Source organism: Heterocephalus glaber, unplaced genomic scaffold (assembly GCF_053883595.1).
Source record: "Heterocephalus glaber isolate CG9 unplaced genomic scaffold, H.glaber_assembly_v1.0 deba00000594, whole genome shotgun sequence".
In the NCBI taxonomy this organism is placed as follows: Eukaryota; Metazoa; Chordata; class Mammalia; order Rodentia; family Bathyergidae; genus Heterocephalus; species Heterocephalus glaber.
The window spans coordinates 34,781,431-34,853,519 of NW_028258151.1; the positions used below are offsets into that span (position 1 = coordinate 34,781,431).

The window sequence follows — 72,089 nt, forward strand, 5'->3', positions numbered from 1 at the left end:
AGACACACAGTCAAAAAGATAGGTAGAGTTTTGCTCACTCTGTGGAAATAGGGAGAAGTAGTTAAATGATCCAGGCCTGTAGTGATAGCATGAATAAGTCGAGGGGTCTGATGTATAGCATGAAAATTATAGTTAAGAATACCAACTAAGAGTACTAAGAATTTGGTAACAGTGGAGTTTAGGCGTGCTTATTAAGAAGAAGTGAACTCTGGAAGGTGATGGGTTATGTTAATTTGTTTTACTACACTAGTCATTTAACTGTGTATATTTATATAAAACAGCATGTCATGTACCTTAAATATATTTTCTGAAATGCCCTTTTGTCTCTAGATACCTAAACGAGTCACTCCTGGCTCCAGGGATATTATTGGAGATAAGCACAGTATAGATTTTCAAAATCAGCATCTTAACATCCCCATGATTGCATGATCTCACCTACAGAGCTTTGCCCACTGACACCCTCAGTCTGACACAGGATCCCATCCGGGGGCACACACTGCTTCAGCCCCCACCCACCTGGGACATGGGAGAGTTCTTCAGTGCTTGTCTTCATGCTTTTAAAGCATGGACAGGAACTATGACGCATACACTTCAGTTTTGCTGTCCCATAGGCCTCTGCACATCCAACTCAGGTTAGATGTTTTTGGCAGCAGTGATTGTATGTGTTTTACAAGTCCATCACATCAGGAGGCACATGACATCCACTTATTTCCTTCCTGGGCTGTTAATTTTTGGAAATTGTGTAAGGTAGCTGGCTGTAAAGTTGTGTTTTTAATTTCTCTCTTTGTATTTAATAAATAGCTTGTTAGGAGACATTCTGAGATGATTTAAAATCTTATTCTCATTATAAAGTGTTTGGTGACAGTATGATTCTGTCAAGAGCTCTTTAGAAGCGATGTGTATCAGTGTAACACTGCATCAAAGGCCTTATGCTCCATAATATGGTAAAGTTATTATAGGAGTCAGTCTGGATGAAAATCAGAAGTATAGGTGAATATTTCTATTCAAGATCTTTAGCACAGTGTTATTTTAGTGTAGAAAAAATTATACACAGTATATAATGATTAAAATGAAACTTTTGAAGATGTGCACGAGATGGAATAACTCTAGGACCAACAAGCCCTGTGAACTTTCCATCTACCCGTGGTGCCCTTCACTTTGGACTCAAAATCATTCCAAACCCAAGGACCCAAACCAAGACTCAGCCTCTGCCTGTCACTGGCTTCATTGTCCTGGGCCACAGATTCTTCATGGCCTTCTGCACTTCAGCATTTCTCAGGGAGTGGGCGACAGGGTTGAGGAGCGGGGTGATCACAGTGTAGAACACGGCTACCAGCTTGTCTACGGGCAGTGGGGCAGGAGGCCTCGGGGAGATGAAGACGCAAGGTGCAAAGAACAAGGTCATCACAGTGATAGGGGACCTGCATGTGGGGAAGGCTTTGGGCCGCCCCTCAGAGCTACGGGTCCTCGGATGGACCAAGATGCCCACGTAGGATGCTAAGAGGACCACAGAGAACTGGGAAGTTGAAAATGGCATGGTTGGATAGTTTCTCAACTCCTGAACCAGAGCTAGTTCCCCCGTGCCTTGGCTCTCTGACCGGTCTTATTTTTCTTCCCTACACATTCTTATATTTGGTTTCTATTGGTGAGTACGGACCAAAAGAAATCCTCTCAGTATCTCTTACTTTCAACTTTCTCCTTTGACTTTCTACTTATTGAGTGAAAAATGTATGCAACTATCACTAAAGTAATTGGAACAGATTTTGAATATCTCCTCAAGTCAGAGTTTATTCGCAAAGTTTTACTCTAGAGGAAAGAAATTCCATGGGGAAGTTGGTCCCTTGATTATAGTACGTGGCTTTATTTGTTGTAAATAGTTCAGACATCTCAGCATTTAGTCACAACCCTTAGACGATGAAAGGGTGGGTAGATTTTTCTCAACTAAACAAGATCTTAAAATATTCTTTTATAAATCTCATTTATTCCTTATATGTTGTAAATCCAAATATTAAACTTGATACAGACTCCCTGCATTTATCTTTTACTTTATGATTTATGTTAGACATTGTCTAATATGTTTTCTCACAGCTCCCAGAACCATTGGTGATTTTTTCCTTGGGGACAAAGTGAGATTCTTGAATTGTAGTAGCAACCACCACCTAGTTCTGTCAAAAGCTTAATATTGTTGAACGAGCACTGAATTCTGGGTTACTGGCCTGGCAAATAACTGGTGTACAGCTTTGGGAAGCAGTTAAACTCTCTCAGGCACTAATGCCTGATCTGTAGTCAGAAGGAGTTTGAGTCAAACCTCTCCAGATTCTTTCCAGCTCCACTCAGAGTGGCTTAGGTGACTGATCTGGACTCTGTTCCCTGGGGCTCTGTGTGAGGAAGTCAGTTGGGTGGGAAGATTGGCTAGGAAAACTGACTTGCTCAAGGGCGAGGATTGCCAAGAGGAATGCAATGCTCCTTCCTGCCCAGTTTATGCAACAGGAACAAGTCTGTGAGTAAGGGTCTACTGCAGCAGAGTGGCTGACTTCATGCTGAATCAGAGACCATTTTGAGCGTATTTGAAATCCATGTGGTGCAGTTACTGGTTCCAAGGCAGAGCAAAACCACACCACTTTTCCAGCCTAAAGGTAAGGGATGTGACTGGAACTGAGGTGCAAAGTTTCTAAGCTGCCATGGGATTCCCTGCAAGGTTATTTTCACTTAGATCTACACGGAATCACCTGTGCAAGAGACAGCTGGGTTTGATGGTTTAGGGCGTGGACAGAGGAAAGAATTAAATTGGTAAAGTTTTGGATACAGTCTCAGTGTGTAGCCCAGGGTGGCCTCAAACTTGCAATCTTCTTGCCTCAGCCTCCTGACCGCTGGGATTACAGGTATATGCACCACCACACCTGGTTTAAATTGATACTTTGTATTGCAGCACAATATACATAACATAAAACTCAGTTTGGGGATTCTGTGAGGTGCCATTTGGTAGTCACTCGTGGGATCCCATGTGTGGCACAGAGTTTCCTTGCTTCACTTGGGTCAGTCCCATCACTCTATCCAAGAGTCCCACACTCTTTTTTCTAGCAGTTGTCCACATTGAAGTGTTGAACCCTGGTTCTAAGGCCTGCAGATGACTCGATGTGGACTGAGGGGTCATATGCTGACTGGTGATTTTATACACTGTTTGCTTCTTCTTTTCTGTGCTTTTAGATAAGGCAGCTTTATGGGGAGAGGGGATGCAGTCTTCATCTGCCTGGGAGGACAGAGAGTAGGAACGGAAGAGTGGGACAGCAGAGAGGAAGAAGTGTACAAATACAGTGACGACAGCAGAGGAAAAGCTGGTTTTTGAAGGAAAGGTGGTCAGGGGATGAAGCCTGGGAGTACAGGTCCCACATGATTCTTCCTTTATCTCTTCATGATGCTTCTGACTTTTTTTTGTACATGACCTTAAATTCCATGAAGAGTCAAAATAGATCAAGTGGGGAAGTCACAGCAAATCCTTTCCTTTGCATAATTAATGTGTTAAGAAAAATAGATTTGATTTGAAGCTCAGATAAGAGGTTTGTGTAGACAAATGAACTGTAGTTTTGACTTCTAGCAAAAGGTCGTTTTTAATTTGACCTGTTTGTGTATGTACTATTTTATGCCTCTATCTACTAACAGCGTGTGGTGCTGAGTAAAGAGCACAGGGTCTGTGGTTAGGCTTCCTGATTTGAAATTCTGGCTCCTCAGCTGTGACCTTAGCCATGTTAATTCGTTTCTGTGTGTTTCTATTTCCTTATGTGGAAAAGAAGGATGACAAGAAGTAGACCCACTTCACAGGTTGGTGTGTATAAACATTTATAAAGCTTGCAGAATATAGTGAGTACTACTGAAATGATAACTCTTGCCATTTACCAAAAATGCAATAAAAACCATATTTAAGAAATATTTAAGGAAAATATTCAGCATAATGTGCAATACTAGAAGAGTATGCTTCTTGGTAGGTATACACACTGAAGCTCCAATCACAAAACAATCTGTGAATTGCTAGGAAAGAAATATGATAATGTAAAACAGCACAGAAAACACATGAGTATTTTATTCCTGCAGGAGGGAGAGAGAGCGTCTGGGGTTGGGAAATCACTGTAGAGCACAGATGGCGAACCTTTGAGAGACAAGGGCACAAAGTGCAAGCCAAAACCCTAAGTGCCGACACCACAATTAAACCTGAATGCTGAGCCTTTAGTTTAGAAAAAATAACTCATACATTAACATCTTTTGTCTTTAAAGAAAAACAAATAACACGTGTGCCATAGTGTTGGCACCGCTGATATCAGGTGTTCATTTGGGGAACGACAGTAGGGATGTTAAGACAGGCTGTGGTCAGTTCAGGAATGACCTTGACTTCCACGCTGAGAATATTACAATTTGTGCCTGGGCAAGGGGAAGGTTGGTAGCTTTTATGTACAGCTTTGATGTCATCATATTGGTATGTAAAAAATAACTCAAGTGTTTTTCCAAAATCAGAGAAGAGAACAAGTGGGTGGGTTGGCTTAATGAAGGCCAGCCTCATGGATCCAACTGGGCTGGACTTGCTTAGAAGATGGGTAGGACTGGAAGGGATGAGGGGGCCATTTCTGTGTGGTAGGAGTGAGCAGGGTGGGCTTGTGGGAGGGGAGAGGACTCGGACTTGACAGAGGGAAGCTAAGGTTAGTGGGTAAGAGGGTGACTTGTTGACTTGTTAGAGAAATCGAGGGCTGCCCTGCTTATTCCTAAGCAGTAGAGTGAAAACGTTCAAAGGAAAAGGGATTGGGGTGGGGAGGGGGAGTGAAAGAAAAATAATTGAAGAAAAGAAGGAAAAATCAGAAGCAAAGCTTAAGTGTATAGGGAGGAGTGGTGGCGCTGAAGGGAGGGCAGGGGTCTGGGAAAAGAATGACAGCCAAGATATATGGTGTACAGGTGCAAACTCCCAGTGATGAATGTGACCATGAGGTATACCTAAAATGTACCAATCAACTCAAGAAATATTTTAAAAACTCAATATCTGAAGGACAAACTCACCTCATTAATTTTTTCATATGTTTATAGGTGTCTTTATATATTTTTCTTAAAGGTAAGCTTTGGAATAATCGTGTGAATGTCAAGAGAAAAATTCCATTGGATTTTTGTTGACAATGCATATATTTTGAGATTAATTTAGGCACAGTTGAACTTAAGGAAAACTTAAAGCATAATTCATTATCTAACATATGATTTTGTAGAGTTTTGGTAGTGATGTACATACATATTTTTCCATTAATATGTTTATGTTTGTGTTCTTCAGTATAGTTTTATGATTCTCTCTGTGACTATTCCACATTTTGAAAACTATACTTTAAAAAGTTTCATTCCTATTTTAGATACAATATCTCTCAACTGTGCTAATTGAGCATTCCTCTGAACTGAGCGATCCTAGCATGGCTAGAGGTTTTCAGTTTTATCTTTGGTTTTTCCCCTAGGTTTCCATCTGGGGTGTTTGTTTTCCTTATAAGTAACAAGCTCGGTTAGGAAAGAAGAGAGTTTGAGATCTAAGAGGCTTCTCTTGGCTGTCTAGGGCACAATGGATTGCAGCAGGGATTAAAGAGTTGAGGATCCAGAATGCTCTGTACGTTTCTGAGGTGCTCCGGGCTCAACCACTTTCTTGCTCTAGAATACATATGTCTCAGAATGTGAAGGTTCCATGACTTTATTTACAGCTCCGCTTGAGCATGCACCCTTTGCTTGTATGTTTCCACAATGCTGACTTTTGTTTCCGAGGTTGAGTCTGTTCCTAACTGTGTGGATTGCATTTTCAGTTGTACAAAAGTACATTTCTGAGAAACTTCTGCATGACGGAACAGGTGGGGAAAATGACAGAGATACATTTTATGTCAATGAGAATCAAAATGTTCCAATTTTTCCTTCTCATTTCTCATGATTCATATGTGGGAAAAACATAATTTCAATAAGGGCGCTGTCACCTAGAGATATTTTGAGTCACATGCTGTCATCAGCTTGAGGTAGGGATTGTGATCTCTGTTTCTTTTGTAGGATCTGGCAAGCATTTAGATACATAAGAAGCTCCCAGTGAGTGTTTGTTTTTAAGGGAGTAGCTTAGAGAGAAATCTTCACTTTCGTTATTATATTCATTCTGGGTACTGCAGTGTTTGTTCTGATACAGCTGGATCCCCATGATTCATATCTTACAAATGCAACACTAAAGGCCATGTTTTAATGTTGTTTGGAAAGGAGACCTTCAGAAGGTGGCTGGGTGATGAGAGCTTTGACCTCATGAGTGGCTTAATCTCTTGGTGGGTCCATGGGAGAATGAATGAGTGAGAGGGTGCATTCTTTTTAGCAGAGTCCTCTGTGGCACTCGAGCTCTGTCCTACCTGGTAATGCCCTCCACCATGCCAGAATCCCTTCAGGGGGCCATCACCAATGCTGAACACACCCCTGACCCCTGAGTCATGCTGCTGGACTCCCTGCCCTCTTGCACTGCTAACTAACCTTGAATCTATTGTTTACCCAGTCTGTGGCATTCAATGTAGCCACAGAAAATGGGCTAAGACATCCCTGGATACACAGCTAGGTAAAGGAAACGAAGACTACAGGAACAGAAGTAGGTGAAGGGGATTTTCAAATAGAAAGAGCTATCCAAATGCAGTGAAAATAATACAAATATGGGCTATTAATTTGAGTGTCTCTGGTCAACAGTAACCTGTGGTGAATTAGGCAGATCCCAGGACTGAAAGTCTGAAAGACTGAGTCACAGGATTTACCACTGTCCGTGTGATTATGAGGAAATTAACATTTCTCTGGTCATTAATTTTCTTTTAATAAAATTTAAGGTATTAAACTACTTTAAGGTGTTAGAGTGATAATATTTAATGCAGAATGAGCACATATTGGGTAAATGTATGATTCAGTAAGAAGGGGATTAAACTGTCCACTGCCCTATAACTGAAGCAAATCAGTGCCAGATTCTTTGTTTGATTACAGGCCTTTCAACACCAGGCATCCAGCATCCCTGAGCTGAGTCCATGGCTGGTGCAAATAATGTGACTGAGCTGATCATCACCGGGCTTTTCCAGGGTGCAGAGGTGCAGAGAGCATGCTTTGTGCTCTTCCTGCCTGTGTACCTGGCCACGCTGCTGGGCAATGGCCTCATCGTCCTGACAGTCAGTGTCAGTCAGAGCCTGCGCTCCCCCATGTACTTCTTCCTGGGCTACCTGTCCCTGGTGGAGATCTGTTACTCCTCCACTGTGGTGCCTAAGTTCGTCGCGGATCTGCTCGCCAAGGTTAAAACCATCTCCTTCAAGGGCTGTCTGGCTCAGATATTCTTCTTCCACATCTTTGGCGTTGCTGAGATCCTCCTGCTCCTGGCGATGGCCTATGACCGCTATGTGGCCATCTGCAAGCCTCTGCACTACATGAGCATTATGAGTCGCCAACTGTGTCACATGCTGTTGGCCGGTTCCTGGCTGGGGGGCTTTCTTCACTCACTCATTCATATTCTCATCACCATCCCATTGCCCTTCTGTGGTCCCAATGTCATTGACCACTACTTCTGCGACCTCCACCCCTTATTCAAGCTGGCCTGCACCGACACCTCTGTGGAGGGGTTTATCGTGCTGGTCAACAGTGGAGTCATCTCCATCTTTTCCCTCATCATCTTACTGTGCTCCTACATCATCATCCTCGTCAGCCTGAGGAACCATTCTGCAGAGGGGAGGCGCAAGGCCCTCTCCACCTGTGCCTCTCACATCACGGTGGTCGTCTTGTTTTTTGGACCTGGTGCCTTCATCTACATGCGTCCCTCCTCTACCTTCACTGGGGACAAACTGGTGGCTGTGTTCTACACAGTCATCACCCCCATGCTGAACCCCATCATCTACACACTCAGAAACATGGAGATGAAAATTGCTTTGAGGAAGTTGTGGAGCAGAAAGGAGGATTCCTAATAAAAAGGACTCTGATGTACAGAAAAAGGATTTAAAATGTCTAATTATAGTGTGTTCTGAAATGATTATGATTTCAGTGTGATATGTAGGTATTGCACCATGAAATAGAAGTACTTAATGCTATTGCTGCCAGCATTCCCTGAAGTCACCAAAGACTCCCTGGTATCATGGTATAATGTTCCGAGGACAGAGGTGAGGGATTCTCAGTGACTCCTAAGGGACTTGAGTGGCATTAGGATATCCCACAGTCTTATGCGTTTGTGTGATTGGAAGGCTCAACCCAAGAGAAAATGTGAAGGGGAGTATTTTCACAGTGAAAGTTTGTCGAAATCACTCTCTTGCTTTTATATATTTGTGGGTACAATGTTGAGGCCGGAGATTAGGGTGTGGGCAGCCGTCTGGGCAAGTGGATGTGCCCTGTTAATTACAGAGATCCAGGGCACATGTCCCCAACCCCATAAGACTATCCCTGGGGGGAGGGAGACAGTAAAATGGGAGTAAGAATGATCAAGATACGATGTGTGTATGTACAAATCTTCCGAGAGGAATTGAATTGCTATGTAGCACAAACATATAGTAATAAAATATTTAAAAAGGCTAACACTAGCATGGGCTTCATAAGTTTATTCTGAATATTAAACAGATCATATATACATGTTCAGCCTTTAGAAGGAAGCATAGTGCAGAGAACATGGCACTCAATAAATATTCACCACCACCATGGTCATCAGCAGTGCTGGTTGTGAACTTCATTGTGTGATGAGTGGATCCCTACCAACATGGTGTCCTTCTTCTGTCCCGAGAACTGCTGAGACTAGGGCTTGATTCTGCCCCAGAGCTTTTAAATATGTGAAGGCAGTGCCGTTGTTTTGTTTTGAGACTTTTTTGGGCTAAATATTCTTTTGCTCTGTTATTTCATTGCTTTTAAGCACAATATAGTATCTGGTGCTCTAAGGTACTCAATATTTTAAAAAGGATCAAGATATAGAGGGAGGAAGAGGGAGAGAAGGTAAAAGGGATGACTAAAAGGAACTGTGATGTGTTATGTACATGTAATAGCTCCACACAAGGGATGTAAACATTATGTTCTACACACACCCATTAATAAAGTAAAATAAAAATCAAATAAAATGAAAAACTCTTGAAAAGTAGATGTTGATGCAGAATAGATGTCCATGTAGAGTGGTTTGAGTTCTTTATGTATTCTGGATCCTAACTTTTCATCAGATAAACAGTTTGCATGTGTTCTTTCCTATTCCAGGTTATCTCTTTGCTCTGTTGAAGTTTTTCCTGAGCTGTGCAGAACTTTCTTCTCATACTATCCCATTTGTCTGGTTTTGTTTTTGTTGCCCATGAATTTTGGGTCTAACTAAATTTTTTCTTTTGCCTACTCAAATGTCTGGAAATATTGTTTCTAAATTTTCTTCTAGTGTTTTAATTGTTTCAGATCTTACATTTAGATCTTTGATCAATTTTGAGTGGATTTTTAAAGTATGTTGAGAGGTGGGGATATTCTGCATGTGCACCCAATTTTAGAGAATTTTTTCTGTTCAGTATATATTCCTATTGTCCCATACGAAACTAGTTGGTTATAAATGTATGGACTTATGGATTCTCTATTCTGTCCCACTGGTGCATGCATCAGCTTTTATGCCATTACTACACTGTTTAGGCCTGCAACTTTGTAGTATGTTTTGAAGCCATTTTGTGATTTCTCCAGCTTTTTTCTTTTTATTCAGGATTTTTTGTTACTCTAGGTCTTTTGTGGTTCCCACATGAATTTTAGGATTTTTTTTTTTCTGTTTCTGTGAAGGATGTCATTAGTATTTTGATGGAGATTGCACTGAATCTGTAAATCACTTTGGGTAGTATGGACATTTTAATAATATGAATTCTTCCAATCCATGAACATGGGATGTCTTCTGATTTTCTGTGTTGTCTTTAATTTATTTCACTAACGTTTTATAATTTTTAGTATAGAAATCTTTTAGTTTCTTAGTTACATTCATTTGTAGATTTTTTTGGTAGCTATGTGAATGGCATTACTTTTATGATTCCTTTCTCAGCAAGTCTGATATTACTGCATACAAATTCTATTGTTTTTATATCAATTTTGTATCTTTGTAATTTACTGTTTGTTTGTCAATTAATAGTTTTAAATAATTTAATAGTTTTTTGGTGGGATTTTAGGTTTTTCTACACAAAATCATTTTTCTGCAAGTGGGAATGCTTTGACTTCCTCCTTTCCTTAGGATTCCTTTATTTCTTTCTCTCACCTAATTCTTTTTGCTAACACTACCATACTATCTTGGTTAAGGGTGGTGAAAGAGGGCATCCTTGCCTTTTCCAGACTACAGAGGAAATGCTCTAAGCTTTTTCTTGTTCAGAATGATATTGGCTGTGTGTTTGCCATATGTAGCTTTCATTGTGTTGAGGTATGTTTCCTCTATGCTTGATTCATTGAGAGTTTTCATCATGGATGGATGTTGAATCTCACTGAATGCTTTCTCTGCCCCTATTGAGATGATCATAAGGTTTTTGCTCTTGATTCCACTGATGTAATATCTTACATTTATTGATTTGTGAAAGTGAACCATTCTTGCATCCTTTGGATGAATCCTACTTGATCACAGAGTCTAATTGTTTTGTTTTATTGTTGGATTTAGTTGGCCATTCATTTGCTGAAAAAATTTGCATCTATGTTAATCAGGAGTACTGATAAGCAATTTTCCTTTTATCATGTCCTTCTTTGTTTGGTGACACTGTTTGGTTTTTTATCAGGATGATGCTGGCCTTGTAGAAAGAGTTTATTAGTGTTCTTTCCTTTTGAATTTGTTGGACTAGTCTGAGAGAAATTGAAAGTAGTCTTGCCTAAATGCTTTCTAGAATGTAGTTATAAGACATCCAGTTCTGGACTTTTCGTTGATGGGGGAATTGTCATTACTTGTTCAATCTTATTACTCATTATTGACCTATTTAAATTTTCTACTTCCTCTTGATTTCAACCTTCATAGGTTGTATGTGTCCAGAAATTTGTCCAGAAAAATTTAAATTTCTATTTTGATATTTTTCTTCTTCCATTGGTTATTCAAAATAAATTGTTTAATTTCCATATGTTTGTATAGTTTCCAAAGGTTTTGTTGTTATTGATTTCTAGTGTGATTCCATTGTGGTCAGAAAAGAAACTTGATATGATTTCTTTTCTTAAAAATTTGTTGAAGCTGGCTATAGTGATACATGCCTGTAATCCCAACACTCTGGGAGGCTGAGGCAGGAGGACTGCAATTTCAGCCTGGGCAAGTTAGTAAAATCCTGTCTCACAAATAAAAAAAGGAAAAGAGCTAGGAATGTAGCTCAGTGTGAATGTCCTGGGTTCATCTAGTTCTTCAAAAATGTTGAGACTTGCTGATTTTATCTGGATTTCTTTTTCCCCCCACAGTACCTACAATTAAACTGAGGACCTTGCACTTGCCAGCCAGGCACAGTGCCACTGAGCTACATCCCTGGTCCTTTGTCTGGATTTCTGTCCATTGTTGAAAGTGTGGTGTTGAAGTTTATGAAGTGCCTTATTCGTATTGAAGTTCATCTTTCCCTTTAGAGTGATTAATATTTGCTTTACATTTGTGTGCTCTGACATTGGGGGTATATGCACTTAAATGAATCATTTTCTTTTGTTAAGTTGGTGCCTTTATCATTATATAATGACCTTTCTTACTGCTTTTACTTCTTTTGAGTTAAGATTTATTCTATACCAATATGGCTACTCCTGTTTTCTCTTGGATTGTATTTGCATGGAATATCTTTTTCCTTTTCTTCACTCTCAGCCTGTTTTTACAGGTGAAGTTAGTTTCTGGTTAAGGATTCTTGGATCTTGTTTCTTTTTTTTCAGTCACTGGATGGCTTCTAATTGGAGAATTTAATTTACATTCAAGGTAAATATTGATGGGTAGGTCTTACCAGAGCCATTTTGTAACATGCTCTGTAGTTTTCAGTAGTGCCTTTGTTTCTCTTCTAGTCTTCCTTTGTGATTAAGGGTCTTATTCTAGTGGTGGGTTTTGGTTCACTGCTTATTTTTTAAGCTTTATTTTTTACTTGTACATATTTGTCAAACATACTGATCACATCCATCATAAGGAATTTGTACCTGTACATATTATATATTATGTTTTTCATTGCTTATGATGTTTGGTTTATCTGCTATAAAGTTTTACTTTCAGGGTATGTTGAGAATTATAGCAAACATGTTTTGACTAGAACAAGTTAGTTTCAAATGACAGCTACTTAACATGACCATAAAGAAAAAAGTCATTCAAGAAATAAAAGTCCATCCTTTGCACTCCATTCCTCCCCACTTTTTGAATTGTTCACATCTAATTTAACATAATCTATATTGCACATCTCTAACATAGTAAGGTAGTTATTACAAGTTTTAGTTGTGTTGTATTTTAGACTTCACTTTTGAACTTTAGAGTGTTCTGAATTTGTCTGTATAGTTGCTCTTTCCAGAGAGTTTAATATCTTCCTACATTTTCTTCTTAGTAATTAACATCTCTTTCAGTTTGGAGAATTTCCTTTATTTATTTTTTATTTTTTATTCTTTTTAGAACTTCCTTTAGAATTGTTATAGGGCAACAAATTAAGGAGATGTATCCTCTCAGATAAGAGGTTTGTTTGTAAAAGATAAGGCCAAATGAGGTTATATTTATTACATATATATTTGTTACAGCAGCTCTGAGAGAAATATAGGAAACCAAGAGAAGTAAAAGGGGTAAGGGCAAAGAAGAAATAGGAAAAAGTACAATAAAACTTCTAATTTCTATACCTTTCTATTTTATGGTTTTAGACCTTACGAATATATAACTTTGCAACAAATCAAATTAAAAATTCAACTAAATTTTCAAAGAAATTATCTAATTAATGATGTAAGATAATTTAAACACAAAGTGAATGGAATAAGTCAATAGAAAAAACTGATCACTTTACTATATATAGGACTGTGAAGGTTTCAAATGTTTCAAAAATTTTACTGGACTTTTATTTATTTATTTATTGGTACCAGGGATCGAGCTGGGGCCCTTGTGCTGACTTTTATTTATTTTTGACGTGCTGAAGAGAAAATGATTAATTTGTAAGTAAGATTTAAATCCATTAAAAAGGAAAATATACTCATAAGAATCAGAGAAATGCAAATTAAACAACAATAAGAAGTTTAATTTGCAAAATATTTTGCACCTTTTATTATAAAATAATTTGGCTTAGCAAAACATGCCAAAGTGTAAAGAATAATTCCTGTAATTCCTTAACCAAAGTTTCCCAAATATTGGTAGCTTGCCACATTTTCTTCATCATTCATTCACTTAATAAGTAAATAGACACACAGTCAAAAAGATAGGTAGAGTTTTGCTCACTCTGTGGAAATAGGGAGAAGTAGTTAAATGATCCAGGCCTGCAGTGATAGCATGAATAAGTCGAGGGGTCTGATGTATAGCATGAAAATTATAGTTAAGAATACCAACTAAGAGTACTAAGAATTTGGTAACAGTGGAGTTTAGGCGTGCTTATTAAGAAGAAGTGAACTCTGGAAGGTGATGGGTTATGTTAATTTGTTTTACTACACTAGTCATTTAACTGTGTATATTTATATAAAACAGCATGTCATGTACCTTAAATATATTTTCTGAAATGTCCTTTTGTCTCTAGATACCTAAATGAGTCACTCCTGGATCCAGGGATATTATTGGAGATAAGCACAGTATAGATTTTCAATATCAGCCACTTAACATCTCCACGATTGCATGATCTCACCTACAGAGCTTTGCCCACTAACACTCTCAGTCTGACACAGGATCCCATCCGGGGGCACACACTGCTTCAGCCCCCACCCACCTGGGACATGGGAGAGTTCTTCAGTGCTTGTCTTCATGCTTTTAAAGCATGGACAGGAACTATGACGCATACACTTCAGTTTTGCTGTCCCATAGGCCTCTGCACATCCAACTCAGGTTAGATGTTTTTGGCAGCAGTGATTGTATGTGTTTTACAAGTCCATCACATCAGGAGGCACATGACATCCACTTATTTCCTTCCTGGGCGGTTAATTTTTGGAAATTGTGTAAGGTAGCTGGCTGTAAAGTTGTGTTTTTAATTTCTCTCTTTGTATTTAATAAATAGCTTGTTAGGAGACATTTTGAGATGATTTAAAATCTTATTATAAAGTGTTTGGTGACAGTATGATTCTGTCAAGAGTTCTTTAGAAGTGATGTGTATCAGTGTAACACTGCATCAAAGGCCTTATGCTCCATAATATAGTAAAGTTATTATAGGAGTCGGTCTGGATGAAAATCAGAAGTATAGCTGAGTATTTCTAGCAAGATCTTTAGCACAGTGTTATTTAGTGTAGAAAAAATTATACACAATTTATAGTAATTAAAATGAAACTTTTGAAGATGTACACGAGATGGAATAACTGTAGTACCAACAAGCCCTGTGAACTTTCCATCTACCCATGGCGCCCTTCACTTTGGACTCAAAATCATTCCAAACCCAAGGACCCAAACCAAGACTCAGCCTCTGCCTGTCACTGGTTTCATTGTCCTGGGCCACAGATTCTTCATGGCCTTCTACACTTCAGCATTTCTCAGGGAGTGGACGACAGGGTTGAGGAGTGGGGTGATCACAGTGTAGAACATGGCTGCCAGCTTGTCTACGGGCAGAGGGGCAGGAGGCCTCGGGGAGATGAAGACGCAAGGTGCAAAGAACAAGGTCATCACAGTGATAGGGGACCTGCAGGTGGAGAGGGCTTTGGGCCGCCCCTCAGAGCTACGGGTCCTCGGATGGACCAAGGAAGCTAAGAGAACCACAGAGCTGATCGCAGACAGAGTCCCCCCTGTGGGCAACCATCAGGAGATGCACGAGGGTGTCTGAGCAGGCACAGTTGAGCAGGGAGCACGTCCCGGAAGGAGTGTTCCATGGCAGTGGGGCCCCAGAGGGCAGCGGGTGGATGGGAAGGACGGGGCCAGGGGGGCACGAAGCCTCCCACTCACGCCGCTCCCGCGAGGACAGCTCGCGCCCACAGTCCCGGGCCAGTCCTGTGGTGCAGAGGCCCGCAGATGCTGAGTAGGAGGAGGAAAGTCCCTGGCACAGTGCAGGTGCAAGGGCAGAAACATCGCACAGCAAAGCCTCTGCCCCTGCCGACTGGGAGAAAGTCCCAGGAGAAGGAATTCGGTCCCATTGTACGGGTCAGGCGCGAGGTCCCAACCGAGTGGCAGCGAGTTCAGCGGTGGGATCTGACATGATTCAAAAGGAAAAGACACAGCAGGTTTCGATGAATTATGTAAAAGCGTGGCATATCTAAGATGCCCTAGATATTGAAAGTTGAATTCTATGTGGCTGGAAAAAAGGGGAGAATAGCAGAAAATAAAGTCAGAGATAGAGGTAGAGGTAGAGGTAGACGTAGAGGTAGAGAAGGGGGACAGGCTACTGTCAGTTCATGAAGAGCTGTTCTGGATTTTGGGGTTTGTCTATGGATAATGGGAAGTTATCAAGAATGTTTGTCAACTGGAAAGTAAAATCAGTTTGTGTGCCGAGGCTGGCAGCATGCAGAGAGACCAGGGAGGGGTGACATTACATAGCTCTTAAGTCACCTCTGGGACTCCGCGAGGCAGCCAGGGTAGTGTTACTAAGTCCATGTTAGATGTCTGCCTAGTGCTTTTCAAAGTTGTGAATTATCTTTCACCCTCAGCCACTCTGTGTCGCACTTGTCCTTGCTTCTTTCTGTCCTTGGTTTGCAAAGCAGTGTCCTCAACCTCTGCTCCTGCCCTCTGAGTGTTCAGAAGCGATGTCCTGGGTCAATCCTTCTACTCAATGTCCCGTAAAAAGACCATGAGCGGATCCCTGAGTGCGTGGTATTATTTCTATTTCGCCTCGTACTTCCCATTTGCCACATTTGGTTGCTTGGTGCCTCGTCCCTTTCCAAGGGTCCAGCACAATCTACACACCGTTCTCTTTCCTGGAGCCTTCATTTTCTTATCATTGCCCCAGTGGAAACAAAGGTCCACCCCCTCCCCAGTGGCCACACCTACTCCCGCAGCCCAGCCTTCTAATTCCTCTTCCTCACCAGAAGTGCTCAATGACCGTCCTGGTCCACTCTGGACTTTGCCAAGGCAGCTGAGGTCCGTGTGTATCAACACAGCCCTCATGCCCTTAGATGCCAGGACTCCTGGGAGTAGGAGCCAGAGGATTCCCCCCTAAAACACAGAGCTTCCTCCCTCAGTGACCAAGATAGGCTCAGGTGATTACAGGCCGCCAGTAGCCACGGAGAACTCCTTCATAGAACTTATGAGTAAAGCAAAAAGAGAGGGCAGAAGCCTGCTGTAAAGTCTCAGATCCACGGGGAATTCTACCAAGGAGCCATTCATGAAGGAAAGCGTGCTAACAGTCTGGATTCCTAGGTTCACACTCAGGGTTTTGCAGGTGGCACTTGTGTGATTGCTGGAAAGCCTGTCACCTCTCTGAGAGTCAAGGTCCAAGCAAGCAGACGCTACCTGACTCACAGGTAGGTGCCCTGGTGCCACCCCCAGCTCATCCCAGGGTCAGTTCAGATCCCTTGCAGGTGCTGCTTTCGCTTTCTCTCAGACACAGGAAGCCCCTCCCTCCGACCCCTAGGCCCTTCCCACAAGTAGCCCTGTGGCAGGGACATCTGGAGTCACAGGGTGGAACAAGCCCAGCCCAAGTGGAATTGCTCTGTGTCGCCCTCTGTCCCTCTTTGGAGTGAGCCTCTGGGGTAGAGACGACCTCCTGCTTGGTGCCCCGTGTCTGTCTCCAGGGCTAACTGAAGTCACTGCAGTGACAGCGCTCAGGGACAGCAGCTGGGTGGATGCACAGGGCTCTCACCTTCCTGGGCCTCAGCACCATATCTGGGACCTGGTGAATGCTCAGTAAGTATTGGAACAATAAAGGCCCTGGGTCCGACATCACAGCTCCCCAGCCCTCATCCCAGGCCTGTCTCTGTGCCTGGCTGCATGCCCAGACCCACGCAGGAGCCTCTGTGAGGTCCCGAGGGCCGAGGCACAGTTCCCCTTGCCTTCAAGGTGGACGCGATCATCAAATGCAGAAGAGCCCCAGGGGGACCAAAGGAACTCAAGGCGGAGTCTGTGGCTTTGCTGCTCTCAGCATGGGGACGGGCTCTCTTCTGAACAGACATCAGCGGGGCCTGCAGGCTCCCAGGGACCCATGGGAAGGAAGCACCGGCCAGTCAGCAACAAGGCTCCTGCCTGGCTGTTGTCTCCCTGTGGGATCAGCTCCACGGCCTCAGCCTGGGGATGGAGGGGAAGAGACAGGGCTGGGCCCTGACTTAAAGGACAGCTGAGAGCCTGGTGCCCGGGTGTCCCCGGGGTCAGGGACTCGGGCAGCGCAGCCCTCCCGCCAGACTCTTGAGGCCACACCTGGCAGAAGCCAGGCCAGGTCGGAGGCGGGGCCGGGGGGCTGGGCCCTTGGCCTCCCCAGGCAGGCAGAAGATCTCAGGGGAAGCAGGACCTCAAAGCGCTCTAGGAACAGCTCAGGAACCAATGGAAATGGAACAAGTTAAACTCTCCGGGGCTCACAGAGCTCTTACCTCACGGGGCACTCACAGGGCAGCGAGACCTCACCTGCTCACGAGGCTTTCAATAAAATGACATTGTTCAAAAGGGTGGGTCCATGTGTGGGGGTCAAGGGTGTCAGGAAGCCCATAGCCTGTGTCTCAGAAGAGCATGGATCGTGGTTTCCATCAGGGAACTGGTGACACAGGGGAGGCTTGGCAGTGTCTGGGGGATGTCCCACTGTCCCACTGGGCTGGGGAGGGAGGGTGTGACCAGCGCTGAGCAGGAGGAGGCTGGGGATGCTGGGAAATATCCCACAGTGCCCAGGAGAGGCCCGCACGGCTGAGAACTGTGGCACACAAGGCATCCACAGTGCTGTTGATGAAAGAAAATTTTCCCGAATTTGGTAATCATTGGAAATAGGTGCTGAGTACATGGGAGTCCATGCTACTGCTGAGAAGACATCTGTGTATGTTTTAAAGTTTCTGTGATGAAATGTTGTACTGAGCAGTTTATAGAATGAAATGAGCTCTGATCTGGTGCCACTGACAAACACTGTTGACTCAGTCTTGAATAAACTTAGAGCTGAGGCAAAATCCTATTTCAACTAATGATTAATTAGAAAACCATAATGAAGCTGGGGATTTAGTTCAGTGGTTCCACCGTCTGCCTTGCAAGCGCAAGGACCCACGTTTGATCCCCGATATCAAAAAACCAAAAAACAAAGCATAATGAGACATTCTAAAATTTAAGAAACAGTTTGACAGAACTGATTTTGCACATGCAAACACTGAATTAACCTGTATCCTTTGTAGAAACATAAGGAAGATTAACAAGTACACACATAAAAGCTCTAAATATCCAAGTAAAATCTATGGGTGTTCTGTAATATGTCCTCATGAAATTGAGTTTGTGTGAAAATATGTCAGCTAAAATATCTTCTCAATTGAAATATTTGCTTTGATAAATCTAATGTAGAAATCTCTTAAATGTGTGTCTATGAGTTTTTCTTGTGGTAAAGTACATGTTGGATTATTTGTGGTATAATCTTGTGGTCAACCAGACCTATGAAATGTGTTTGTCACAAGAAGTTGAGTCTTCTTCCTCACTTGGTGAAAATTAACCAATGAGTGTGACTTTTTCTTTCCCCTCAGTTATAATTAAGGCCCGCCAATCCTTTTTCTTTTAGAATTAGGATGATTTCTTATATATTCCTTTTTGTGAAAGGTATTTTGCATATAAAATAAAACTATCAGTTTATGCTTGCATAAAACCAAATGGACATGTAAAAGATGTTTCTAGCAGCTTTAATTCACAACAACCAACAACAGAAATCACTCCCATGTCCAACAAGAGCATTTTTACCTGTGGTATATTCATGCTATAGAATATTACTCATTGAATAAAAAGAAAAAATCTATTGTATCCTGCAAGACATAATCTGGAACTCATTATGTTGAGTGAAAGAAGTCATGTATAGAAGAGTGTGTACATTATGCTTTCACCTGTATGAGCCTAGGGAGGGGCCTAGCTAATCCATGGTGAGAGAAATCAGGTCAGTTGGGAGTGGTGGGGTGAGGGATTGCCTCAAAGAGTCCAGGAGAGGCGCGGCGTCCTGCAGATCCAGAAGTACATGCCATGGAGTGGCGGTCTCAGCAACGTGCGGTTCTTGCAGCCTGAATTCCACCTCAGTGGAAAATGTGTTCCTGCGGAGGTGGCTTCTCATACCATCCCCTACCTGTGAGCAGTGGACAAAGAGGTCAGGAGAAATAGACCCTGAAACAGATGTGCTGAGATTTCACATGTGGATCACCATGCTTGGCTAGGAGTAACTTCTAAAGACTCATGTTACATAATGAAGAAGGCTGGAAGAGGAGGAAGAGGAAAGAAAAGGAGTTGAAAATGGCTATTTTTGAGGGTCTGTTGACATTCAGGGATGTGGCCATAGAATTCTCCCAGGAAGAGTGGGAAGACCTGGCCCCTGCTTAGAGGACTTTATACAGGGACATAATGTTGGAGAACTACAGGAACCTGGTCTCCCTGGGAATGTCTCCTTTTGACCTGAGTGTTATCACCATGTTGGAGCAAGGGAGAGAGCCCTGGAGTGTGGATGGCCAAGTGAAGTATCCAGGAACTCAAATGGGTGGGAATGTGTCAAAAGTGTGAACACAGATACCGCTTCTAAATGTATCATCAAGGAATTTCCACCAAAGAGGAAAAGTGATACAGGGGAAATGTTCCACACAGTAATGTTGGAAAGACATAAAATCCATGACATTCAAGAATTGTGCTTCAGAGAAATTCAGACAAACATATATGACTTCAAGTGTCAGTGGAGAGAGGATAAAAGAGTCGACACAGGATTATGTGTGACTCAGAAGGAAAATCTCACAGATAGAAGAGACAAACATTATAGAAATGCAGGAATGAAACATCTTAAAAATTGGCATGGATTAAGCTTTCAATCACATCTGCCTGAACAGCAGCTATTTGAAACAGAAAGGAACATTAATGAGTGGAGTTACTTTGAGCAGTCTATTAGCAGTGATTCCTCAATTTCATCCCACCAAAAAAATTCTTCTAGTGTCAAAACAAATATTTCTCATGTGTATGAAAATGATTTTCTTGATTCTTTATTTTTCACCCAAGAACCAGTGATGCACATTAGTACAAAACCTTTCAAATGGATTGAGTGTGATAAGTCTTTTAACCAAAGATCATGCTTTAATATGCATCAGAGAGTCCATGGTGGAGAGAAACAATTTCTATGTGATATATGTGGCAATGTCTTCAATCAGAAATCCAACCTTAAAAGTCATCAGACAATGCATACTGGAGAGAAACCTTACAAATGTCCTGAATGTGGCAAGGTCTTCAGTCACAAGTCACACCTAGCAAATCATCAGAGAACCCATTCTGGAGAGAAACCTTTCCAATGTAATGAATGTGGCAAGGTCTTTAGTCACAGTTGCTACCTTGCACAACATCTGATAATTCACACTGGGGAAAAACCTTTTAAATGTAATGAATGTGGCAGGGTCTTTAGTCACAGATCATACCTGGAAAATAATCAGAGAATCCATACTGGAGAGAAACCTTACAATTGCAGTGAATGTGTTAAAGTGTTCAGTCATAGAGCATCCCTAGCAAAGCATCAAAGAATCCATACTGGAGAGAAACTGTATGAATGTAATGAATGTGGTAAAGTGTTCAGTTGTAACTCACACCTTGCAGAACATCTGATAATTCACACTGTAGAGAAACCTTTCTAATGTAATGAATGTGGCAAGGTGTTCAGTCGCAGTTCCCATCTTGCTTGTCATCATAGCATTCATACTGGAGAGAAACCTTACAAATGTTGTGAATGTGGAAAGGTCTTTAGTCAGAATTCATACCTTGCATGTCATCAAAGAATTCCTACTGGAGAAAAACCTTACAAATGTAATGAAAGTAGCAAAGTATTTAGTCTAAACTCATCTCTAGCATGCCATTGGAGAATTCATACTAGAGAGGGACCTTACAAATGTAATGAGGGTGGCAAGGTCTTCAATCAAATATCACACCTTGTAAATCATTGTAGAATTCACAGTGGAGAGAAACCATACAAACGTAATGAACGTGGAAAAGTGTTCCATCAAATTTCACATCTTGCCCAACATCAAGTAATTCATACTGGAGACAAATCTTTCAAATGTAATAAATGTGGCAAGGTGATAGTCAGAATTGCTACCTTGCACAACATCGGCGAATTCACACTGGAGAAAAACCTTTCAAATGTAGTGAATGTGGCAAGGTCTTCAGTCATAATTCATACCTAGCAAATCACCAGAGAATCCACACTGCAGTGAAACCTTACAGATGTAATGAATGTGGCAAGGTCTTCAATCAAATTTTACACCTTGCAAATCACTGTAGAATTCACACTGGAGAGAAACTATACAAATGTAATCAATGTGGAAAAGTATTTGGTCAAATTTCACATCTTGCCCAACATCAAACAGTTCACACTAGAGAGAAACCTTTCAAATGTAATGAATGTGGCAAGGTGTTTAGTCACAACTCTTATCTTGCACAACACCTAATAATTCATACTGGAGAAAAGCCTTTCAAATGTAATGAATGTGGCAAGGACTTCAGACACAAGTCATACCTAGCAAGTCATCAGAGAATCCATACTGGAGAGAAACCTTACAAATGCAGTGAATGTGCCAATGTTTTTAGGTATAGGTCATCTCTAGCAAAGCATCAAAGAATCCATACTGGGGAGAAACCTTAAAAATGTAATGAATATGTTAAGGTCTTTAGTCAGATTTGATATCTTGTACACCAGAGCACTCAAAGCAGAGAAAAATCTTACAAATTCAATGAGTGTAGCAAAGCTCTTAGTGGGTGATTAGGTCTAAGCATGTAATTCATACTGGAAAAAATATGGCAAGGTCTTCCTTCACAATTCCTAACTTAGAATTCATTGGAGATATCATCCTGGAGAGAAAGTAGCGAATGAGGCAGAAGTCTTCAGTGTTTGAGTCTTAGCAAACATTGGACTATTCCCGCTGGAAGATAATTTTCATGTGTAATAAATGAGGCAATCCTTGAACTATCATTTAAGTCTTACTAACCATAAGCTAATCCATAGTGGAGAGAAACCTTACCAATATATTGGATGTAACAGTCCCTTAAGGTGAAAATCTGACATTAGTATTCACCAAAAAATTTACACAAGAAAGAAACAAATGAAATGAGAGTCACGAATCTTTTAGTATGCATTCAATCCTAAGTATACATCAGAAAGTATATACTAAAAAAAAACCTTAGAAAAATGTAATCAGTTTGGAAAATCCTGTCTTCAGTGTTCACACTTCAGTATACATCAGATAATGCATACTGGAGAGAAACCATAGAAAAGTGATGAATGTGCACATTCACACTTTGCATTTGTATGTGACTGGTACATTAGAAATGCAATGAGGATGGCTAAAACTTCATGATGATTTCAAGCAATAATCAACATCCCAATTCCTACTAAAGAGCTGTTGGAGTTGTTCGAGATGTGAAGAAGTCAGACCACAAGAATGCAGTTAAGTGGACAAGCAGAGGGCTGCAGCTCTCAAGGAGAAACAGCAGCTTGCCTCTGTTGCCCATGTCTTTTATTGAAGCGGTGCACAATGCAAGCGTGAGAAAGTGAGAGATTACAACCAAGGCCTTGAAGCTGTTTTTTAGGAATAACATTTGAAAGCTTTCATATCTAATCCTGAGCTTTCCCAGAGCAGAATACTCACACCCTCTGGCATCACAGTTCCTGGAACAGAAGGAGCATTGCACGGAATGCTTCCTGGATGTTATCTCACATGTGAGAGAACATCTGCTCTTCCTGGGAACGTTTCCCCAGAGTTCACCTTAAATTTAACTTGTTCTGAAACAACATTCTTCTCTACACTTCCCCCTTTTGTTTTTGCTTCATTTTATGGATCATGAGCGACAATACGGCAGATTGTTGATTAGTTTTTTCTTGGGATCGTTGTACTCTTCACCAGACTAAACAAAAAAAAGACATACATATAACTAAGAACAATAATCCCACTGAGGACCCCAAAAGGGTTTTGATTTGTGATATTGGGTTCATTTTACTTAGCCCATCCATCATTCAGGAAATGCATGAGATTCAAACCACTGAGAGATTCTAACTGTTTTTGATAGGTCTCGGTTATTTGATTTTTGTAAATTCAATATCTCAGAAGATATATTACCAAGGTTTAGCAGATGTCTTTGTACTGTCTCCCAAGGGAAGGAAGTTTCATTATAGGAAATAGAAGTTACACAGAACGTACTGGTATTCCAATCACATTTAAGCTGGATCTGCCTTCGAAGGCTCACAATCTGATCACCCATCATTATTGCAGCTTGTTGTAAATCGACTAATTGGCTAGAAAGATCACTGTCAGTCTGTCTTTGCAAGGACCATAATTTCTCAGAGTCCTTATGCCAATCCTGAACAAAGTCTGTTGTCTGAATAGTCTGTTGTAAAGCAACTCCAGCAGCAGCGGCAGTAGCAGTCACAGCAATGATTCCCAAAACAGTGGTGATGACAAGTCTAATGAATCTTTTTAGTCATTTTGAAAAAAAAAAAAAAAGAGTCCAGGAGAAGCTGATGGTATGATAGAGACTTTCTACACCTTGGTGAGAGTATTGATTACACAGTGTATAAATTTGGCAAAAACATGGGATTGTACACTTCAGGTCTGCACATTTCACTGGATGTAAATTTTATCACAATTAAAAAATAAAGCAGACTTGGGAGGGGAAAATCGATTCTGTGAGTCAGAATACCTGAACCTGTGCACAGGTTTGGTACCTAATTTTTCTTGGAGCAGATTGCTATTATTCAGCAGCTGTTTTCTTCATCTGTCTTCCATAATATTAGAACCCCTGAATTTTCATCTAAGCATATGTACACCTAAAGTACAAATGACATTGCTCGGGCTTTCTTACAACTCTGGGGAGGAGATACGCACTTGTTTTTTCATTTCCTTTTTCCTCATGACAGAAATGCTAGCCTTATGAATGGTGCTCCAGCAGCCATCTTGGGTCATGAAGTGAATATGAAAATGGAACCTATTCAGGATGGAGAAACATAATAGAAAGAGAATCTTTCTACCCTAAAATGCTGACTTCTTGACTTCTAACTGGTTTCAGATTCTGTCCCTCGCACCTAAAATCTAATCAGAATGATATTTCAGTCTCTAAAACTAAAAGTGAGGAATGATTAATTCATATTTCATTGACTCCACATGATTTGTGACATTCTGATGAAATAATGGACATTAAACAAACACTCTTGGATATAAGAGATAAAATAAGCACCAACACAACCATAGTGGGAGTATCAACATCCCACATTCACAAACAGACAAATTAATGACACAAAAAAAATCACCAAAAGATACTAGAGTTGAAACATAACATTGAAAAAACAGATTTAACAGATATCTAAAGTGTTCCACCCTACAACAGAATACACATTCTTCTCAGCAGCACACAGAACTTTCTCCAAAACAGATCAGATACTTGCCTATAACGTCTGGTTAAGTAAATATAAATAATCAAAATTATCCCATATGTATTATCAGATAATAGTGCACTGAAACTAGAAAACAATGGCAAAAGGAACCACAGAGATTTTTACAAACACCCAGAGATTAAACAACACTCTTTTTTCAGTTTTTTCTTAGTACATTTGCAGTACCTAATGATCACATTCCTTGTACATGGATCTACACACCTTAATTCTTTTTTTCATACACTTCCTCTATTCTCCCTCCTAAATCCTGCCATGTCTTGTCTCCTTCCATTTTGTAAAAGACCTGTCTGCCTATTTCTTATGATCTATCTTTTTCATAGTTTGCATTTTTCATGTGAGAGAAACCATGTGATAGTTAAGTTTGTGTGTCTGATTTATTTCACTTAACATTATGTTTTCAAGTTGCATCCATTTTCCTACAGATGACTCAAGATTATCCTTCTTTATGTCAGAGTAGTACTCTGTAAACATTTTATTTTCTTTATCCATTCATCTGCTGATGGACATATAGGCTGCTTACAAGATTAAGCTATTATGAATTGTACTCTATAGACATTAATATGCATTTATCATTGTAAAATGATGTCTTTAACTCCAGAAAATACCAGCTGTTTTCCAGCTGTCTCCATTCTAGGTCACAGAGAGGCTCTAAACTGCTGCCTGCATCCATTCTGACATCTTGACTCCCCCAACCCTTTCATTTGTTTTGCTCTTCTACAGAGGATTAATTGGTTTCTGAGTTGCACACCAAGTTTTGTCTATTGTCTTTGTCTATCTTCACTATGTTCTAGAAGAGATATGAAGTTTTCACCCTATATGAGTCTAGGAACCTTTTCTTTTTCAATGCCAAACCTCAGCACCTATAAGAGTTCTTGGCAGTGGCTAGGACTCAGTAATATTTGTTGAACAAATAAATGAATGAATGGATTTATGACAATTCTATCAGAGGAAATACTCACCGTATTACATGATCATGACCATAATCATCAATGAGAAAAAGACATGGAGCCACAGGGAGACTAAGTGATTTTGTACATGACTATTATACACAAATATATAAGTGTGAAACTTGGACAGCAGAATGAAGATAGTGTAGGCTAACTCTGTAATTTATGTAGAAGTGGAAAAAGTGGAGAGTGAGAATTGGGAAGTTGAAAGTGGCGTGGTTGCATAGTTACTCAACACCTGAGCAAGAGCTAGTGTCCCCGTGCCTTGGCTCACTGACCAGTCTTACTTTTCTTCCCTACACATTCTTATATTTGTTCTCAGTTGGCAAGTATGGACCAAAACAAATCCTTTCAGTATCTCTTACTTTCAACTTTCTCCTTTGACTTTCTTCTTATTGAGTGAAAAATGTATGCAACTATCGCTAAAGTAATTGGGACAGATTTTGAATATCTCCTCAAGTCAGAGTTTATTTGCAAAGTTTTACTCTAGAGGAAAGAAATTCCATGGGGAAGTTGGTCCCTTGATTATAGTATGTGGCTTTATTTGTTGTAAATAGTTCAGACATCTCAGCATTTAGTCACAACCCTTAGACGATGAAAGGGTGGGTAGATTTTCTAAACAAAACAAGATCTTAAAATATTCTTTTTATAAATTCCATTTATTCCTTATATGTTGTAAATCCAAATATTAAACTTGATACAGATTCCCTGCATTTATCTTTTACTTTATGATTTATGTTAGACATCATCTAATTTGTTTTCTCACAGCTCCCAGAACCATTGGTGATTTTTTCCTTGGGGACAAAGTGAGATTCATGAATTGCAGGAGCAACCACCACCTAGTTCCATCAAAAGCTTAATATTGTTGAAGGAGCACTGAATTCTGGGTTACTGGCCTCACAAATAACTGGTGTGTAGCTTTGGGAAGCAAGTTGAACTCTCTCAGGCACTAATGCCTGATCTGTAGTCAGAAGGAGTTTGAGTCAAACCTCTCCAGATTCTTTCCAGCTCCACTCAGAATGGCTTAGGTGACTGATCTGGACTCTGTTCCCTGAGGGTCTGTGTGAGGAAGTCAGTGGGTGGGAAGATTGGCTAGGAAAGCTGACTTGCTCAAGGGTGAGGATTCGCAAGAGGAATGCAATGCTCCTTCCTGCCCAGTTTATGCAACCAGAACAAGTCCATGAGTAAGGGAATACTGCAGCAGAGTGGCTGACTTCATGCTGAATCAGAGACCATTTTGAGCATATTTGAAATCCATGTGGTGCAGTTACTGGTTCCAAGGCAGAGCAAAACCACACCACTTTTCCAGCCTAAAGGTAAGGGATGTGACTGGAACTGAGGTGCAAAGTTTCTAAGCTGCCATGGGATGCCCTGCAAGGTTATTTTCACTTAGATCTACACGGAGTCATCTGTGCAAGAGATAGCTGGGTTTGATGGTTTGGGGTGTGGACAGAGGAAAGAGTTAAATTGGTAAATTTTTGGATACAATCTCACTGTGTAGCCCAGGGTGGCCTCAAACTTGCAATCTTCTTGCCTCAGCCTCCTGACCGCTGGGATTACAGGTATATGCACCACCACATCTGGTTTAAATTGATACTTTGTATTGCAGCACAATATACATAGCATAAAATTTAGTGTGGGGATTCTGTGAGGTGCCATTTGGTAGTCACTGGTGGGATGTCATGTGTGGCATAGAGATTCCTTGCTTCACTCCAGCCAGTCCCATCACTCTATCCAAGAGTCCCACACTATTTTTTCTAGCAGTTGTCCACATTGCAGTGTTTCACCCTGGTTCCAAGGCCAGCAGATGACTCACTGTGGACTGAGGGGTCATATGCTGACTGGTGATTTTATACACTGTTTGCTTCTTTTCCGTGGTTTTAGATAAGACAGTTTTATGGGGAGAGGGGTTGCAGTCTTCATCTGCCTGGGAGGACAGAGAGTAGGAATGGAAGAGTGGGACAGCAGAGAGGAAGAAGTGTACAAATACAGTGACAACAGCAAAGGAAAAGCTGGTTTTTGAAGGGAAGGTGGTCAGGGGATGAAGCCTGGGAGTACAGGTCCCACATGATTCTTCCCTTATCTCTTCATGATGCTTCTGACTTTCTTTCATACATGACCTTAAATTCCATGAAGAGTCAAAATAGATCAAGTGGAGAAGTCACAGCAAATCCTTTCCTTTGCATAATTAATGTGTTAAGAAAAACATTTGATTTGAAGCTCAGATAAGAGGTTTGTGTAGACAAATGAACTGTAGTTTTGACTTCTAGCAAAAGGTCATATTTATTTGACCTGTTTGTGTTTGTATTATTTCATGTCTTCTATTTACTAACAGAGTATGGTGTTGAGTAAAGAGCACAGGGTCTGTGGTTAGGCTTCCTGGTTTGAAATTCTGGCTCCTTGGCTGTGACCTTAGCCATGTTAATTCATTTCCATGTGTTTCTATTTCCTTATGTGGAAAAGAAGGATGATAAGAAGTAGACCCACTTCACAGATTGGTGTGTATAAAATTTACAAAGCTTGCAGAATATAGTTACTACTATTGAAATGGTAACTCTTGCCATTTATCCAAAAGTGCAATAAAAACAATATTTAAGAGATATTTAAGAAAAATATTAAGCATAATGTACAATACTAGACGAGTATGCTTCTTGGTAGGTATACAAACTGAAGCTCCAATCACAAAACAATCTGTGAATTGCTAGGACAGAAATATGATAATGTAAAACAGCACAGAAAACACAAGAGTATATTATTCGTGCAGGAGGGAGAGAGGGTCTGGGGATGGGAAATCACTGTAGAGCAGTGATGACGAACCTTTGAGAGACAAGGGAACAAAGTACAAGCCAAAACCCTAAGTGCCGACACCACAATTAAGCCTGAATGCTGAGCCTTTAGTTTAGAAAAAATAACTCATACATTAACATCTTTTGTCTTTAAAGAAAAACAAATAACACGTGTGCCATAGTGTTGGCACCGCTGATATCAGGTGTTCATTTGGGGAACAACAGTAGGGATGTTAAGACAGGCTGTGGTCAGTTCAGGAATGACCTTGACTTCCATGCTGAGAATATTACAATTTGTGCCTGGGCAAGGGGAAGGTTGGTAGCTTTTATGTACAGCTTTGATGTCATCATATTGGTATGTAAAAAATAACTCAAGTGTTTTTCCAAAATCAGAGAAGAGAACAAGTGGGTGGGTTGGCATAATGAAGGCCAGCCTCATGGATCCAACTGGGCTGGACTTGCTTAGAAGATGGGTAGGACTGGAAGGGATGAGGGGGCCATTTCTGTGTGGTGGGAGTGAGCAGGGTGGGCTTGTGGGAGGGGAGAGGACTCGGACTTGACAGAGGGAAGCTAAGGTTAGTGGGTAAGAGGGTGACTTGTTGACTTGTTAGAGAAATCGAGGGCTGCCCTGCTTATTCCTAAGCAGTAGAGTGAAAACGTTCAAAGGAAAAGGGATTGGGGTGGGGAGGGGGAGTGAAAGAAAAATAATTGAAGAAAAGAAGGAAAAATCAGAAGCAAAGCTTAAGTGTATAGGGAGGAGTGGTGGCGCTGAAGGGAGGGCAGGGGTCTGGGAAAAGAATGACAGCCAAGATATATGGTGTACAGGTGCAAACTCCCAGTGATGAATGTGACCATGAGGTATACCTAAAATGTACCAATCAACTCAAGAAATATTTTAAAAACTCAATATCTGAAGGACAAACTCACCTCATTAATTTTTTCATATGTTTATAGGTGTCTTTATATATTTTTCTTAAAGGTAAGCTTTGGAATAATTGTGTGAATGTCTAGAGAAAAATTCCATTGGATTTTTGTTGACAATGCATATATTTTGAGATTAATTTAGGTACAATTGAACTTAAGGAAAAAAAGCATAATTCACTATGTAACATATGATTTTGTAGAGTTTTGGTAGTGATGTATATACATATTTTTCCATTAATATATTTATGTTCATGTTCTTCAGCATAGTTTTATGATTCTCTCTGTGACTATTCCACATTTTGAAAACTATACTTTAAAAAGTTTCATTCCTATTTTAGATACAATATCTCTCAACTGTGCTAATTGAGCATTCCTCTGAACTGAGCGATCCTAGCATGGCTAGAGGTTTTCAGTTTTATCTTTGGTTTTTCCCCTAGGTTTCCATCTGGGGTGTTTGTTTTCCTTATAAGTAACAAGCTCGGTTAGGAAAGAAGAGAGTTTGAGATCTAAGAGGCTTCTCTTGGCTGTCTAGGGCACAATGGATTGCAGCAGGGATTAAAGAGTTGAGGATCCAGAATGCTCTGTATGTTTCTGAGGTGCTCCGGGCTCAACCACTTTCTTGCTCTAGAATACATATGTCTCAGAATGTGAAGGTTCCATGACTTTATTTACAGCTCCGCTTGAGCATGCACCCTTTGCTTGTATGTTTCCACAATGCTGACTTTTGTTTCCGAGGTTGAGTCTGTTCCTAACTGTGTGGATTGCATTTTCAGTTGTACAAAAGTACATTTCTGAGAAACTTCTGCATGACGGAACAGGTGGGGAAAATGACAGAGATACATTTTATGTCAATGAGAATCAAAATGTTCCAATTTTTCCTTCTCATTTCTCATGATTCATATGTGGGAAAAACATAATTTCAATAAGGGCGCTGTCACCTAGAGATATTTTGAGTCACATGCTGTCATCAGCTTGAGGTAGGGATTGTGATCTCTGTTTCTTTTGTAGGATCTGGCAAGCATTTAGATACATAAGAAGCTCCCAGTGAGTGTTTGTTTTTAGGGGAGTAGCTTAGAGAGAAACCTTCACTTTCGTTATTATATTCATTCTGGGTACTGCAGTGTTTGTTCTGATACAGCTGGATCCCCATGATTCATATCTTACAAATGTAACACTAAAGGCCATGTTTTAATGTTGTTTGGAAAGGAGACCTTCAGAAGGTGGCTGGGTGATGAGAGCTTTGACCTCATGAGTGGCTTAATCTCTTGGTGGGTCCATGGGAGAATGAATGAGTGAGAGGGTGCATTCTTTTTAGCAGAGTCCTCTGTGGCACTCGAGCTCTGTCCTACCTGGTAATGCCCTCCACCATGCCAGAATCCCTTCAGGGGGCCATCACCAATGCTGAACACACCCCTGACCCCTGAGTCATGCTGCTGGACTCCCTGCCCTCTTGCACTGCTAACAAACCTTGAATCTATTGTTTACCCAGTCTGTGGCATTCAGTGTAGCCACAGAAAATGGGCTAAGACATCCCTGGATACACAGCTAGGTAAAGGAAACGAAGACTACAGGAACAGAAGTAGGTGAAGGGGATTTTCAAATAGAAAGAGCTATCCAAATGCAGTGAAAATAATACAAATATGGGCTATTAATTTGAGTGTCTCTGGTCAACAGTAACCTGTGGTGAATTAGGCAGATCCCAGGACTGAAAGTCTGAAAGACTGAGTCACAGGATTTACCACTGTCCGTGTGATCATGGGGAAATTAACATTTCTCTGGTCATTAATTTTCTTTTAATAAAATTTAAAGTATTAAACTACTTTAAGGTGTTAGAGTGATAATATTTAATGCAGAATGAGCACATATTGGGTAAATGTATGATTCAGTAAGAAGGGGATTAAACTGTCCACTGCCCTATAACTGAAGCAAATCAGTGCCAGATTCTTTGTTTGATTACAGGGTTTTCAACACCAGGCATCCAGAACCCCTGAGCTGAGTCCATGGCCAGTGCAAATAATGTGACTGAGCTGATCATCACCGGGCTTTTCTGGGGTGCAGAGGTGCAGAGAGCGTGCTTTGTGCTCTTCCTGCCTGTGTACCTGGCCACGCTGCTGGGCAATGGCCTCATCGTCCTGACAGTCAGTGTCAGTCAGAGCCTGCGCTCTCCCATGTACTTCTTCCTGGGCTACCTGTCCCTGGTGGAGATCTGTTACTCCTCCACTGTGGTGCCTAAGTTCGTCGCGGATCTGCTCGCCAAGGTTAAAACCATCTCCTTCAAGGGCTGCCTGGCTCAGATATTCTTCTTCCACATCTTTGGCGTTGCTGAGATCCTCCTGCTCCTGGCGATGGCCTATGACCGCTATGTGGCCATCTGCAAGCCTCTGCACTACATGAGCATTATGAGTCGCCAACTGTGTCACATGCTGTTGGCCGGTTCCTGGCTGGGGGGCTTTCTTCACTCACTCATTCAGATTCTCATCACCATCCCATTGCCCTTCTGTGGTCCCAATGTCATTGACCACTACTTCTGCGACCTCCACCCCTTATTCAAGCTGGCCTGCACCGACACCTCTGTGGAGGGGTTTATCGTGCTGGTCAACAGTGGAGTCATCTCCATCTTTTCCCTCATCATCTTACTGTGCTCCTACATCATCATCCTTGTCAGCCTGAGGAACCCTTCTGCAGAGGGGAGGCGCAAGGCCCTCTCCACCTGTGCCTCTCACATCACGGTGGTCGTCTTGTTTTTTGGACCTGGTGCCTTCATCTACATGCGTCCCTCCTCTACCTTCACTGGGGACAAATTGGTGGCTGTGTTCTACACAGTCATCACCCCCATGCTGAACCCCATCATCTACACACTCAGAAACATGGAGATGAAAATTGCCTTGAGGAAGTTGTGGAGCAGAAAGGAGGATTCCTAATGAAAAGGACTCTGATGTACAGAAAAAGGATTTAAAATGTCTAATTATAGTGTGTTCTGAAATGATTATGATTTCAGTGTGATATGTAGGTATTGCACCATGAAATAGAAGTACTTAATGCTATTGCTGCCAGCATTCTCTGAAGTCACCAAAGACTCCCTGGTATCATGGTATAATGTTCCGAGGACAGAGGTGAGGGATTCTCAGTGACTCCTAAGGGACTTGAGTGGCATTAGGATATCCCACAGTCTTATGCATTTATGGGATTGGAAGGCTCAACCCAAGAGAAAATGTGAAGGGGAGTATTTTCACAGTGAAAGTTTGTCGAAATCACTCTCTTGCTTTTATATATTTGTGGGTACAATGTTGAGGCAGGAGATTAGGGTGTGGGCAACCATCTGGGCAAGTGAATGTGTCCTGTTAGTTACAGAGATCCAGGGCACATATGCCCAACCCATAAGACTATCCCTGGGGGGAGGGAGACAGTAAAATGGGAGTAAGAATGATCAAGATACGATGTGTGTATGTACAAATCTTCCGAGAGGAATTTAATTGCTATGTCGCACAAACATATAGTAATAAAATATTTAAAAAGGCTAACACTAGCATGGGCTTTGTAAGTTTATTCTGAATATTAAACAGATCGTATATACATGTTCAGCCTTTAGAAGGAAGCATAGTACAGAAAACATGGCTCTCAGTAAATATTCACCATCACCATGGTCATCAGCAGTGCTGGTTGTGAACTTCATTGTGTGATGAGTGGATCCCTACCAACATGGTGTCCTTCTTCTGTCCGAGAACTGCTGAGACTAGGGCTTGATTCTGCTCCAGAGCTTTTAAATATGTGAAGGCAGTGCCGTTGTTTTGTTTTGAGACTTTTTTGGGCTAAATATTCTTTTGCTCTGTTATTTCATTGCTTTTAAGCACTTAATATAGTATCTGGTGCTCTAAGGTAGTCAATATTTTAAAAAGGATCAAGATATAGAGGGAGGAAGAGGGAGGGAAGGTAAAAGGGATGACTAAAAGGAACTGTGATGTGTTATGTACATGTAATAGCTCCACACAAGGGATGTAAACATTATGTTCTACACACACCCATTAATAAAGTAAAATAAAAATCAAATAAAATGAAAAACTCTTGAAAAGTAGATGTTGATGCAGAATAGATGTCCATGTAGAGTGGTTTGAGTTCTTTATGTATTCTGGATCCTAACTTTTCATCAGATAAACAGTTTGCATGTGTTCTTTCCTATTCCAGGTTATCTCTTTGCTCTGTTGAAGTTTTTCCTGAGCTGTGCAGAACTTTCTTCTCATACTATCCCATTTGTCTGGTTTTGCTTTTGTTGCCCGTGAATTTTGGGTCTAACTGAATTTTTTCTTTTGCCTACTCAAATGTCTGGAAATATTGTTTCTAAATTTTCTTCTAGTGTTTTAATTGTTTCAGATCTTACATTTAGATCTTTGATCAATTTTGAGTGGATTTTTTAAAGTATGTTGAGAGGTGGGGATATTCTGCATGTGTACCCAATTTTGGAGATTTTTTTCTGTTCAGTGTATATTCCTATTGTCCCATATGGAGCTAGTTGGTTATAAATGTATGGACTTATGGATTCTCTATTCTGTCCCACTGGTGCATGCATCAGCTTTTATGCCATTACTACACTGTTTAGGCCTGCAACTTTGTAGTATGTGTTGCACCCATTGTGTGATTTCTCCAGCATTTTTCTTTTTATTCAGGATTTTTTTGTTACTCTAGGTCTTTTGTGGTTCCCACATGAATTTTAGGATTGTTTTTTTCTGTTTCTGTGAAGAATGTCATTAGTATTTTGATGGGGATTGCACTGAATCTAAATCACTTTGGGTAGTATGGACATTTTAATAATATGAATTCTTCCGATCCATGAACATGGGATGTCTTCTGCTTTTTTGTGTTGTCTTTAATTTATTTCACTAATGTTTTATGATTTTTATTATAGAAATCTTTTAGTTTCTTGGTTACATTCATTTGTAGATTTTTTGCTAGCTATGTGAATAGCATTATTATTATTATTATTATTTTTGGCTGTATACAAGAACTTATGTTTATTGCAAACAAACAACCAAACAAAAAAGAGAGAGGGAAAGAAAGAAAATGGTTAGAAAAGCACAACATGCAAGATTAAGAATTTGAAAAATCTTACATTCTGCCCTAATGGCAGCACAATTAATTCGTACTTTTTTTTTGGTACTGGGGATCGAACTCAGGTCCTTGAATTTGTGCAGCAGGTGGTGAAACCGGTGAGCTAAATCTTCGGCAATGGCAGCCTAATTAACAGCAACAAACGGAGTCTTGTTGCCTGCCACAATCGAAGGGCATTTTTGCAGGCCTGATGAGCAATTTTGTGAAATATGTTGTGTGGAGGAAGAAAGCTTGGTGCGTCTTCACAGCAGACTTTGGGCTCCCAGTGTTTCGCATTGGCATTCCCTGCATGGCCTGCCTGGACAGGTGACTTCTAACTCAGGCATCCTCTGATGATTGGCTGGGAGATAACTTCTCCTCTTCTGACTGGGTGGGCATTTTTAGGCCTCGGTACTTTTTCCAATACAGCCAACAAGTTGCACACAATCTACACTGCATGTTAGGTGGGCCCCAGGAATACCACTGGTGAGATTGTGTAGCATAGCAGCTCTCACAGGCTCGACCTAAGAGGGGATTCTGGGGCTGGAACATGCTCCCCACAGCTCCATTCACAGTGCCGGGCTTGCCATTGCTGGTGGATATTTGGTTGGGGTTTGGTTTGTCAGTTGGCATATATACTTCAGTTTACTCTCAGCTTCTGCAGCTTTTAGACATTTCTGCTGCACATATCGGTCAGTAGTTTTCCACATGTAATAATATTCAATGATGCTCGTCAATGATTTCCAAGGGAGAAAGTCTTGACGTATATCATTGAACTCTTTGCCATATTTTTCCAGTGCGTCTTCAAATAAGCTAGCTTTAGAGGCTGACCATTCTTCCATTTCATCTCTGCATAAAACAAGTCCTCCAAGTGGTACCAAGACACTAATTGCACTGCTCAAGTCATAGCCATGTCTATACAACGTATCCATAGCATGAAACAAGGTGATGTCTTGGGAAGCAGCAGCTGCGCTCATGTGCAAGCTCAACTGCCTCACAGAGCTGCTGCCATCGAGAGCTCGAGCAAATGTCGCAACGGCACTTCTAGGAGCATTTCTGGAATGTCTGCTTGGTGTCTAGGACCCACTCTGATTTCACCTTTGTCAGCTAATAAGGTCTTCACTGAGGGGTCATAGACCAATGAGTAGAAAAATGTGTCCTCTTTATCAAGATATGACAACACGGATTCTGTCTCATTCAAAACGGCAACACTGCGTTTTCCCCTGATATGTGTTACAGGGAGAGATTCATATTGGAGTGACGAAAAGAGATCCCTATGTTTCAATTGGTGTTTCTGTTTATCAGTCAAGTCTATCTCCACTATTGTTTCAGATTCTTCCTCAATTTCCTTAGCATGCTTGTCCGCAAGCAGTATAAGCGTATTGGAAATATCTTGTCTTCTATGAAAACATACTACTTTCGCTTCCACGTTGCCACTTGCAGTCGTGTTGAGTTCTTCTATTCTTCTAATTAGATAAGAGTTGCTGGAGGAATTCTCAAAGTAGACATAATCTCTGACCCGGTACATGTTCGCCGCCATGTTGGCTCGCCTGCCTGCCGATGAATGGCATTACTTTTATGATTCCTTTCTCAGCAAGTTTCTTATTAGTGCCTACAAATTGTATTGTTTTTTATATGTATATATATTTTTGTTAAATTCTTTTATCGGTACATTTTAGGTATACAACACAATTACATTTCTCATTGGGAATTGTACCTTTACATAATGCATCTTGGTTCTTATGTTTTCTCCATTCCTAGCCCTCCCTTCACCCCCTCCACCCTTCCCTATTTACAAAGACTTTATTTCCATTTTTTCCATTTCTCAGCATTTTTCTTTCCCTTCTTTCCTTTCCCCTGCCCCTCCCACTACCCCTACCTCTTTGGACCTTTTCATCCTATTTTACATTTTCAATTATTCATTCTAATCATTGGTACATTTTAGGTGTATACATAATATACACCTAATATAATGACATAATATACATAATATAATGACATTCCCCATTGGAAATTTGCACCTTTACATAATCTCTCTTGGTTCTTATTTTTCACCCTTGCCCAGGCCTCCCTTCAACCCCTCCATTCCTCCCTATTTACAAAGATTTTGTTCCTATTTTTCCATTTTCTCATATTAATCCCATTCCCTTCTATCCTTTCCCCTAGCCCTCCTACTTCCTTCCTCTTTGCTCCTTTTCTTCCTATTTCACATCACCTATTATACATTTTAGTCCTTATTTACACTTTCAGTTTCTCACACCAGAGAAACTATTCGGTATTTATACATGTGTGTCCTATTTATTTCACTTAAGAGTATCACCTCAATGTGCATCCACTTAGCTATAAATGTCTGTAATTTCTCATTTTTTACGGCTGAGTAGTACTCCATTTTATAAAAAAACCACATTTTCTTTATCCAGTCTCCAGTTGATGGGCATTTGGGCTGTTTCCAAGTTTTAGCTATCATAAACTGTGCTGCTATGAACATGGGCATACATATATCACTGTGGTATGATTCTTTTAATTCTTTGGGGAAGATCCCTAGCAGTGGAATAGTGGGGTCAAATGGGACTTCCAGTCCTAGTTCTTTGAGGTATCTCCATACTGATTTCCACAGTGCTTGGACCAGTCTACACTCCCACCAGCAGTGGAGAAGGATTCTTCTTTCCCCACAGCCCCACCAGCATTTGTTATTGGTTGATTTCATGATAGCAGCCATTCTTTCTGGAGTGAAGTGGAATCTCAGCATTGTTTTCATTTGCATCTCTCAAATGACCAATGATGTTGAACATTTTTTCGTATGTTTATTTGCTATTTCTACTTCCTTGTCTGAGAAATGTCTATTCATTTCAGATGCCCATTTTCAGACTGGGTCTTTAAAATCGAGAGGTCTGATCTTTTAAAGTTGTTTATAGATTTGAGATAGTAGACCTTTGTCTGAGGAAAAGCAGGTGAAGATTTTTTCCCACGTTGTGGGTTGTCTCTTCACACTGCTGGTGATTTCTCTTGCTGTGCAGAAGCCTTTTAATAAGAAGAGATCCCACTTGTTGATTGTTTGTGCTAGTTCACTGGCAACTGAGGTTTTGTTCATAAAATCTTTTCCTACACCGACGTCTTCAAGAGTTCTACCTAAGCTCTGTTCCAGCTGGTTCAGAGTTTCTATTTTAATATTTAGATCTTTAATCCATTTTGATTTTAGTTTAGTGCATGGCAAGAGATATAGATCTAGTTTTAATCTTTGGCAAGTTGAAACTCAATTTTTCCAACACCATTTATTAAACAGGCTATCTTTCCTTCAGTGAGGGTGTTTGGCTTCTTTATTGAAGATGAGATGGCTGAGTGCGTCTGGCTTTGTTTCTGCATCTTCTAATCTGTTCCACTGTCCTCAAGCCTGTTTCTTTGCCAGTACCATGCTGTTTTTATCACAGTAGCTTTGTAGTATAGTTGCAGGTTGGGGATTGTGATACCCCCTGCCATGTCTCTGTTACCTAGAATTGCTTTTGATATTCTGGGTCTCTTCTTGTTCCAAATGAATTTATGGGTTTTTTTCTCAAGGTTCATGAAGTATGCTGCTGGGATCTCAATTGGAATTGCATTGCCTCTATATAGCAGTTTTGGAAGTATGGCCATTTTCACTATATTAATCCTTCCAGGAGCAGGAGCAGGGGATGTCTGTCCATTTTCTGATATCATCTTCAATCGCTCTTTTCAGAGTGCTATAGTTTTCAGAGAAGAGTTCTTTGATTTCTTTCCTTAGGCTGATTCCTAGGTATTTCAGTTTTTTGGATGCTATTGTGAAAGGAATTGTTTACCCTATTTCTCTCTCAGTGAGTCTGTCATTCACGTAGAGAAAAGCTATTGATTTTTGTGTGTTGACCTTGTAACCAGCTACTTGACTGAATTTGGTTATTAAGTCTAGAAGACTTTTGATGGAGTTCTCGGGGTCTTCTATATACAGTATCATGTCATCTGCAAATAATGACAATTTGACTTCTTCATTTCCTGTCTTTATTCCTTTTATTTCTTTCTCTTGTCTAATTGCTGTGGCTGATGTTTCCAGAACTATATTGAACAAGAGTGGTTATAGTGGACATTGTTGTCTTGTTCCTGATTTTAGTGTGAAGGATTTCAGTTTTTGACCTTTTAGTATGATATTGGCTGTTGGTTTTTCATAGATGGCTTCTATCAGTTTGAGGTAGAGACCTTCTATTCCAATTTTTTGTAGGGTTTTTATCATAAATGCATGTTGGATTTTGTCAAATGCTTTTTCTGCATCTATGGAGATAATCATATGGTATTTGTCCTTGGCTCTATTGATATAGTGTATTACATTGATTGATTTGTGTATGTTGAACCATCCCTGCATCCGTGGGATGAATCTCACTTGATCAGGGTGTATGATCTTCTTGATGGTCTTCTGCTTTCTATTCGCTAGTATCTTATTAAGGATTTTTGCATCTATGTTCATTAGTGAGATTGGCCTATAGTTCTCCTTTTCGGTTGGGTCTTTCTTTGCTTTGGGGATCAAGGTGATTCTTGCTTCCAGGAATGAATTTGGGAGTATTGCTTCCCTTTCAATTTCGTTGAAGAATTTAAACAGTAGTGGCAGTAGTTGCTCTCTAAATGTCTTGTAGAATTCAGCAGTGAAGCCATCAGGGTCCGGGCTTTTCTTAGTTGATAAGTTTTTAATTGCATTTTCAATTTCATTGGTTGATATTGGGTTGTTTAGAATTTTTAGGTCTTCTTCATTCAACTTTGGTAATTCATTTGTATCTAGGAATCTGTCCATTTCTTCTGTGTTTTCCATCTTATTGGTGTAGAGGTTCTGGAAGTAGGTATTAATGATCCTCTGGATTTCTGCTGGGTCTGTTGTAATTTCACCCTTTTCATTCCTAATTGCATGGATTTGGGCCTTTTCTTTCCTTTTTCTGATAAGGTTGGCTAAGGGTTTGTCAATTTTGTTGATTCTTTCAAAGAACCAACTCTTGGTTTCATTGATTTTTTGTATCGTTCTTAGTCTCCATTGCATTGATTTCTCCTCTGATCTTTATAATTTCCTCCCTTGTATAAGCTTTGGGTTTGTCCTGATCTTCTTTTTCTAGAAGCTTGAGGTTCAGCATCAGGTTGTTTAATTGAGCTCATTCTGTTTTCCTGATATGCGTATTCACTGCTATGAATTTCCCTTGTAAGACTGCTTTCATTGTGTCCCATGGAGTCCGATATGTTGTACTGTCATTGTCATTTAATTGAAGGAACTGTCTGATTTCTTCTTTAATTTCCTCTATGACCCATTGGTTATTCAGAAGTGTGTTGTTCAATTTCCACATGCTTATGTAATTTTTGCAGTTTCTTTTGCTATGGATCTCCAATTTCATTGCACTATGGTCTGATAATATATAGGGGATAATTTCAATTCCTTTGCACTTACTTAAACATGTTCTGTGTGTGAGTGTGTGGTCTATTTTGGAGAATGACCCATGTGCAGCTGAAAAGAATGTGTATTCTGATTTTGTGGGATGGAAGACTCTGTAAACATCTGTTAAGTTCATTTGTTCAAGAGTTTGATTGAGTTCTAGTATTTCATTACTTATTTTTTGTCTAGTTGATCTACCTATTTGTGACAGTGGGGTGTTGAGGTCCCCCGCTACAATTGTATTAGTGCATATATGACTTTTCATGTCTGTTAGTATTTGTTTTATGTAGTTGGGTGCACTAGTGTTTGGTGCATAGATATTTATGATTGTCATCTCTTCCTCTTGGATTCTTCCCTTTACAAGGATGTAGTGTCCTTCTTTGTCTCTCTTAATAAGTGTTGCTTTGAAATCTACTTGATCTGCAAAGAGGATAGCTACTCCTGCTTTCTTTGGGTTCCTGTTGCATGCAGTATTGTTTTCCACCCTTTAACTTTCAGCCTATGAGTTTCCTTTTGAATGAACTGTGTTTCTTGTATGCAGCATATTGTTGGATTTTGCTTCTTGACCCATTCTGCCAGTCTGTTTCTTTTGACTGGTGAATTGAGACCATTAACAATGAGGGTTATAATGGATATGCACTGACGTATCATTGTCTTGACTTTTTCTTTTTCTTGGATTCTCCCCTTCTACATTTAATTTCTTGTCATGCCAGATGGGTTCATTCTGCTTTGCTTCCTGGGGTTGTGATCCTTCATGTCTGTTCCTAGGATATTGTGTATAATTTTTTTGAGTGCTGGTTTGGTAGTCACGAAGTTCCTAAGGTGCTCTTTGTCATGAAAGTATCTTATTTCCCCATCAGTTTTGAAAGATAGTTTTGCAGGGTACATCAATCTGGGTTGGAGGCTGTTTTCTTTTAGGGCTTGGAATATGTCACTCCAAGCTCTTCTTGCCTTGATGGTTTGTGTTGAGAAGTCTGCTGTGATTCTGATGGGCTTTCCTTTGTATGTGATTTGTTTCTTTTCTCTAACTGCTTGTAGAACTTTGTTCTTCTGTTGATGCCACAGACCAGCTGCAGTCGATGCAGGGCAGGAAGGGGAGAGTTCTCTGGTCGGCGAGTGAGAAAAGAACCGTCGCAAGCAATGTGCTGGTTCCCTCTGAGAAGTCTCAGGGTCTGATTTATTTATATATCTCTAAGCACTAGCTAGGGAGCACTGGGCAGAACATGTTTACATTTTAGGTTGCCTTAGCAACATCTAGTGAGGTAAAGGTTATTTTTACTAAACAGTATGTTTCTCTAAGCTGATTCATTTCATTGAACATCATGAATACATTTCTTAAAAATCACAATTATCCCCTTATTTTCCCATACCTAAGTAGAACAGAATGTAACTTAATCAAAATCTCCAGAGGGTAACTTAATTAGAATCTCTATAGCAGAGGGGGTACAAGCAAGATTTAATTAATTAACTGTCAAACTTGTGGTCACCAGCTAGCCCTTGAGAAACTTCACAACAGTTAATATAGTTTGCTATTAGCTCTCTACCTCTCTATACCTCTATTTATCTTACCTAAGTGTCATTTGGGTTCATAGTTCATGAGCAGGAGATATTTTCAGCACTGTGAGAAATATTGAATAACTTGCCTCCTTAATGCATTTACCTGTCCCAACTTTCTCTCTATTTCTTATTTCCCACTATTTCTTACATCTAAAGTCTGTCCTTTCAACCTCTTCATAAGACCCCTTTAGTAATAAGAAGGTCAGCAATAAGAGGGGGGAGTTATAGTAGTGGGAAACAGAGGGAGTTTCAGGAGAGGTTTCTTTAGAAGTGGATGTGGCAATAGAACTAAGAGAAACTGGAATCTGGGACTTTTGAGCCAGATCAGATTTCAATACATCATTGCCAATTTGCCTTATGGAGAGTTTGTTGTTAGTCACAAACACAATGACTCCTGTGACCAGAGTAACAATTTTAAACATTATGGCTTGAAAAAAATAAAATATGAGGGTACGATGTGTTCCACCCTTCTCTTTCCCAAGCTGGAACTTCGTCAAGCAGCCTTGGAGGTCGGTTGGGCTTCGCCATGTTGAGTTTCTGGATTCTTAACAATTATATCCCTATGTGTAGATTTTTTTGATCAAGGCTATTTGGAGTCCTATATGCCTCACTTATCTGTATGTCAAGTTGGCATGTTCCACGTGACTTGCGATCTCGGTAGGGCATCCGCAGACCTGCCTGTCTGCAGCAGGCCAACCTGGCGTGTTCTGGGTGATTTGTGACCTCGGTAGGGCGTCCGCAGATCTGCCTGTCTGCAGCGGGCTGACCCGTGGTGTTCTGCATGACTCGTGACCTCGATAGGGTGTCTGCAGACCTCTGTTTTTTATAATGATTTTGTATCTTTGTAATTTACTGAGTTTGTCAATTACTAGTTTTAAATAATTTAACAGTTTTTTGGTGGAATTTTAGGTTTTTCTACACAAAATCATTTTTCTGCAAGTGGGAATGCTTTGACTTCATCCTTTCCTTAGGATTCCTTTATTTCTTTCTCTCACCTAGTTCTTTTTGCTAACACTAACATGCTATCTTGGTTAAGGGTGGAGAAAGGGGGCATCCTTGCCTTTTCCAGACTACAGAGGAAATGCTCTCAGCTTTTTCTTATTCAGAATGATGTTGGCTCTGTGTTTGTCATATGTAGCTTTTATTGTGTTGAGGTATGTTACCTCTGCTTGCTTCATTAAGAGTTTTCATCATGAAAGGACATTGAATCTCACTGAATGCTTTCTCTGTCTCTATTGAGATAATCATAAGGTTTTTGCTCTTGATTCCACGGATGTAATTCCTTACATTTATTGATTTGTGAGTAGTGAACCATCCTTGCTTCCCTTGGATGAATTCTACTTGATTGCAGTGTCTAACTGTTTTGTTTTGTTGTTGGACTTAGTTGGCCATTTATTTGCTGAAAAAATTTGCACCTGTATTAATCAGGAATACTGGTAAGTCATTTTCTTTCTTATCATGTCCTTGCCTTGTTTGGTGATACTGTTTGGTTTTATCAGGATGATGCTGGCCTCGTAGAAAGAGTTTATCAGCGTTCCCTCCTTTTCAATTTTTTGGAATAGTCTGAGAGAAATTGAAATTAGTATTGCCTAAATGTTTTCTAGAATTTAGTTGTAAGACATCCAGTCCTGGAGTTTTCATTGATGGGGGAATGGTCATTACTTCTTCAATCTTATTACTCATTATTGACCTATTTAAATTTTCTACTTCCTCTTGATTTCAGTCGTCATAGGTTGTATTTGTCCAGAAATTTATCCGTTTCTTCTGAGTTTTTTTTGTTGTTGTACCGGGGATTGAAATTAGTAACTTGTACTTGCGAGGGAGGTGGTGGTGCCACTGAGCTAAATCCCCGGAACCTCTTCTAAATTTTCTAATTTGTTAGAAGGTAATTGTTCATAGTGAATTCTTAGGATCTGTTCAATGCTGTCATGTGCAATGTCTTTTTTTCATCTCTAATTTTATTTATTTGAATTTTGTCTCTGTCTAGCTAAAAGTTTGTTAATTTTGTTTATCTTTTTATAAAACTGGATTTTTATCTTGCTGTTTTATATTGCTTTTTAAGTGTTCTTTTTTTCTGGTACTGGGGCTTGAACTCAGGACCTTGCTCTTGTGAGGCAGGTGCAGTGCCACTGAGCTACACCTCTGACCCCTTAAATTCTTAATTTCATTCATTTCTGCTCTACCCTTTACTATTTCTTTCTTTCTAGTAATTTTGGGTTTGGTTTGTTCTTGGCGTTCTAAGTTCCTGCAGTAGATTGTGATAGGTTGTTTGAAGTATTTCTATTTTTTATCTGTACATTTATTGCTATGAATTTCTCTTAGTATTGCCTTTTCTGTGTCTTATGGGTTTTGGTATGTTTTCTTCCATTTTCATTTGTTTCAAGAAAATTTTCAATTTCTATTTTGATTTTTTTCTTTATCCATTGGTTATTCAAAATAAATTATTTAATTTCCATATGTTTGTATAGTTTCCAAAGGTTTTCTTGTTATTGATTTCTAGTGTGATTCCATGGTGGTCAGAAAAGAAACTTGATATGATTTCTTTTCTTGAAAATTTGTTGAAGCTGGCCATAGTGATACATGCCTGTAATCCCAACACTCTGGGAAGCTGAGGCAGGAGGACTGCAAGTTCAGCCTGGGCAAATTAGCAAAACTTTGTCTCAGAAATAAAAAATGGAAAAGAGCTAGGAATGTAGCTCAGTGTGAATGCCCTGGGTTCGATCTCTAGTACTGTAAAAAATGTTGAGACTTGCTGATTTTATCTGGATTTCTCCCCCCACCGCCCCCAGTACTGGGAATTGAACTCAAGACCTCAGGTGCAGTGCCACTGAGCTACATCCTTGGCCCTCTGTCTGGATTTCTGTCCATTGTTGAAAGTATGGTGTTGAAGTTTATGAAGTGCCTTTATTGTACTGAAGTTCATCTTTCCCTTTAGAGTGATTAATATTTGCTTTACATTTTTGTGTTCTGACATTGCGGATATATGCACTTAAATGAGTCATTTTCTCTTGTTCAGTTGGCACCTTTATCATTATATAATGACTTTTCTTATGCTTTTAATTCTTTTGAGTTAAGATTTATTCTATACCAATATGGCTACTCCTGCTTTCTCTTGGATTGTATTTGCATGGAATATCTTTTTCCCTTTCTTCACTCTCAGCCTGTTTTTACAGGTGAAGTTAGTTTCTGGTAAGGATCCTTGGATCTTGTTTTTTTCAGTCACTGGATGGCTTCTAATTGGAGAATTTAATTTACATTCAAGGTAAATATTGATGGGTAGGTCTTACCAGAGCCATTTTGTAACATGCTCTGTAGTTTTCAGTAGTGCCTTTGTTTCTCTTCTAGTCTTCCTTTGTGATTAAGGGTCTTATTCTAGTGGTGGGTTTTGCTTCACTGTTTATTTTTTAAGTTTTATTTTTTACTTGTACATATTTGTCATACGTACTGATCACATCCATCATAGGGAATTTGTACCTGTACCTATTATATATAAATTTTTTTCAATGCTTATGATGTTTGGTTTATCTGCTATAAATTTTTACTTTCAGGGTATGTTGAGAATTACAGCAAACATGTTTTGACTAGAACAAGTTAGTTTCAAATGACAGCTACTTAACATGACCATAAAGAAAAAAGTCATTCAAGAAATAAAAGTCCATCCTTTGCACTCCATTCCTCCTTACTTTTTGAATTTTTCACATCTAATTTAATATAATCTATATTGCACATCTCTAACATAGTAAGGTAGTTATTACAAGTTTTAGTGTTGTATTTTAGACTTCATTTATGTACCACATTTAGAACTTTAGAGTGTTCTGAATTTGTCTGTATAGTTGCTCTTTCCAGAGAGTTTAATATCTTCCTACATTTTCTTCTTAGTAATTAATATCTCTTTCAGTTTGGAGAACTTTCTTTGGAATTGTTATAGGGCAACAATTTATGGAGATGTATCCTCTCAGATAAGAGGTTTGTTTGTAAAAGATCATGCTACATCAGGTTATATATATATTACATATATATTTGTTACAGCAGCTCTGAGAGAAATATAGGAAACCAAGACAAGTAAAAGGGGTAAGGGCAAAGAAGAAATAGGAAAAAGTAGAATAAAACTTTTAATTTCTATACCTTTCTATTTTATTTTTTTAGACTTTATGAATATATAACTTTGCACAAAATTGAACTAAAAATTAAACTAAATTTTAAAAAAATTTTATAATTAATGATATAAGATAATTTAAACACAAAATGAATGGAATAAGTCAATAGAAAAAAGTGATCACTTTGGTATATATAGGAATGTAAAGCTTTAAAATGTTTAAAAAAATTTACTGCATTTTTATTTATTATTTATTTATTTATTTATTTATTTATTTATTTATTGATTGGTGCCAGGGATCGAACTGGGGCCCTTGTGCTGACTTTTATTTATTTTTGATGTGCTGAAGAGAAAATGATTAATTTGTAAGTAAGATTTAAATCCATTAAAAAGGAAAATATACTCATAAAAGTCAGAGAAATGCAAATTAAACAACAATAAGAAGTTTAAATTGCAAAATATTTTGCACCTTTTATTATAAAATAATTTGGCTTAGCAAAACATGCCAAAGTGTAAAGAATAATTCCTGTAATTCCTTAACCAAAGTTTCCCAAATATTGGTAGCTTGCCACATTTTCTTCATCATTCATTCACTTAATAAGTAAATAGACACAAAGTCAAAAAGATAGGTAGAGATTTGCTCACTCTGTGGAAATAGGGAGAAGTAGTTAAATGATCCAGGCCTGTAGTGTTAGCATGAATAAGTCGAGGGGTCTGATGTATAGCATGAAAATTATAGTTAAGAATACCAACTAAGAGTACTAAGAATTTGGTAACAGTGGAGTTTAGGCATGTTTATTAAGAAGAAGTGAACTCTGGAAGGTGATGGGTTATGTTAATTTGTTTTACTACACTAGTCATTTAACTGTGTATATTTATATAAAACAGCATGTCATGTACCTTAAATATATTTTCTGAAATGTCCTTTTGTCTCTAGATACCTAAACGAGTCACTCCTGGCTCCAGGGATATTATTGGAGATAAGCACAGTATAGATTTTCAAAATCAGCATCTTAACATCCCCATGATTGCATGATCTCACCTACAGAGCTTTGCCCACTAACACCCTCAGTCTGACACAGGATCCCATCCTGGGGCACACACTGCTTCAGCCCCCACCCACCTGGGACATGGGAGAGTTCTTCAGTGCTTGTCTTCATGCTTTTAAAGCATGGACAGGAACTATGACGCACACACTTCAGTTTTGTTGTCCCATATGCCTCTGCACATCCAACTCAGGTTAGATGTTTTTGGCAGCAGTGATTGTGTGTGTTTTACAAGTCCATCACATCAGGAGGCACATGGCATCCACTTATTTCCTTCCTGGGCTGTTAATTTTTGGAAATTGTGTAAGGTAGCTGGCTGTAAAGTTGTGTTTTTCATTTTTCTCTTTGTAATTAATAAATAGCTTGTTAGGAGACATTCTGAGATTATTTAAAATCTTATTCTCATTATAAAGTGTTTGGTGACAGTATGATTCTGTCAAGAGTTCTTTAGAAGTGATGTGTATCAGTGTAACACTGCATCAAAGGCCTTATGCTCCATAATATGGTAAAGTTATTATAGGAGTCAGTCTGGATGAAAATCAGAAGTATAGGTGAATATTTCTATTCAAGATCTTTAGCACAGTGTTATTTTAGTGTAGAAAAAATTATACACAATATATAATGATTAAAATGAAACTTTTGAAGATGTGCACGAGATGGAATAACTCTAGGACCAACAAGCCCTGTGAACTTTCCATCTACCCGTGGCACCCTTCACTTTGGACTCAAAGCCATTCCAAACCCAAGGACCCAAACCAAGACTCAGCCTCTGCCTGTCACTGGCTTCATTGTCCTGGGCCACAGATTCTTCATGGCCTTCTGCACTTCAGCATTTCTCAGGGAGTGGACGACAGGGTTGAGGAGCAGGGTGATCACAGTGTAGAACACGGCTACCAGCTTGTCTACGGGCAGAGGGGCAGGAGGCCTCGGGGAGATGAAGACGCAAGGTGCAAAGAACAAGGTCATCACAGTGATAGGGGACCTGCAGGTGGGGAGGGCTTTGGGCCGCCCCTCAGAGCTACGGGTCCTCGGATGGACCAAGATGCCCACGTAGGATGCTAAGAGGACCACAGAGAACTGGGAAGTTGAAAATGGCATGGTTGGATAGTTTCTCAACTCCTGAACCAGAGCTATGTTCCCCCGTGCCTTGGCTCTCTGACCAGTGTTATTTTTCTTCCCTACACATTCTTATATTTGGTTTCTATTGGTGAGTACGGACCAAAAGAAATCCTCTCAGTATCTCTTACTTTCAACTTTCTCCTTTGACTTTCTACTTATTGAGTGAAAAATGTATGCAACTATCACTAAAGTAATTGGAACAGATTTTGAATATCTCCTCAAGTCAGAGTTTATTTGCAAAGTTTTACTCTAGAGGAAAGAAATTCCATGGGGAAGTTGGTCCCTTGATTATAGTACGTGGCTTTATTTGTTGTAAATAGTTCAGACATCTCAGCATTTAGTCACAACCCTTAGACGATGAAAGGGTGGGTAGATTTTCTCAACTAAACAAGATCTTAAAATATTCTTTTATAAATCTCATTTATTCCTTATATGTTTTAAATCCAAATATTAAACTTGATACAGATTCCCTGCATTTGTCTTTTACTTTATCATTTATGTTAGACATCATCTGATTTGTTTTCTCACAGCTCCCAGAACCATTGGTGATTTTTTCCTTGGGGACAAAGTGAGATTTTTGAATTGTAGTAGCAACCACCACCTAGTTCTGTCAAAAGCTTAATATTGTTGAAGGAGCACTGAATTCTGGGTTACTGGCCTCACAAATAACTGGTGTGTAGCTTTGGGAAGCAAGTTAAACTCTCTCAGGCACTAATGCCTGATCTGTAGTCAGAAGGAGTTTGAGTCAAACCTCTCCAGATTCTTTCCAGCTCCACTCAGAGTGGCTTAGGTGACTGATCTGGACTCTGTTCCCTGGGGCTCTGTGTGAGGAAGTCAGTTGGGTGGGAAGATTGGCTAGGAAAACTGACTTGCTCAAGGGCGAGGATTGCCAAGAGGAATGCAATGCTCCTTCCCGCCCAGTTTATGCAACAGGAACAAGTCTGTGAGTAAGGGTCTACTGCAGCAGAGTGGCTGACTTCATGCTGAATCAGAGACCATTTTGAGTGTATTTGAAATCCATGTGGTGCAGTTACTGGTTCCAAGGCAGAGCAAAACCACACCACTTTTCCAGCCTAAAGGTAAGGGATGTGACTGGAACTGAGGTGCAAAGTTTCTAAGCTGCCATGGGATGCCCTGCAAGGTTATTTTCACTTAGATCTACACGGAATCACCTGTTCAAGAGATAGCTGGGTTTGATGGTTTAGGGCGTGGACAGAGGAAAGAATTAAATTGGTAAAGTTTTGGATACAGTCTCAGTGTGTAGCCCAGGGTGGCCTCAAACTTGCAATCTTCTTGCCTCAGCCTCCTGACCGCTGGGATTACAGGTATATGCACCACCACATCTGATTGATACTTTGTATTGCAGCACAATATACATAACATAAAACTCAGTTTGGGGATTCTGTGAGGTGCCATTTGGTAGTCACTCGTGGGACCTCATGAGTATCATAGAGCTTCCTTGCTTCACTCCGGCCAGTCCCATCACTCTATCCAAGAGTCCCACACTCTTTTTTCTAGCAGTTGTCCACATTGCAGTGTTGCACCCTGGTTCCAGGGCCTGCAGATGACTCGATGTGGACTGAGGGGTCATATGCTGACTGGTGATTTTATACACTGTTTGCTTCTTCTTTTCTGTGCTTTTAGATAAGGCAGCTTTATGGGGAGAGGGGATGCAGTCTTCATCTGCCTGGGAGGACAGAGAGTAGGAACGGAAGAGTGGGACAGCAGAGAGGAAGAAGTGTACAAATACAGTGACGACAGCAAAGGAAAAGCTGGTTTTTGAAGGAAAGGTGGTCAGGGGATGAAGCCTGGGAGTACAGGTCCGGCACAATTCTTCCCTTATCTCTTCGTGATGCTTCTGTTTTTCGTATATGACCTTAACTTCCATGAACAGTCAAAATAGATCAAGTGGAGAAGTCACAGCAAATCCTTTCCTTTGCATAATTAATGTGTTAAGAAAAACAGATTTGATTTGAAGCTCAGATAAGAGGTTTGTGTAGACAAATGAACTGTAGTTTTGACTTCTAGCAAAAGGTCGTTTTTAATTTGACCTGTTTGTGTATGTACTATTTTATGCCTCTATCTACTAACAGCGTGTGGTGCTGAGTAAAGAGCACAGGGTCTGTGGTTAGGCTTCCTGGTTTGAAATTCTGGCTCCTCAGCTGTGACCTTAGCCATGTTAACTCATTTCTGTGTGTTTCTATTTCCTTATGTGGAAAAGAAGGATGAAAAGAAGTAGACCCACTTCACAGGTTGGTGTGTATAAACATTTATAAAGCTTGCAGAATATAGTGAGTACTATTGAAATGGTAACTCTTGCCATTTACCAAAAATGCAATAAAAACCATATTTAAGAAATATTTAAGGAAAATATTCAGCATAATGTGCAATACTAGAAGAGTATGCTTCTTGGTAGGTATACACACTGAAGCTCCAATCACAAAACAATCTGTGAATTGCTAGGAAAGAAATATGATAATGTAAAACAGCACGGAAAACACATGAGTATTTTATTCCTGCAGGAGGGAGAGAGAGCGTCTGGGGTTGGGAAATCACTGTAGAGCACAGATGGCGAACCTTTGAGAGACAAGGGCACAAAGTGCAAGCCAAAACCCTAAGTGCCGACACCACAATTAAACCTGAATGCTGAGCCTTTAGTTTAGAAAAAATAACTCATACATTAACATCTTTTGTCTTTAAAGAAAAACAAATAACACGTGTGCCATAGTGTTGGCACCGCTGATATCAGGTGTTCATTTGGGGAACGACAGTAGGGATGTTAAGACAGGCTGTGGTCAGTTCAGGAATGACCTTGACTTCCACGCTGAGAATATTACAATTTGTGCCTGGGCAAGGGGAAGGTTGGTAGCTTTTATGTACAGCTTTGATGTCATCATATTGGTATGTAAAAAATAACTCAAGTGTTTTTCCAAAATCAGAGAAGAGAACAAGTGGGTGGGTTGGCGTAATGAAGGCCAGCCTCATGGATCCAACTGGGCTGGACTTGCTTAGAAGATGGGTAGGACTGGAAGGGATGAGGGGGCCATTTCTGTGTGGTGGGAGTGAGCAGGGTGGGCTTGTGGGAGGGGAGAGGACTCGGACTTGACAGAGGGAAGCTAAGGTTAGTGGGTAAGAGGGTGACTTGTTGACTTGTTAGAGAAATCGAGGGCTGCCCTGCTTATTCCTAAGCAGTAGAGTGAAAACGTTCAAAGGAAAAGGGATTGGGGTGGGGAGGGGGAGTGAAAGAAAAATAATTGAAGAAAAGAAGGAAAAATCAGAAGCAAAGCTTAAGTGTATAGGGAGGAGTGGTGGCGCTGAAGGGAGGGCAGGGGTCTGGGAAAAGAATGACAGCCAAGATATATGGTGTACAGGTGCAAACTCCCAGTGATGAATGTGACCATGAGGTATACCTAAAATGTACCAATCAACTCAAGAAATATTTTAAAAACTCAATATCTGAAGGACAAACTCACCTCATTAATTTTTTCATATGTTTATAGGTGTCTTTATATATTTTTCTTAAAGGTAAGCTTTGGAATAATTGTGTGAATGTCAAGAGAAAAATTCCATTGGATTTTTGTTGACAATGCATATATTTTGAGATTAATTTAGGTACAATTGAACTTAAGGAAAAAAAGCATAATTCACTATGTAACATATGATTTTGTAGAGTTTTGGTAGTGATGTATATACATATTTTTCCATTAATATATTTATGTTCATGTTCTTCAGCATAGTTTTATGATTCTCTCTGTGACTATTCCACATTTTGAAAACTATACTTTAAAAAGTTTCATTCCTATTTTAGATACAATATCTCTCAACTGTGCTAATTGAGCATTCCTCTGAACTGAGCGATCCTAGCATGGCTAGAGGTTTTCAGTTTTATCTTTGGTTTTTCCCCTAGGTTTCCATCTGGGGTGTTTGTTTTCCTTATAAGTAACAAGCTCGGTTAGGAAAGAAGAGAGTTTGAGATCTAAGAGGCTTCTCTTGGCTGTCTAGGGCACAATGGATTGCAGCAGGGATTAAAGAGTTGAGGATCCAGAATGCTCTGTATGTTTCTGAGGTGCTCCGGGCTCAACCACTTTCTTGCTCTAGAATACATATGTCTCAGAATGTGAAGGTTCCATGACTTTATTTACAGCTCCGCTTGAGCATGCACCCTTTGCTTGTATGTTTCCACATTGCCGACTTTTGTTTCCGAGGTTGAGTCTGTTCCTAACTGTGTGGATTGCATTTTCAGTTGTACAAAAGTACATTTCTGAGAAACTTCTGCATGACGGAACAGGTGGGGAAAATGACAGAGATACATTTTATGTCAATGAGAATCAAAATGTTCCAATTTTTCCTTCTCATTTCTCATGATTCATATGTGGGAAAAACATAATTTCAATAAGGGCGCTGTCACCTAGAGATATTTTGAGTCACATGCTGTCATCAGCTTGAGGTAGGGATTGTGATCTCTGTTTCTTTTGTAGGATCTGGCAAGCATTTAGATACATAAGAAGCTCCCAGTGAGTGTTTGTTTTTAAGGGAGTAGCTTAGAGAGAAATCTTCACTTTCGTTATTATATTCATTCTGGGTACTGCAGTGTTTGTTCTGATACAGCTGGATCCCCATGATTCATATCTTACAAATGCAACACTAAAGGCCATGTTTTAATGTTGTTTGGAAAGGAGACCTTCAGAAGGTGGCTGGGTGATGAGAGCTTTGACCTCATGAGTGGCTTAATCTCTTGGTGGGTCCATGGGAGAATGAATGAGTGAGAGGGTGCATTCTTTTTAGCAGAGTCCTCTGTGGCACTCGAGCTCTGTCCTACCTGGTAATGCCCTCCACCATGCCAGAATCCCTTCAGGGGGCCATCACCAATGCTGAACACACCCCTGACCCCTGAGTCATGCTGCTGGACTCCCTGCCCTCTTGCACTGCTAACAAACCTTGAATCTATTGTTTACCCAGTCTGTGGCATTCAGTGTAGCCACAGAAAATGGGCTAAGACATCCCTGGATACACAGCTAGGTAAAGGAAACGAAGACTACAGGAACAGAAGTAGGTGAAGGGGATTTTCAAATAGAAAGAGCTATCCAAATGCAGTGAAAATAATACAAATATGGGCTATTAATTTGAGTGTCTCTGGTCAACAGTAACCTGTGGTGAATTAGGCAGATCCCAGGACTGAAAGTCTGAAAGACTGAGTCACAGGATTTACCACTGTCCGTGTGATCATGGGGAAATTAACATTTCTCTGGTCATTAATTTTCTTTTAATAAAATTTAAAGTATTATACTGCTTTATGGTGTTAGAGTGATAATATTTAATGCCGAATAAGCACAGATTGGGCAAATGTATGATTCAGTAAGAAGGGGATTAAACTCTCCACTGCCCTATAACTGAAGCAAATCAGTGCCATATCCTTTACTTGAGTGTAGGCTTTTCAGCACCCGGCATCCAGCACCCCTGAGCTGAGTCCATGGCTGGTGCAAATAATGTGACTGAGCTGATCATCACCGGGCTTTTCTGGGGTGCAGAGGTGCAGAGAGCGTGCTTTGTGCTCTTCCTGCCTGTGTACCTGGCCACGCTGCTGGGCAATGGCCTCATCGTCCTGACAGTCAGTGTCAGTCAGAGCCTGCGCGCCCCCATGTACTTCTTCCTGGGCTACCTGTCCCTGGTGGAGATCTGTTACTCCTCCACTGTGGTGCCTAAGTTCATCGCAGATCTGCTTGCCAAGGTTAAAACCATCTCCTTCAAGGGCTGCCTGGCTCAGATATTCTTCTTCCACTTCTTTGGGGTCGCTGAGAGCCTCCTGCTTGTGGTGATGGCCTATGACCGCTATGTGGCCATCTGCAAGCCTCTGCACTACATGAGCATTATGAGTCGCCAACTGTGTCACATGCTGGTGGCTGGTTCCTGGCTGGGGGGCTTTCTTCACTCCCTTATTCAGATTCTAATCACCATCCCATTGCCCTTCTGTGGTCCCAATGTGATTGACCACTACTTCTGTGACCTCCAGCCATTATTCAGGCTGGCCTGCACTGACACCTCTGTAGAGGGCCTCACTGTATTGGCCAACAGTGGATTAATCTCTGTTCTCTCCCTGATGATCTTGCTGTGCTCCTACATCATCATCCTGATCAACCTGAGGAACCATTCTGCAGAGGGAAGGCGCAAGGCCCTCTCCACCTGTGCCTCTCACATCACAGTGGTTGTCTTGTTTTTTGGACCTGCCACCTTCCTCTACCTGCGTCCTGCCTCCACCTATACTGAAGACAAGCTTGTGGCTGTGTTCTACACAGTCATCACCCCCATGCTGAACCCCATCATCTACACACTCAGAAATGCGGAGGTGAAAATCGCCATCAGGACGTTTTGGAGCAGAAAGAAAACACAAGTGGTGTGAAAGCATCATGAAGGGATGGAAGAGTGTTTGAAGGAGCAGTCTGCTGTGTTTTCTGAGATGTTCAAGACCAAGAGCAGCCAATATAAGGATACAGTTCCACCACTGCTGTGATTCTTCTTAATAACCAAATCCCCTGTTCTCCCAGAATACCATTCCAAGGAGAGTTTAGATACTTGCACTCAGTCTTATGGGACCTGATTGGCCCCATGATATCCAATAATATCATGAGTTTGGATAAATGCAAATGCAAAGCACATTTTAAAAAGTACATTTTGTTTTTCATTGATACATAGTAATTGTATATAATTATAGAATACAATATGGTATTTCAATACACGTATAGAATGTGTAATGATCAGATTGGGTAATTGGCATATCCATCACCACAGACATCTAGCATCTCTTTGCATGTGGCAAATTCAATGTCCTTCCTTCCTGCTATTGTGAAATGTTTCAATAATTGTTGTCACTCATAGTTACACTGACATGGTATATGACATCAGGATCCATTCCTCCTATCCACATCCAGTATCTCTCGATCTATCTACATCCAGTAGAAAGGAGAATATTTTGAAAAATGTTTTGAGTGTTGAAATTATTTCTTCCTTTATTCTCCTGTTTATTTAAACTCCCTTGGGGGAAGAACTGGTATCTAATTAAAGCAAGAAAACAATAATGGGAAGGCAGTGAGTGAGGTTATCAGTTTACTTTTCTCTTCTAATATGAAAGAGTGTATTTCTGGATTTTAAACCCTGGGAGTTTTCTATTCTCTTGTTTCTTGTAGTCTTGAGCCGTAGACCACTTGACCATGGTCTCTAGAATACTTGGGGGAGCAATTTCAGTTTTTGTGACATGTTGGCACATAAAATCGTCTTTGGCAATGAATGTAGTCATTATAATGCAAGCATGTGCTAATAAAAATTTAAAAATTAAGAAGATAGATTTTTGGCCTTCTACTAATGTCCAGCATTGACTAACAATGATACAGTATTATAATATCAAATAATATCGTAATTACCTGAATTGTAACCATCAATAGGTATGATGAAGTCAAAGTTTTCACAAAACAGAAAATTTCAGCCCTGTGCAGTCTTGAGAACACAGAGTGCTCACGTTGTCTGTCGTCCTTCCTTAAAGAGTGGGGGGTGGCTCTGCCATGTGTTTCCACGCCAGATCTCTGTCCATGGCTTGTGACCAGCCAAGCGCACTTGTTTGTCTGCCTGCTTCCAGCTCCAGGTGAAGGAGATAACACTGTCCATGTTGATGGTGTTCCCCCTCAGAATCTCCACATCACCCTCTGTCCCACTTCGCTGTGAACACTTTAGAGAACATCATGAAATTGGCCCTTAGTGGCTTTCAAATTGCAGAGTTGCATTGAATTTGAGCTGCATCCTGACACATTTTTTGAGGAACAGTTGAAATAACACAGGCAGCTTCCCAGGCAGAGATGGAGTGTCCCGGGGTGATGCAGCCATAGGGAATTCTCCCTATCTCCTGTGGATGCTGGCTGAACTTGTGGGCAGAACGTGGTTGTAAGGGCAGCAGGAGCCTCATTTGAGTTCTTTGTGTCTTAGTTACCTTTCTCATTGCTGAGACAAAATACCTGACACTCAAAGTTAAATGAGGAAAAGTTCATCTCAGCTCACACTTTGTAGAGGTTTCAGCCCATAGTCACCTCACTCCAAGGCAGGGTGACATGGCAGAGGGGCATCGCAGAGGAGAAACAGTCCACAGCAGGCAGGCAGGAGGCAGCAAAGCAGCAAAGCAAGAGCAGCATCCCACCTTCCCCCTCTCTCTTTCCATTACATCCAGGCTTTAGACCTATTGATTGGTGCCACATCCAGGATGAGGCTTCCATTATCCACACCCAGAATTATGCTAAACCCATTTAGTTATCACACACTCTTAATCCCAGCATCACACACTCTACATCCAGCCACCTCTGAAAAGCCCCACCTATGAGCACATGAAGCTTTGGGAAGACATCTAGATACAAGCCATAACACTAGGTGCCCCTATTAGTCACATGCATGGATGGCTAGAATTAATCCTTGAGAAAATGCTACTTCTTCTGTATGGAATGACTCTAACTCCCTTTTCTATATGGCAAATCCTATACATCTTTGACTTGGGTTAAAATCCCCACCACAAGAAGCCCTTTTGTAACTCCTTTTCCTTGGGTGGAATCATAGGTGTCTCCCATAGTCACTTTTCATATATGTGACATCATTCACCTGTCTGTTTCTGTATAATATTGCATCTGTGCTCCTCCCTCATTCATGTGTAAACTCAAGAGCATCTCTGTGCCCTGTCCCGCCTCTGCAGCCCTCATGATCTTGATGCTGCACTAGTGAGCACTGAGGAAACTGCCCTGGAGGCCCAGGCACAACCCATGCTGTATCCGCGCTCAAAGACTCTTTAGTACCACTTTCACGGTGGGGAGTGCCTCTCTTCAGATTAAAATTTATCATTAGCACATTTTATTTGCAGGTGTTAATGGGACTCACTGTGTTATTTCCACACCTTCATGCCACAGGAGTGGGTCACATCCATTTAGCCTTCTTCCAACCCTGCCCCTCTTCTTCTTGCACCCTTCCTAGACCCTGGAAGTAGAACCATAAGGCTCTACTTCCTCTTCCTTCTTTTTTTCTTTTCCTTTCTTTTTAACATATAAGAGAGCACATGTAATACTCGTTTTTCTGTCTCTGGTTTATTTCATTAAACATGATGTTCTCCAGTTCCATCCATGTTGCTGCAAATGACAGGACTTCATTCTTCTGTATGGCTGAATAATAGTTCACTTGTGTCTTTACCCATTGGTCTGTTGATAGGCAACTAGGCTGACTCCACCTCTTCATTAGTTTGATTGGTGCCACAATAAACATGGACATGCAGGTATCTTTTTCATATGCTGACTATATTTCCTTTAGATGTACACCAGGAGTGAGATAGCCAGATCAAATGGTGAATTTCTTTTTACTTTTTGAGAATCTTCCATATTGTTTTCCACTGGGGCTGTATTAATTTATATTTCTACCTACAATTTATAACAGTTGCTTCTTCTCTACATCCAAAATTTATCTCTTCCTTAGACAACCCACAATGGGGGAAAAAATCTTCACCTGCTCTTCCTTAGACAAAGGTCTACTATCTGGAATCTATAAAGAACTTTAAAAGATCAGACCTCCCAAATTTAAAGACCCAATCTGAAAATGGGCATCTGAAATGAATAGACATTTCTCAGACAAAGAAGTAGAAATAGCAAATAAATACATGAAAAAATGTTCAACATCACTGGTCATTTGAGAGATGCAAATGAAAACAATGCTGAGATTCCACTTCACTCCAGAAAGAATGGCTGCTATCATGAAATCAACCAATAACAAATGCTGGCGGGGTTGTGGGGAAAGAGGAACCCTGCTCCACTGCTGGTGGGAGTGCAAACTGGTGCAACCACTGTGGAAATCAGTATGGAGATATCTCAAAGAACTAGGACTGGAAGTCCTATTTGATCCTGCTGTTCCATTGCTGGGGATCTTCCCCAAAGAATTAAAAGAATCATACCACAGTGATATATGTGCATCCATGTTCATAGAAGCACAGTTTGTGATAGCTAAAACTTGGAAACAACCCAAATGCCCATCAACTGGAGACTGGATAAAGAAAATGTGGGGTTTTTAAAAAATAAAATGGAGTACTACTCAGCCACAAAAAATGAGAAATTAGAGACATTTATAGCTAAGTGGATGCACATTGAGGTGATACTCTTAAGTGAAATAAATAGGACACACATGTGTAAATACTGAATAGTTTCTCTGGTGTGAGAAACTGAAAGTGTAAATAAGGACTAAAATATATAATAGATAATGTGAAATAGGAAGAAAAGGGGCAAAGGGGAAGGAAGTAGAAGGGCTAGGGGAAAGGATAGAAGGGAATGGGATTAATATGAGAAAATGGAAAAATAGGAACAAAATCTTTGTAAATAGGGAGGACTGGAGGGGTTGAAGGGAGGGCTGGGCAAGGGTGAAAAATAAGAACCAAGAGAGATTATGTAAAGGTGCAAATTTCCAATGATGAATGTCATTATATTGTATACCTAGAATGTACCAATGATTAGAATGAATAATCGATAATGCAAAATAGGAAGAAAAGGTCCAAAGGGGTAGGGGTAGTGGGAGGTGCAGGGGAAAGGAAAGAAGGGAAAGGAAAAATGCTGAGAAATGGAAAGAATGGAAATAAAGTCTTTGTAAATAGGGAAGGGTGGAGGGGGTGAAGGGAGGGCTAGGAATGGGGAAAAAATAAGAACCAAGATACATCATGTACAGGTACAAACACCCAATGATAAATGTAAATGAATTGTATACCTAAAATGTACCAATAAAATAACTAAATAAAAAAAAGAGGAAGAGTGAGAATCAGGCAAGAATAGGATGCTACACAATTTCCATGTAATGAAAAATTTCAGAAACCTGATTTGTTTCACAAAGAGCTTGTTGCTGTCACTGTATCTAATGTAACAAGATCTACTTAATGACCCATTTCAGGTCTTTTAGGTTCATTTCATTTAATCATTTCTTCAGTATGAGTAGTTGAACACGTGCTATGTACCAGGCCTTGTTCTTAGTGCTAGTGTCACAATGCCACATAAGACAGGGAAGGTCCCCCCGCAGGTAAAGTTTCTATCGTCTGATGGTTGTGTGATTCAGATCACCATGGTGGTACAGCTTTTTCTGATGATGGGACTCTTCTTCATCTATGCTGATACAAAGAGGGCTGAGACACATGGCTGCTGAGTGCTTGGAATATGTCTAGTGTCACTAAGAAGGATATTTACTTCGTTGGATATTCATTAAGTTTGTGTTTAAGTAGCCGTGTATGTTCAGTGCCTACCAAAATGGATAGCACAAGGCTACAGAGCTTTCTGGGTTTCCATCTGCTTCGAACTGCGGCTCTAACTCAGGGTTGGCAGCACAAGGGTGCTGATGGCTCTGAGACTGGCTGCCTTCATCTCAGGCTCTCCCCGGCCAGCTTCCTGGCGCACCCTCACTTGATCACCTGCTCACCACCCAGCCCCAGCAGAGGTGCGGGGGTGGCCAGGGGAAGGGAAACCCATACCAAGCTGGGACAGTGCAGTCAGCCCTGCCTGGAATTCTCCATCCTTGCTGCAGGGGTGGAGTCAGGGCCTGTGCACTTCCTGCTTCACGATTAACCACTTCCTAGAATGACCTTGTGTAGCACTGGTGCAGCTAAGCATTCGCTCCTTCAAACAATAACTTAATTTCTGTGACCCTATCCTCTCTTAGTTCATTTCCTACGAGCAACTCTTTCTGTTTCCTTTTCTTTTTAGTTCTTCTATCTTCTTTTTTTTCTCCCATCGTCTAAGTATCCCTTAAGCTCCGTGCTTTGTTCTCCAGTCATTGGTCCATCACTTGGTCCCTGAAGACATGCCACTGCATGTTGTAGCTTTTAATAATATTCAGATGTTGCTGCTTCTCTATTGAGCCAGCCTGGACTGTCCTTTAAACATCAACTCATGTATTCATCTATGCGGTCAAAAACTCTCCTGGGAGTTTGGAAATGCAGCTTCAGTAAACATGTTCCAAACAGGACTCTGATCTTTCTGGGTGCACTTTCACTACAGTTGTCCCCATCTCAGGAAATGGCAACTCTGGTCAGATTGCTTGAGTCTCTCACTGGGGAAGGAACATTGGTTCTCTTTCTCACTCAAACTATCAGTAAATCTTACTAGATTTTCCCTCAGACTATGTGCAAACTCTGACTGCTTTCTAAACTCTTCATTGCTGCTCTCCTGCCTGCAGTCATCTCCTGACTGCAGAACTGTGTTGCTTTCCTAACTGGTCTCCTAACTGTATTTCCCACTCCCTACATTCCTCTCGCCATAGCACCCAGACATCATGTACTTGCTGGCCTTTCCGAAATATTCTATATAAAACATCACCAACTTTTCTTATTAATCAACCATTTTTCTTCATAGGAGTTATTGCTATGCAGAGGTCATATCAAATTTTGTTTCGTTGTATCCTTCTCTATTTCCATTATGTCTGGGAGAGGATATGAATGTTGGAATGCCCACGAGTCCAGGTACTTTGTTATTTTGGGGTTGTTGTTTTTTTGCCAAATTTCAAGCACCTAGGACCATGCTTGGTGCTCAATAGGATTCAGTGCTATTTGTTCAACGAATGATCATTTGGGAAATGATCTTTGTTTCAGAGGAAATTCTCAAAATATTACAAGATCACGACCATTGTCATCATTGAGAGAGAGAGAGATGGAGACACAGGGAGAGGAAGTGCTCTTATATGTGAACATTGTACCTGAGAACTGAGCATAACAACTGGAGGAGATGATGAAGGCAATCTAGATTAACTCTGCCATTTACATGGAAGTGGGGAGAGGGAGGGCGACAAGTAATGAGGTGAAGTGCATGTCTGGAGTCAGATAGCTGATCAGGCACCGAGCCAGAGCTGCAGGCCTGGAGTCTTCCTTTCTTTGGTTCCCTTGTGTTTATTTTTAGTAAGGAAGTCTGGGGGAGAAGTGCTTTCACATCTCAGCTTCAGATTTCCTCGTTTTCTTGCCCTTTATTGGGTGCAAAAACAGTATGGGAAGGATGCTAAAATAACTGAAACACAGTGTGAAACTCTTCTCAATCGTACTGTCTCTGGAAAACTTTTACTGTAGAGAAAACAAAGTCCATGGGGAAGCAGTCCCTTGCTGAAAGCACATGGCCTAATTTATTACAGATACTTCAAGATTCCCAGCATTTAATTGTAGTGCTTGGATGTTGCAGAGTGGGTAGAATTTCTACATCAAAACAGGATCTTATCATCTCTGAGTTTGCTGTTCCTATGGCTTGCATTTCTTGAATCTCGTAAGTTCAAATAATAACACTGCCACAAATCCCCTGAATTTTTCTTTCTTGTAATTTATCTTAGACATCATCTACTTTGTAATCTCAAAGGCCCCAGGATCACAGGTTTGTCCTTGGGCCAAATCCTGTCCCTGAATTGCAGAAGTAATAGCACCCTGTACCATCAAAGACGGCTGAATGTTGGAAGAGGCTGATTCCTGAGGTAATAAACTCCCACATAGCTGAGTGTGGTTCTGGCAATCCAGTTAGCCTCCCTCTGCTCTGTCATCTGGTGTGTGCACAGGAGTTAGAATAACGTCCCTCTAAGTATCAGTGCCATCATCAGGGGTTCTTGCTGAGTGTGTCCTGCATCTTGCTCATTGGAGACCATCAGTGAAAAAGCAGCTGGGTGGTGATTATTGGGAGGAAACCTCACACACTCTGGGACCAGGCTTTTCAGGAAGGAACCCAGTGGTTTTTCCCAGTGCAGGTTTTGCAAACCCAAATGGGTCCTTGAATAATGGTCTGTTCTAGCAGAGCAGCTCACTTCTTCCTGAATTGGAGATGCTTTGAGCCCATTGGAAATCTTTCTGGTCCAAGTTCATGTTCCAAAGCACAGCAACCCATACCAGCCCTGGTGACCTGAAGGTAGGTGGTGTGAGCTGAAATCAAATGCAAAGTGTCTCAGCAGCCTAGAACTTTGGGCAACTCAATTTTTCTCTCAGAGCTACAGGGATTCATTTGTGAAATGACATGGTAAGGATTGGTGATTCTCTGTGGGTGGGGTGAATGAAATTAAGAATTTTCAGTGTGGTGAAATAGGTATAGCATGAATTGGGATGGCTCACAATTTAGTGGTTCTGTGGGGGTGTTATTTAGGAATTACCAAGTGGGAGTCTGTGAGGGGGTACGGGTTCTATTTCTACACTGTGAGGTTCCTCTTATCAACAAATTCTCTCTCTTTCACTTTTCTCTAGCCTTTGTCTGCAGGCTATCATTATGCTCTGGTCCAAAGAGAGCACGTTGCCTAGAGTACACTCTACACATTCACATGTGTTTCTGAATTGATCGTCTTTCCTTCCTGAGATTCTAGGCAAGGCAGTATTGTGTGTGTGTGGAAGTAGAAGTGTTTCTCACCAGTTAAGTGACAGAGATGGAGGGATGAGGTAGCAGAGAGAGGAATATAGAGATGACAGAGAGGAAAGGGTAGTTTTCAAACAGGTAAGCTCTGAGACATTCTTCCTCTTGGGTATACACCTTGAAAAATTACTAGACATCCATGATTCTCTTCTTACTTCTGAAAGATGTGCCAGTTGGTTGTAGCATATCACCTTACTCTCTTTGATGGATCAAAACTAGAACGCATTTCAGCCTAGATTGGAGATGTCTTTTTGTAGGCAAATTAACTTACCTTTGATTTCTAAGAAAATGTCCTATTTAACTTGAAATCTTTCCTTGTGTGTTGGGTCCATGCTTTATTGTTTCTAAAGCTACAGGGTAGGGTTTAAGAAGTACAATGTCTGTGGTTAGACTACAGGACATAAAATCCTATCTCTGCTGCTGTGTAGCCTTAGGTGATTTAATTCACTGATCTGTGTTTCTGTTTTTTCAAAGGTAAAAAGGCACAATAAAATTAGATCCCACCCACAGGTTTGTTGTAAAAGCTCTGTGAATTTAAGTACAGAGAACACTTCTAAACTGTTTGGCATATAAGAAGTACTATTGACGTGGTAGCTAATACTGTGTACCAAAATGTTAATAATAATAAAAATTTAAGGTACCTATTAAATATAATTTGAAAGTAGAATGCATCTTTTTGGGTATAGATGCAGACACAAAATATGTTCACAAAGCTGTGAAGTGCTATGAGAGAAATGATAATGTACCAGAGGAACACAAAGGTGAGAGTACTTTTGCAGGAGAGGGGTTCTCAGGCAACCTGGCAAGAAGCAATGCTAATCGGAAAAGGGAGACATGGCCTCTTGGGTTCGGAAATAGCCATATTGTGTCCATGAAGTAAATGACATTAGAGATGCAAAGATAGGCCATAGCCAGTTCAAGAAGAGCTTTAACCTCCTTACTAAGAATGTTAAAATGCTGTGGGCAGTGAAAAGGTATTATTAAGAGTAGAGTAAAGAAATGACATGATGAGATTAGTATATGAGGAAGATGACAGAAGTATTTTTTTCAGTTCTCAAGGAAAAGAACATACATATGAGTTGGAGAAACAAAGGCCAGCATCATCCAACACACTGGGCTGGAGCTGGCCTTGGGAGATTGACAGCAGGGAACATGACAAGGAGAAGGCATCCAGAGAAGGCGGGTTTGGTGTTGGGGATTAGCAGCCTGGGCCTCAGAACACGTGAATTGAAGGTTAGGGAGTAAACGGGAAAATTGTTGAAGTGGTCCCGGGTATGAAGGTTATTAACCACAAGTGAGAGGAACTGAGGGCTGCCCTAGTTATTCCTAAGCAGTAGAGAGAGCTGAAGAAAGACAGGTACAGGAAGCAATGCTCTGATCAAAGATACAGAGTGATGGGGTGGGTGCCCCTGGACTCTAAGATGCACTGGTCATGTAGGCGTAGCTGATAGAGTGTGAGGAGGGGATGGCAGCAGTGATGCAGGTATAGCAAGAGAAAACAGGCAGCGTCATCCCCTGATGCATAGACCCAGGCAACAAGGAACACGGGAAGTTCAACCTGTCAAAGCGACTCCCCGATAGGAAGAGTTACACTGTGAAGTGAAGGTAATGCAAACACGGGCTATGTATTTGACTGGCTCCCAACTGCAGAATACCTTCCTGTAAGTTAAATGCCTGGGGTCAGAGTCAGAAAAATTGGTCTGAATCTGTGAAGTCACCACTTTCTAAAAACAATTCATCAGAGCCTTCATTTATAAAACTAAAATTAAATCAATCAATATAAAGTGTTAAAAGGCTGATATTTAATGCTGAACAAGTACATATTAGCTACATTCAGGATTGAGTGGTAAAAGGATTGACCTGTCCACTGCCCTATAACTGAAGCAAATCAGTGCCAGATCCTTTGCTTGACTGCAGGCTTTTCAACACCCAGCATCCAGGCCCTGGAGCTGAGTCCATGGCCAGTGCAAATAACGTGACTGAGCTGATCATCACCGGGCTTTTCCAAGGTGCAGAGGTGCAGAAAGCGTGCTTTGTGCTCTTCCTGCCCGTGTACCTGGCCACGCTGCTGGGCAACGGCCTCATCGTTCTGACAGTCAGTGTCAGTCAGAGCCTGCGCGCCCCCATGTACTTCTTCCTGGGCTACCTGTCCCTGGTGGAGATCTGTTACTCCTCCACTGTGGTGCCTAAGTTCATTGCGGATCTGCTCGCCAAGGTTAAAGCCATCTCCTTCAAGGGCTGCCTGGTTCAGATATTCTTCTTCCACTTCTTTGGGGTCACCGAAATCCTCCTGCTCGTGGTGATGGCCTATGACCGCTATGTGGCCATCTGCAAGCCTCTGCACTATATGAGCATTATGAGTCGCCAACTGTGTCACATGCTGGTGGCTGGTTCCTGGCTGGGGGGCTTTCTTCACTCCCTCATTCAGATTCTAATCACCATCCCATTGCCCTTCTGTGGTCCCAATGTGATTGACCACTACTTCTGTGACCTCCAGCCATTATTCAGGCTGGCCTGCACTGACACCTCTGTAGAGGGCGTCACTGTATTGGCCAACAGTGGATTAATCTCTCTGCTCTCCCTGATGATCTTGCTGTGCTCCTACATCATCATCCTGATCAACCTGAGGAACCATTCTGCAGAGGGGAGGCACAAGGCCCTCTCCACCTGTGCCTCTCACATCATGGTGGTCGTGTTGTTTTTTGGGCCTGCCATTTTCCTCTACATGCGTCCCTCCTCTACCTTCACTGAGGACAAGCTGGTGGCTGTGTTCTACACAGTCATCACCCCCATGCTGAACCCCATCATCTACACACTCAGAAATGCAGAGGTGAAAATCGCTATGAGGAAGTTGTGGAGTGCAAAAAAGTCAAGGATGGGGTGAAAGAAGAGGACGGGATGGCAGGAGATTTGAAAGACTTGCCTGATGCTGCAGTGGATCTTACTGCTTGTGAGATATGCAAAAATGGGAACAGCCAGTAGAATGGTCCTGTTTTACTGCTGGTATGATTTCCTTAGTCACCACCCTCCCTGGTGTCCCAAATACCATTCCATGGACAGAGTTCAGCGAATCTAATCAGTCTTATGAAACAGATTGGCTCTGTGACATCCAACAATATGATGAGATGGATAAATCAAGTAAAAATGCAAAGCCCAAGTTAAATCTATGTGTATTCATTTTCATAGACAAATAGCAATTTTATATATTTATGGCATACAGTATGATATTTCAATAGATTTAGAGAATATGTAGTGATTAGATTGGGTAATTGGTATATCCTCCACCTCAGGTAGCATCTCTTTGTGTTGGGAAAATTCAATGTCATTTCTTCTTGCTTATGTGAAATATTTAAATAATTGTTGTCAGTCATAGTTGTCCTGCTGTGGTATATGATGTTAGTAACTAATCCTCTTATCCAACTACGTCCATTGGAAGTGAGAATATTTTGAAAAACATTTTAAGTGTTGAAATTACTTCTTTGTTTTTCTGTTTACTTTTCCTCCTTCAGGATATAAACCTATATTTCTAAAGCAGGAAAACAATAATGGGAATTACCAGGATACATATATGGGATGTGCTGGTCGCTTTGCTTTTCTCTTCTAATATGGGCAAGTGTGGCTTTGAATATTAAACCCTGAAATGTTTTTTTCTTCTCTTTCATCCTCATAATCTTATACCACAGACCATCTGATCATGGTCACTAGAAAACTTCATGGAGCAATTTCAGTTTTTGTGACATGCTGGCACATAAGATAGACTTTGGCAATGAACATAGTTATTATTTACTACAATCATGTATTAATAAAAAAATTGAAGAGTTAGTTTTTTGCTTTCTCCCAATGTCCAACATTGCTAAACAATGATACAATAGAATTATGATATCAGACAATATCAAAATTACCTGGACTGTAACTATCAATACATAATGATGAAGTCAAAGTTTTCACAAAACAGAGAAAATTTCACCCTGTCCAGTCTTAAGAACACAGAATGTTCACATCACCTATTGCCCTTTCTTGAAGAGTAGGGGGTGGCACTGCCATGTGTTTCCACCCCAGACCCCTGTCCCTCATGGCGCCAAGCACACTTGCTTGCCTGCCTGCTGCTATCTCCAGGTGAAGGAGATAACACAGTCCATGTTGATGTTGTTCCCCCTCAGAATCTTCACATCACCCGTTGTCCCACATCGCTGTTAACACTTTAGAGAACATCATGAATTGGCCCCTAGTGGCTTTCAAATTACACAAAGTTGCACTGAATTTGCGCTGCATCCTGACACATTTTTTGAGGAACAGTTGAAATAAGTCAGGCAGCTTCCCAGGGAGAGACGGACCATCCCTGGGGTGATGCAGCCATAGGTAATTTTCCCTTTCTCCTGTGGATGGTGGCTGAACTTGTGGGCAGAACATGGTTGTAAGGGCAGCAGGAGCCTCCTTTGATTCCTTAGATTCTCTATTAGTCATGTGCCTGGATGGCCGTAATTATTCCCTGAGGAAATGTTGGTTTTCATGCCTGGAATGACATTAACACCCTTTCCTGTATAGCAAAAAACCTAAACATCTTATGTGAAAATCACCTTGAGATGATACTCTACATAGACGACCCCAAAAACTCCACCCAAAGACTCCTAGATTTAATAACCAAATTAAGTAGCATAGCAGGATACAAAGTCAGGACTCAAAAACCAATAACATTCCTGTACACAAATAATAGACTCTCTGAGAGAGAAATGAGGGAAAACACACCAAAAATCACACCTAAAAGATGAAATACTTAGGAATCGATCTCACGAAGGAAGTCAAAGACCTTTACATTGACAGTACTCTGAAAAAGGAGATCAAAGAGGATATCAGAAAATGGAAAGATATCCCTTGTTCTTGGATAGGAAGAACCAATATAGAGAACATGGCCATACTTGCAAAACTGCTACACAGATTTAATGCAATCCTGATTGAAACACCAATAGCATATCTCACAGAACTGGAGAAAACAATCCTAAAATTCATATGGAACCAGAAGAGACCTAGAAGAGCAAAAGCAATTCTGGGACAACAAAGGTAAGGCAGTGGGTACCACAATCCCAGACTTGAATTATACTACAAAGCTACTGTGAAAAAACAGCACGGTACTGGCAAAACAATTTAAAAAATAGACTTGGGGGTCAATACAACAGATTAGAAGATGCAGAAACAACTGCAAACATACTCAGCCACTTTTCCTTTGACAAAGGGGTCAAACACCTTCACTGGAAGAAGGTTAGCTTCTTTAATAAATGATGCTGGGAAAAAGGCTTTCAACATGCCAAGCATTAAAATTAGACCCATGCCTCTCACCATGTACTAAACTAAACTCAAGATGGATCAAAGAACTAAATATTAAAATGGAAACATTAAATCTTCTGGAAGAGAGAAGAGGTGGAACTCTTGAAGACATAGGTGTAGGCAAATCCTTTATGAACCAAACCCCAATTGCACAGGAAATATTACAAAGAATCAACAACTGGGATTGCATCATATTAAAAAGCTTTTGCACAGCAAATAAACTGCCGTCAGAGTGAAGAGACAACCTACAGAATGGGAAAAATTTTACCAGCCATTCCTCAAACAAAAGATTAATATCTAGAGTGTATAAGGAACTCAAAAAGATCAGACTCCCCAAATTTAAAGGCCCAATTCAAAAATGGGCATCTGAAATGAATAGACACTTCTCAGATGAAGGACAAACAGCAAATAAATACATGAAAAAATATTCAACATCACTGGTCATTTGAGAAATGCAAATTAACACTGAGATTCCATCTCACTCCATAAAGAATGGTTATTGTCCAGAACTCAACAAATAACAAATGCTGGTGATGCTGTGAGGAAAAAGGAATCTTCTCCATTGCTAGTAGGAGTGTATATTGGTGCAAACAATATGAAACCCATATGGAGATTCCTCAAAAAACTGAAACTAGATCAGCCTGCTGCAGACAGGCAGGTCTGTGGACACCGTAGAAACATCGCGAGTTGCCCAGAACGCGTTGGATCAGCCCGTGCCCCGGCAGCAATACACTGGACACCCACCCCCGCCCCCCACCCCTGATCCTCTGTACAGCCACCTGGTTCCACACTACAAAGACACAGAGGACACCGGACCAACAGACCACTGTACTGGGTAAGTTGGAGTCATCTTCCCTCCCATCAGAATGGGGACTATCTTCAGGGGAAGGGCAGCTGGAACCTACAATACAACTCTGCAGAGTTCAAACCTACAGGAGGACAGGGAGCTCAACTTGGGACTTGCAGGCAGAAATCTGCCTGAATCTCATAGGTCTGTGACTAGCTTGCTGAGACGCATTAACTTATATCTGCACACTGCAATCCAAATTGTCTGTTGTGACAGCAGAGACATACCCTGAAAGAGGCCCTTCATCTTCATGGTTATTTTTTATTCCCAAAATTAGTTTTATTATTATTTTTTAAATTCTCTTTTCTTTTCTTTTGCTCCTCTTATCTTTAATTTTTCCCTACTCTTTGCAAATATTTGTTTTTCTCTCCTTTTTTCTTTTCTTCTTTCTTTTCTCTTTCCTTTCTCTCTCTCTTACACTCACTCTCTTGCTCTCCCACATTGTTCACCTTCCCTTTTTGTCCCTGTTTTGGTCCTCATTCGGAGTTCTTCTTCATTTTCCTAGTATTCTCTTTTTCCTTCTCACCTGTGTCCTCTGACCACACTGCTAACCTTCCCCTATCCTTCCTTCTATATATCCCTCCCTCCCCAACCCCTTTCAACTCCCTATCCCAAAGGGTAAAGTTGTTATATTGAAGTTTATTCACTATATGTTGGGTTGGTCCTCGATCTTGATTTAATTCACACAGCCAAAGGTGATAGATTAATAACTACCACAAAATGTCATTTTCAAAGATGTACTTGATGCAATGGTGTTGCTCATTGTATCAGTTGGGCTAAGGTGTTGGTATTGATCTAGCCAATGAACCTTCCTAGTATAAGGAAAATGATTTAGCCTTAGAGTCATTAGAGACTCAAAACTTAAAGACCAGCTATATCTGGAAGACACCTCTGAGAAGCAATCATTCCATAAGGGTTCTAATTACAAACAACAAAGTTACCTACAATAAGCAATTTCAAACTATCAACCCAGGAGTTAAACCAAGGACAGTACCAAAAACAAAAATGAGAAGCCATTTAAGGGAGGTACAAACTCAGACTTCCACCCCACCAAGGGTAAATCCTGGGGGAAATGAGAAGGAAAAGTTCCATAACCAACCACCTGGATACTCTGAACTGATAGCACAGGAAGTAACAAAACAGATGAATGAGGCTCTAGAAAAATTCAAAGCAGAAATCATCTCCCAGATATCCACAGAGATGGTGAGCAGAATGAAAGACATGATTAGAGGATCTAGAACAGAAACAGATAAAAAAATAGATGAGCTCAGAAACATGCTGGAATCCATGAATACCCAGCATAAGAAAGAAATGGAAACTATGATCACCCAACATAAGAAATAAATGGAATCCATGAAACAGATTCAAACAGATATTCAGGAGATCAAAAACTCCACTGAAAGTATCCACAGCAGATTAAGGGAATCTGAAGATAGAATATCAGATATAGAAGAGAGGATTGTGGTGAAGGACTGTGAAAACAGAGATTTCTTAAAAATAGTAAGGGACCACTAGAAATCAATCTACCAACTGTTAGATGATGCAAAGAAGAATAACATAAGACTGACAGGAGTCCATGAAAAAACAGGAGAAAGCACAATTGACATAAAAAACTGTTCACAGAAGTAATAGTGGAAAACTTCCCAGACAGAGGTAGAGAATTGAACATACAGATAAGTGAGGCATATAGAACTCCAACTAGCCATGATAAAAAAAATTCTACATCTAGACATATAATAGTCAAGATCCCAGAAACCCAACAGAAAAACAAAATCCTACAAGCAGCTAGAGAAAAGAAACAAATCACCTACAAAGGAAAGCCCATCAGAATCACAGCAGACTTCTCAACACAAACCCTCAAATCAAGGAGAGCCTGGAGTGAAGTATTTCAAGCCCTAAAAGAAAATAACTTCCAACCTAGACTGTTGTATCCTGCAAAATTATCTTTCAAAATCAATGGGGAAATTAGATGCTTCCATGACAAAGAACACCTGAGAAATTTCATGAACATCAAACCAGCACTACAAGCAATTCTAAACAATATCCTAGAAAAAAGTAACAAAGGTCACAACTCCATGAGGCCCAACAGAGGGAAGCCAGCAGGCAAGGTAAGATACTAAAGGGAAAGGGGGAAAAATAAGAAATAAAAGAGCCAACAAAAGTAAAACATCATGACAAGGATAAATCAATATCTATCAATTATCACCATCAATATTAATGGCCTCAATTCACCAATCCAAAGAAATAGACTGGCAGAATGGATTAAAAAGGAAAATGCAACAATATGCTGTATACAAGAAACACACCTAACTCAAAAAGAAACTCATAGACTGAAAGTAAAAGGATGGAAAACAGTTCTCCATGACACAGGAACCCAGAAGAAAGCAGGGATAGCAATCTTATTTGCAGATAAAGTAGATTTCAAACCAAAACTAATTAAGAGAGACAAAGATGGTCACTATATCCTTGTGAAGGGAACAATCCAAGAGGAAGAGATGACAATCATAAATATATATGCACCAAATACAAACGCCCCCAACTATACAAAACAAATATTAAAGGACATGAAAAACCAAATAAACACTAACACAATTGTAGTGGGGGACTTCAATACCCCACTATCACAAAGAGACAGATCATCTAGACAAAACGTTAACAAGGAAATTCTAGAACTGAACCAAGCTATTGAACAGATGGGCTTAACAGATGTTTAGAGAGTGTTCCACCCCACAAAATCAGAATACACATTCTTTTCAGCTGCACATGGGTCATTCTCCAAAATAGACCACATGCTAGCTCATAGGACATATCCAAGTAAATGTAAAAGAATTGAAGTTACCCACTGTATATTATCAGACCATAGTGCAATACAATTGCAGATTAATAATGTAAGAAACCTCAAAACCCCAACAAACACATGGAAACTGAATAACACCCTCTTGAACAACCAATGGGTCACAGTAGTAATTAACGAAGAAATTAAACAGTTTCTACAAGTAAATGAAAATGCCAGTACAACATGCAGGAATCTATGGGACACAATGAAAGCAGTTCTATGCGGGAAATTCATACCAGTGAATGCCCATATTAGGAAAACAGAAAACTCAGATAAATAACCTAATGTAGAACCTCAAGCTCCTAAAAAAGAAGAGTATAATGAATCCAAAGTTCATACAAGAGAGGAAATTATAAAGATTAGGGCAGAAATCAGTGCAATGGAGACTAAGGGAACAATACAAAAAATCAATGAATCAAAGAGTCGGTTTTTAGAAAGAATAAATACAATTGATAAACCTTTAGCCAACCTTATCCAAAAAAGGAAAGAAAAGGCACAAATACATGGAATTAAGAATGAAAAAGGTGAAGTCACAACAGATCCAACAGAAATCCAGAGGATCATCAATACCTACTTCGAGAACCTCTACTCCAATAAAATGGAAAACACAGAAGAAATAGGCAGATTCCTAGATAAATACACATTGCCAAAGTTAAATGAAGAAGATACAGAAATTCTAAACACCCAAATTACAATGAGTGAAATTGAAAATGTAATAAAATATTTATGAAAAAAGAAAAGCCCAGGTCTGGATGGCTTCACTGCTGAATTTTACAAGACATTTAAAGAAGAACTAATGCCATTACTCTTTAAACTCATCAAGGAAATTGAAAGGGAAGCAGGGCTTCCAGATTCATCCCTGGAAGCAAGTGTTACTTTGATTCCAAAACCGGGGAAAGACCCATCCCCAAAATAGAACTAAAGACCAATCTCTCTAATGAACATAGATGCAAAAATCCTCAACAAGATACTGGCAAACAGAATACAGAGGGTCATCAAGAAGATCATACACCCTAACCAAGTCAGATTTATCCCAGGGATACAAGGATGGTTCAACATATGTAAATCAATAAATGTAATACACCATATTAA

General features: G+C 40.5%; 4 protein-coding genes and 2 pseudogenes across 4 annotated transcripts; 5 read left to right on the top strand and 1 right to left on the bottom strand.

Annotated features, from left to right (window-relative positions):
- Nucleotides 1–6,937: 6,937 nt before the first annotated feature.
- LOC147829578 (olfactory receptor 4B13-like) lies at nt 6,938–8,553 on the top strand. The gene has a single exon (XM_087205123.1). The coding sequence runs from the start codon at nt 7,041–7,043 to the stop codon at nt 7,959–7,961; it is 921 nt and encodes a 306-aa protein (XP_087061249.1). The 5' UTR covers nt 6,938–7,040; the 3' UTR covers nt 7,962–8,553.
- Nucleotides 8,554–19,441: 10,888 nt separating this feature from the next.
- On the top strand, nt 19,442–21,815 carry LOC106010302 (uncharacterized; annotated as a pseudogene).
- Nucleotides 21,816–30,071: 8,256 nt separating this feature from the next.
- On the top strand, nt 30,072–33,182 carry LOC101696755 (olfactory receptor 4B13). Its single transcript, XM_004852608.3, has one exon. The coding sequence runs from the start codon at nt 31,275–31,277 to the stop codon at nt 32,193–32,195; it is 921 nt and encodes a 306-aa protein (XP_004852665.2). The 5' UTR covers nt 30,072–31,274; the 3' UTR covers nt 32,196–33,182.
- A 1,397-nt stretch (nt 33,183–34,579) lies between these two features.
- On the bottom strand, nt 34,580–36,127 carry LOC101715635 (metastasis-associated protein MTA3 pseudogene; annotated as a pseudogene).
- Nucleotides 36,128–53,057: 16,930 nt separating this feature from the next.
- LOC147829579 (olfactory receptor 4B1-like) lies at nt 53,058–54,233 on the top strand. Its single transcript, XM_087205124.1, has one exon. It carries the CDS (start codon nt 53,058–53,060, stop codon nt 53,982–53,984), a length of 927 nt encoding a protein of 308 aa, XP_087061250.1. The 3' UTR covers nt 53,985–54,233.
- Nucleotides 54,234–63,949: 9,716 nt separating this feature from the next.
- LOC147829580 (olfactory receptor 4B1-like) lies at nt 63,950–64,876 on the top strand. Its single transcript, XM_087205707.1, has one exon. It carries the CDS (start codon nt 63,950–63,952, stop codon nt 64,874–64,876), a length of 927 nt encoding a protein of 308 aa, XP_087061833.1.
- Nucleotides 64,877–72,089: the final 7,213 nt, after the last annotated feature.

What these genes read in the sequence shown, in the direction of transcription:
- LOC147829578 (XM_087205123.1), top strand. Translation starts at nt 7,041, where the DNA reads ATGGCTGGTGCAAATAATGTGACTGAGCTGATCATCACCGGGCTTTTC.
- LOC101696755 (XM_004852608.3), top strand. Translation starts at nt 31,275, where the DNA reads ATGGCCAGTGCAAATAATGTGACTGAGCTGATCATCACCGGGCTTTTC.
- LOC147829579 (XM_087205124.1), top strand. Translation starts at nt 53,058, where the DNA reads ATGGCTGGTGCAAATAATGTGACTGAGCTGATCATCACCGGGCTTTTC.
- LOC147829580 (XM_087205707.1), top strand. Translation starts at nt 63,950, where the DNA reads ATGGCCAGTGCAAATAACGTGACTGAGCTGATCATCACCGGGCTTTTC.